At 56.0% G+C, this 62,373-nt stretch overlaps 1 protein-coding gene across 2 annotated transcripts; it reads left to right on the top strand.

The window, feature by feature from the left end:
• The first annotated feature begins 7,201 nt into the window (after positions 1-7,201).
• On the top strand, positions 7,202-29,720 carry GFRA2 (GDNF family receptor alpha 2). 2 transcript variants are annotated; one of them, XM_068662324.1, is made up of 9 exons: positions 7,202-7,734; positions 12,021-12,335; positions 15,485-15,568; positions 18,836-19,184; positions 26,520-26,629; positions 26,726-26,866; positions 26,963-27,135; positions 28,024-28,077; positions 28,236-29,720. In XM_068662324.1, exons 1-9 carry the CDS (start codon positions 7,695-7,697, stop codon positions 28,362-28,364), a joined length of 1,395 nt encoding a protein of 464 aa, XP_068518425.1. In that variant the 5' UTR covers positions 7,202-7,694; the 3' UTR covers positions 28,365-29,720. The 2 variants fall into 2 exon arrangements, with proteins under 2 accessions (XP_068518425.1, XP_068518426.1); XM_068662325.1 differs by lacking the exons at positions 7,202-7,734; positions 12,021-12,335; positions 15,485-15,568 and adding an exon at positions 17,849-18,202.
• The last annotated feature ends 32,653 nt before the right edge of the window (positions 29,721-62,373 follow it).

Genomic DNA, 62,373 nt, shown 5'->3' with positions numbered 1-62,373 from the left:
CGCCGGCGGTGTCAGCCTCCCGGGAAGGCAGCTGGATTGACGGCTCAGGCTGCTTTCTTTGCTGGGGAACCTATTTTTATCCCCTCCTTTCACTGCTCCTGCTCCCCTACCTGTGCGGAGGGACAGGAGGGGACGGGAGGTGTTTGAAACGCAGCTTTTAGCCCCGTGGGGATGTGCTTGGAATCCTTTCTCCCCCTTTTACCCCACCCAGCGTGTACCGGTGCTGTTTTGGGATCTCTCCATGTCCTCCCCTGGTGGAAATCCCATCCCCCTCCCAGTGCTGGGGGATGCTGCCTGGGGCCAGGGGATTTGGGGGGGTCCTGGGCTGAGCCCCCTGGGATTCTCCAGCTCCTGGGCTTGCTCCCAGCCCCTCTGCTGCGAGTGAGGCTGATCAGACACCCTATTACTGGAATCCAGCCTCCCAGAAGCTGCCTGGACAGGGTTATTACAGGATATTATACAGACCATTTGCATGGCCACCTCCAGGTCATTTCGATCACTTTAAGCTACTTATCTGCCCATTTTCTTCCCCATAATATTTGCCTAATTCGATTACTCTGCAGCCTCAGCATGCTGCAGTGAAATAATCAAGAGATATTACCCAGAGCAAGTCAACTGGATCCACGTCTCCAGCTGCTGCTCTCCCTGGCTGGCTGCGGGGTCGGATCCTGACCTTGCCTGGGGTGCTGGGGACACCGCGGGGACACCATGGGGACACCACGGGGACATGTCCCCAGCCCTGCAGCTGGCAGGGCAGGCTCTGCAGGCAGGCAAGGCTGTTTTGGGGAAAAAAAAAAGACCTTTTTGGCCCAAATTTGGCTCCCCTTCGCCGCTCACCTCTGCGCTTGCGTCTGCCTGGGGATGTGCAGCCCTGGAGGAGAGCTCGGCGCTCATCGCCGCGGCATTTCGGAGAGCATCAGCCCGAGCACACGGCTTGTTTGTGTAATGACCTGTTTGCAGCTCTGCTGCACGCCCCCAGAGCTGCTCGGGAAGATGCAAAAGCCTCGATTCCAACCCAAAAGCTTGGGAAGGTTTGGGAGGCGCAGCCCTGGAGCCGGGCAGGGAGGGGAAGCTACGAGGAGCTGCTCCAACCAGCCCACGGCAATGGGGTTTGGAGGAGCCAGCCCAGCTTCCAGGCTTATTTCAGACGCCGCAGCCCCGCTGGGAGCCCTGGCAGGCCCAGCAATGCCAGGCTGCTAACGAGAGGCCCCGAGCTAATTGACAGGAGCGGCTGCCTAAATGAAGATTCAGCATGCGCAGGAGGAGCTGGGGAGCGGCCTGGTTTCGGAGCTGGCCACGTCCAATTTGTGCCTGCAGCAGCCTTGGGAAGCTCAATTAGCCCATTCCTGGCTTTTCTAATCAAATCTGTGCCAGGCTGGGCACCGGGGTGCTGGGCTGGGGATTGGGGTACTGGGTTGGGGACGGGGGGCACGGCTGCGCCCTGCATCTCAGGGGCAGGGGGGGTCAGCGCTTGGCTAAGCCGATTTCCTCCCTGGCAAACTCCACTTAACAACTTGCCTGGCTCCCCAAATGCCCATTTCTGGAGCCTTTCATCCCTCCTGCACGCCACCCATCCTTTCCCAAGGCAGGACGGGATGTGGGGTGCACAGGGGGTGCCCACAACCCGGAGCTTTCCTCCAGTTTTCCTCGGTTTGCTCTGCTCCCAAAACTCAGCTCAGTGCCAGGGGATGGCAGCAAGGTGCACGGGCATCGCTAAGCTGATCCACCCTGCCCAAATTTACAACCCCCTCGGGCAGCTCTGGGCCATGTGGCCTCACTCCAGGCCTTGCCACCAGCTCCTTTTTGGAGCCCAGGAGGTGACACCAACCTCTCCAACCCGGACCCGACTCCGGTGCCCATCTGCTGCCGCCAGCCCGAAGGCGAAGCTCCCAGATGGTGCAGAGCTGAGCTCGTTATTCTGGGGCACTCATGAAATTCAGACACTTTCCACCCATCCCCAGAGCCACGCTGCTTTGTGGCCACCTCCCCTTGTCCCCTTGCCCCCTTGTCCCCCTGTCCTGGGGCTGGGACCCGCTGGGGTTCCTCCAGCTTGCTTCCCGCTGGCTGCCGTGCCCTATTTAGTTATCCTGGAAAGCTGCCACCGAAGCAACCCAGAAAAAAAAGGGGCCGATCCTGCCTGCTCAGCAGAGGCAGCCACATCCTCCGTGCTCAGGTGCCAGCGCTGCTGGACACGCTGCAGCCAGCGCTGCTTTCCGCACCACGTTGGCCCTCTCCTGCCCTCCCCAGCGCTCCCCGCATCAGGCAGCTGCCTTCCCCTGCCTTCCCAGCTTATTAGTATTTTGTTATTGTTATTTGGGCTTATAAATAAATAAAAAATGAACGCTCTCCTTTGCAGAACGCCGGTGAGCAGGGTGGTTCCTGGAAGACAGAGTTTTTTTTTTTTTTTTTATGGTGCTTGAAATGCTTTTCCCAAGGGAGGCTGGCTTTGAGCTGGCAGGATCTGCTTCTCAGAGAGGGTTTTGATTATTTGGAGTGTTACCGTTGTTCTTTGCACCCTCTTATCCTCCTTGACAGCTCTCGGAGGAAGCAAGGAGTAAATGACAGGGAGATGTGTCCTGGGTCTGCTCCGCAAACGCCGCCCGTGCCCGTGCACACGAGCGCCGAGGGCGCATTTTTTGGCAAGCTGCCTCCCCAGGGTGGTGCTGCAGGGAGCCTGGGGTGGGATGGGATGGGATGGATGGGATGGGATGGGATGGGATGGGATGGGATGGGATGGGATGGGAGGCGATGGGCACCTCGTGCTGCCTGCTCCTTTTCCATTTAATCCAGCCCCACATGGGCCAAGCAGCCTCTTTTCCCCTGCAGCCCCCAGCTCCCACCCGGAGCAGAGGTCTTCACCGCCCTCACCCCACTGTCCTGGCTTGCAGCACTGCAAATGTTATTAACGCGGATAAAAGCACCCGTAATTAAGCTCAGCTCGCAATGCCAAGGAAAACAGAACTGATAAATCCACTGAAGCCATGCACAAGGCTGCTGCATCGGGGGGACAGGAGCACAGACCCCCCTGAGCCACTGCAACCCGCACAGCCCCCCGGCAATGCCCCCACGGCTCGGTGTCACTCCGGAGCTGCCTGCAGGCACCGGAAGGTGTTTGTGGGGGAAATTTGGTGCCCGAGAGGAGCAGAAGCAGGAGAAGCAGCTGCAAGTGGAAGTGGCCCGGCAGCACAAGAAGCCTGGAGTGACAGGTAGTGATCAGCCAGGGGAAGGATGCTCCTGACATCAGCCTGGGAGCAGAGCGCAGCTATAAATACGCCTGCTGACACAGCAGGCAGGGCTCGCAGCGAAGATGGAGACAATAAAAATAATCAAGGGACTTGGGGAGAGTGCCAGGGACCCCAGGGGACAGCGGAGCAGGACGCGGCTTTGGCCATCTCCCACAAAGGCTGGGGGGGGCGCGACGCAGAAATTCGTCTCCAAATTGCTTGGGCGCAGGCGATGCTGCTTTAAAGAGGAAAAGCTGGAAGAATACCCATGAAATGATGCTAAATAATGCACGGGGTGTGCCGTGCGTCACCACCACTGCCTGGGCACCTGCTGCTCCGCTCGCCCTTGGTGCTGAGCCCACCTCGCACAGAGCAGTGCGGATGCTTGGGGATGTTTGGGGACCTCCCTGGGACCCTCTGCTTCTTGGAGACCCCTGCAGAGCTCTCCCCTGGCCATGAGCATAGGAATTCGGGCTGTTTGCTGACACAGACCCCATCCTGCTAACCCGCTCCGACAGCGGTGGGCACGGGAAGCTTCATCCGATTATGTCAGATCCACTCAAGGCTCCTGCCCCACCGCAGACCACGGCAATTACTCTTCCCCAGCAGCCGGTTAGGAGATGGAAATCTCATTCCCCGGGACCAGCGCGGGGGCGGGAGGGGGCAGCCCAGGCCGGGCTCCGGAGCTTTTAGTGAACTCGATTTGCTTCGCTGCCTGATGGCGGCTGAGTGCGCGGCGCTGGAAGTGGCCTCATTACCCTGCCCTTCCCCACGTCATTCCCAGGGCAGCTGCCAAGCCTCTTCTCCTCCGTGCCCTCTCCTCCAGCCCTGGTTTGCTGGGAACAAGGAGCTGTTTTGCACAGGGAGGGCGCTGGGGCTCCATCCCAGGAGCTAAAAGTGGGGTGTCCCTGATGTGCCCAGAAAAATCACCCCATGGGGTCCCTTGGTCCAAGCAGGGCAGGGAGCCCCAGCTCGGACACTAAGGAGAGAGCAGAGCAAAACCAACAAGTCCAAAATAAAACCTCCAACTGCTTCTCTTCCAGCTCAGCCGGGTGCTGTGCTGCTGGATGTAAATCTTGGGTGTGATTTGGGGCTGTGCAGGACGACGAGGGCACAACAAGACTGTACCCGTGGGAGCCGGCCGCCACCCCGAGCACCACCAGCTCCATCCCTCCTGTTGCTGCCAGCTGGGCAGAGGCAGCATTTTGGGGCATTTTCAGCCTGGCTTGGAAAAAAACCATTCGATTATCTGGGATCCATCTCATCCTCCCCAAATTATTGCCTCCTTTCCAGCAGGATGGAGCTGGGAGTGGGGTCGATGGCGCTGTCACCGAGCTCCTTTTTGGGCTCCGTTTTGTCCAAGGCTTCAGCTGATGGGGATGCGGGCAGGGGATGGGGATTGTTTGCCCTGGCAGAGGTTAAAGGGGGAGAATCAGCTCCGAAAACGGCAGCGAGGGAAAAAATAGCCTGCGTGTGCACGGAGCTGTCGGGGGCCCATCAGCGTCGGGGTGCTCGAAGGACTCCCGTAGCCGGTGGCTACGAGCTGGCTGCTGGCAGCAGTCCTGCAAACGTGGTCCCCGAGGAGATCCCCGAGGGGGGACGGTGCCAGGATGAAGCCCGGTGACACCCATGGGGTCAGCCCTTGGGGTTCTGCTCCTTGCAGCACCCCAAGGAGGGAACCCCATGATGGGACACAGCGTTTGGGGTTTGGGGCAGGGTGCCCTGCTCCCTGTCCCTGCCGAGGGCAGGAGCGCAGCACAAAGGGACCTGGGGTCCCCCCCGTGCTCACCCCACAGCCAGCGGGACTGGGAGAAGGCAGCGAGTGTCGGGGCAGGCTCCGAGGCTGGTCCTGTTCCCCCCCCCCCAGGATTACAGTGCTAATGTATAATCCATCACGTTAACAACCCTGACACCCGCTAATATGATAATGCTCCGCAGAATTAAAGTCTGGAGTCAGGAGGGTAGGCAAATCCAGCTCATATTAATGGGGCTTAGAGGGAAGGAGGGGAGGAATCCCCCCGCTGCTTTTATCGGTCCCTCTGCAGAAACAAAGCGAGATGCCCCCACCCCACGAGAGGTCCCATCCTGGCACAGCCAAAGGGATGCTGGGCATGGGACCCCTGGCAATTAGCATCATTATTTTGGTGGCATAATAAAGTCTTTTTTTAATTTTTCTTCCCCCCCAAACATAAATAAGAGGCGAGGGGACCCATCCTGCATCCCCTGGGGACCCAAAGCTGGGGACCCGAAGCTGCTCTGGGTCCTTGCTGGGCGCTGTGCAAGGAAAAAAATAAAATAGAGGAGAGGGAGGAGAGGGAGGAGAGCTGCTCCCTTTCCTTTCTGGGTGCTGGGGTGCTGTGGAGGAGGATTTTTGCCATCCCAAGGGGGAGATGGAGGTGTCCTGCATCGCTCGGAGCTGCTGGGCTCAGATCTCTGCGCCCTGGCACGAAGGGGGGAGCGCAGAGCGGCACAGCGGCTCCTTTCCACGGGGACTGGCATTTTTGGGTAAATCCTAGCAGAGCAGCGAGCCGCTGCGAGGGCTGACAAAATTAAAGTGATGCCGGGCAGCTAAGGACACCGCTGTTCGCTGCTGTCTCCATTTAGGCTCTGTGAAAGCACGGGAACATCCTGCTAAGTCAGTGTCGGCTTTGCTTTTTTTTTTTTTTTTTTTTTTTTTTTTTTTTTTTCCCATTTCTTTCATTTTTTTTTTTAAAGCGAAGGCAAGCCAGGGAGAGCAAAGAGCAGGGAAAGAATAGGACGGGAAGGACGTTACACGAGAAGCCTCGCTAATGCTCAGCGTTTTTGTGTCCCCCCAAAATCCTTCCTGAACCTTTTCCTGGGCCAAGGGGGGGGCACCAGGCTTGGAGGACAGCGCTGGGAGGGGGCGATGGTGACTGGGGGAGGCAGAAAGAGGCGAACCCCCCACCTCTGCACAACCCTGGGCATTTATAGGGGCAGGCAGAGGGGTTGGGATGGAGGGGACCACGACCCCAAACGCACCAGCGGTGATGCTGGGGGTGGGGGGCACGGGGAAAGGGGCTGAGCTCGGGGCTCAGGCTGCTTGCGGAGCCGTGAATGAATGAATAATTCCCCCCCTGGCTGCGTGTGCGGGGGTGTGCGGTGCCTCCCACGCGCAGATCAGCCGGCAGGTCCCCCCCCCCCATTGCTGTGTGTGTCCCCCCCCAAAAAGGAGCTGGTGGCATTTCTCTGGCTGGCCACCTCCTTGTGTCCCTGCAGCCCGCTGGGGGGTCCCCGCTCCCCATCCCCGGGGGCGCAGCGGGGAGGGGGTTTGGGGGGTGAGCAGGTGCCAGGGGGCTGGGGGGGGGAATGGGGGGGTCAGCTTGGGCTGTGTGGTGGTGGTGGCTCCCCCATTGTGTGCAGGTGGGGTGGTGGGGGGCAGGGGGATACGGGAATTTGGGGATATGGGGATGGGGGGACACAGGGATATGGGGACACGGGGATGGAGGGGTACAAGGATGGAAGGACGCAGGGATATAGGGACAAACGGGTATGGGGACAGGGATATAGGGACACAGGGAGGGAAGGGCAGGGATAGGGGAACACAGGGTTATAGGGACACCAGGATGAAGGGACACGGGGCTGGAAGGATGCAGGGATGAAAGGACAGGGATATGGGGACATGGGGACATAGGGAAGAAAGGACACAGGGATATAGGGACACAGGGCTGGAAGGACACAGGGATGAAATACAGGGACACAGGGACCCAGGGATGAAAGGACAGGGATGTAGGGACCCAGGGACGGAAAGACGCAGGGCTGCAGGCACCCAGGAACGAAGCCCCCTCCCTCCGCCACATCCCCCAACCCTCACCCCCCAGCCCCTACCCCACCGAAGGGCGGCACAAGGGCGGCCTCAGCTCCTCTGCCCCCCTCCCGTTCTTCTCCCCGGCCCCGCCGAGGGGCGGAGAGGGCAGGGGAGGGGAGGAACGGGGCGGCCCCGCCGGCTCTGCCCCCTTCTCCTCCGCCGGGGCTCGGCGGAGCAGCGCAGCCGCCCCTCGCCGCGCCCCCCCCCGGCAGCCAGAGGCGGGCGCGCAGCCCCCGCTCGGCTCAGAGCCGCCGGCAGCCGGCGGTGCTCGGTGCCCGGAGCCCGGTGCTCGGTGCCCGGTACCCGGTGCCCGGTGCGCGGTGCCCGGTGCGCGGTGCGCGGTGCCCCCCGTGCGCAAAGCGGGGCCGGGGGTGCGGGGGGGCTCCGAGCTCCGAGCCCCGCTGCCGGGCGGAGCGCCCCCACACCCCCCCACCTCGCCTTTCTTCGCAGAGCCGTGCGGATTTGGGATCTACCTGCTCGTCTGGGGGCTTTGCTTCCTTCCCCGATCCTTTTTTTTTTACCCATTTTTTTCCTGCTCTTTTTCATTTTTTCCTCCTTTTTTTTTTTTTTTTTCCATTTTTCCTTTTTTTTTTTTTTTTTTTAATTTCCCACCGCCCGCGGAGGATCCTCGTGGATTTCCTAACATGATCTTGGCAAACGCCTTCTGCATCGTCCTCTTCGTAGGTGAGTGGCAGCCCAGCCCTGCCCTGCCCTGCCCTGCCCCGCTCTGCCCGCGGGCTGCGGGCGCTGCGCATCCTGCGCCTCCTCGTCCAGGATCAGGAGGGGGCTGAGGCGAGACCCCGCACGGCAGCAATTCCACCAGGGCCAGCAATTTCTGCCTGTGCCCTACCCAAGCTTAAAACGTGGGGCTAAACCCCGGCCAACCCCTCGGAAGCCCCAAACCGGGGCACCGACGGCGGGGACGTGGCCGTGGCACCGCGCAGGGGATCCCGGAGCCCCCGCACGCTCCCGGTCCCCTCTCTCCTTGGGCAGCACCGCGAGGATTTGCATTTCGGAGGATTTTCCCACCCTAAACCCCCCCTCCCCAGGTCCCTTCGTGTCCCCCCAGCCCTTCGGTTTCCCACGGGTGCCTTTGAGCTCGGCGTGGAGCGGAGGTTTTTTGGGAAAGTTGAGCCGCTCGCGTGCGCTCGGGGAGCCGCCGTCCCCGCTGTTGCAATCCGTGCGCTCATGGGCGAGTTATTTGGGAGCTCTGGAGGCTGCCAGGGAGAACGCTCCGCATTTCTAGGGCAGCCTCCCAGGGCGATGGGGAAGGTGCAGACTGGAAAAAAGGGGAAAAGGCAGAGGTTGTATTGGATGCGAGGTGCAAAAGGAGATGAGCAGGGTCCCCTTTTTCCCCCCTGGGAGGCTGGCGAGCTGCCCTGCTGTGTGTAGGGCTGGGGTTTGTGCGCTGTGCTCCAGCCGTGGCTACGGCAGCTCCTGCACCCCGCTGGCTCTGCGTGCGAGCGATCCCAAAAGCTCTGCAGCAGCCTGGAAAAACTCCGCCGAGCTCGAGGCTGCGAGGCCGAGGAGGAGAAGGGATGGGGAGCTGCAGAGGGCTGGCACACGAACCTCCCGAAAAGGCACCCGCGGTGGAGGATCCACCCTGTGCGGGGTGCTCGGCACCTTTTGGGGATGCTCAGTGCCCTGGGGGAATTGGGGGCAGGTGCTCTTCCCCCTCTGCTGCTCCCCGATGTAATCCTGCTGTGCCCTGGTGGTGAGGGGTCTGTGTGCCCCCACGGTGCAGGTTTGGGTGGTGGGGGGGCTGAGCCAAAATTTGGGGTGTCCTTGCCTGTGACTTGCCGGGGAGTGTCGGGGTCGGGGCACAAACCTGAGCCAGAGGGAGCGAGGTTTGGGGGCACGGTGGGGGCTGCTGGGGGGCAGCCCCATCTGTGGGCACGGCTGAGTCGCTGGTGGGGGTCTCACGAGGGGGCTTCAGGAGGGCAGGGACCACCGGGATGCTCCACCTGAGGCATCCGAATCGTGGTCCGTCCTCCTCGCAGGGCTGGCAGCCCAAAATCCAGACCCTCAGCCCCTTCCCCGTGCCCCTGGGGCTTCCTGGGCGCGTGGCAGGGCCAGGCAGGGAGGAAACCCAGCTCTTGGCTTAGCTCTTAACATCTGGGCTTTTCTTTCCGGAGAGACAAAAAAAAAAAATAAAATAATAAAATATCCCTCTCAGCTGGGATAACGCAATTGCTACCACGACAGCGAGGCTGGGAGGCTGCATGCTCCTCAGCAATTCTTTTTTTTTTCGGTTGTTGTTGTTTTTAGTCAAGTTGCGAGGATAAATATTTCCCTCTGCCTGTGTCCAAAGGTCTCTGGCACGAGCAGTGAGAGGAAAAAGAGCACTGCAGCTAGATGGGAACGGTGGCTACGGAGCCTGAGGCTGCCTCGTTCCCTGGCTGCCGGAGGTTTGAGCCTCTGCCTGCGAATCCGTGCTGTGCTCTGACCCCCCTGAGACGGCCGAGGATTGGGTCGAAATTCCCTGCAGGTGTTTTATGGACACGAGTTTAGGCAGAGGTTTGTCCGTGAGCTGGTTTGGTTTGGGTAGAACTAAGGCTCAGCCTGCCCCTTGCAACCCTGCAGGGTTTTGGGGGGGCTTTGCCTGGTCCGACCGTGCTACGGGCAGGAGGGGAGGGGGGTCTCAGAAATAACACCTCAGTTCCAGCCTGTCCAGCCGGGGCTGAGCGTGTGGCTGGCCTTGGGGCAAAAATTTGGGCTGCTTCGCCCTTCCTCCGGAGCAGGACAGCTCTGCGCCGTGCTGCTGTGGCATCCAAACCTCGGATGTGGTGGTGCTGGGTGGATTTATTGCCGGCCTTCCCACCCCGGCACCGCACTGCTCGGGGTGCTGGGCCCCTCGGGAGGATGCTCCACGAGCTCCACGAGCGCATTTTACACCGGAGCAAAGCCGTTTCCCTTCCCCACACCTTGCTGGCAACCGCCCGGGAGGCGCACGGAGGCGGCGAGGAGAGGGGACCCGCGACGAGGCTCCGTGGAGGCAGCGGGAGCACGGATCGGAGCCGAGCTTTGGGTTTGGGGCTGGAGCCAGAGGGATGCGCAGCCGGGATGAAGGAGGAGAAGCGGCGTGGTGCTGAGCTGCGGGATGGCTCTGCCTGCCTGGCAGCCGAGCGCCCTGCAGGAGCTGCCTGCCCCAGCTCGCTGGGAAGCTCAAGACGTTTGCGTTTCAGCCCTGGGGAGCGTTTGGGGATGCCAGCTTCTCCCCCGCCGTGCACGGACCCTGCCTGCTCCCCCTGTGGAATATAAACCCGAAACGGCGAGGAGAGCCGTGGCCGGGGACACCTGCCAGCCCACCTTGGATCTAACACGGACAGAGGGGCCCTGTGGCTGCTCCTGCTCACCTGGACGCCCTCCAGACCTCTCCAAACACACCGATGGGTTTTTGGGGCCAGCAGCTGAAGCCCAGGAGGATGGGATCCCAGCCCCACATCGCCACGTCCCTCCTGCAGAGCCACCCAAGCCCCCAGTGTCCCCTCTTGTGCGGTGGCAGGGGACGAGCCCTGCTCGTGTGGAGCTCCCTGCGTGGCCCCGTGGGTGGGGGGACACGGGTGGCCCTTGTCACATGCCTGTAGGTGTCACTGTCCCCACGCCGTACCCGGACAAGTGGCCACGGAGAGGGAAAGGGGCTTGGAGCTGGAGGCTTTTTGCTGCTCCTGGAGCTGCTCCCCGTGGCACCACGGGCAGTGACACCCATGGCTCGTGGCGGGGGCATTGCACGATGTGGGGTGTCCCCATGTGTCACCCCCTGGGGTAGCCGAGGTCACCCCGAAGGTCCTGCTGTGCCCGTCTTTGCTTGCTCCAAGGTTTTCCCTGCCCACAATTGCGATTTTGGAGGTGGGGGTCCAGGAGTGGCAGGGGCTCTGCTGTCCCCTCCCTGTCCCCATGGCTCGGTTGGGGACCAGCGGTGCCGTCCCAGCCTGTCCCCCTTCCCCATGTGCCCACGAAGGGACCCCCGCCTTGGCCAGGGTTCTGCTTAGCCAGATTTTTTTTTTGGAAAGCAAAAAGCGAGCAAGGAATGGGAATAACGGGAGGGCTCAGGGAGTGCCTGGCAGGATGGGGAGAGCTCGGGGCTGGCGGCCAAGGCAGGGCCCGCGGAGAGGGCAGGAGCTGGAGCACGGAGGCCGTGCTGGGGGGAGAGCTCGTGCCCAGCCACACCACTCCGCAGCCCTGCCGAGCCCGGGAGCTCAAAAGCCATGAGTCAGACGCCCAAAAAATCCCGTGGCTGGGCTGAAAATGCTGAGCCCCAACCTAAAAAAAAATCAGCAATGCGCATGGGGAGGTTGGGTTGGCTTGCCCTGGGGAGGTCGTGTGGGGAGGCTCATCTCCGCGGGCACCAGGGCTGGAAACACGCCGTGTTTGTCCTTTTGCTCTTTGATTTCATGAGGAAAGGAGAGGCTGATGGCCCCCTGTGTCACAGCCCCCTGGGGAGGCTGCAGCTGAGGGCAGGGGCTGGGAGCAGAGGAAGGATGCGGTCCCTCTCCGGGGTGCTGCGGGGTTTTGGGGGTGCTGCAGGGTTTTGGAGGGTGCAGTTGAGGACACATCCAGGCAGGGGCTGGGGGCGAGGGAAGGATGTGATCCCTCTCTGGGATTTTGGAAGGTGCTGAGAGTGGTGGAGAGGCGCAGGGGAGCAGTGGAGAAGTGCAGGGAAGCGTTGGAGAGGTGCAGGGGAACGGTGGAGAGGTGCAGGGGTGTGTTGGAGAGGTGCAGGGGAGCAGTGGAGAGGCACAGGGGACTGGTGCAGAGGTGCAGAGTCTTCTCGTATCTCTCCATTGATTTTGGGGCTGGCATCCCCCCAAATCAACCCCAACCCTTTTCCCTGCACCCCCTTGCCACCCGGCTGGGGGCTGAAGCTCTGCGTCTCGCGGCGGGTGCGCACGGGGCACGTCCTTCTCCCCACCAACACCCCCTCACTTTTCTCTGCCCTCCTCTCTCCTCCTGCTTACCCCGTGGCCCAGATGAGACCCTCCGCTCGCTGGCCGCCCCCCCGTCCCCCCCAGGGCAGGACCCGCAGGGCTGGCGGGCGCCCGTGGACTGCGTGCGAGCCAACGAGCTGTGCGCGGCCGAGCCCAGCTGCAGCTCGCGGTACCGCACGCTGCGGCAGTGCCTGGCGGGGCGCGACAGGAACACCATGCTGGCCAACAAGGAGTGCCAGGCGGCGCTGGAGGTGCTGCAGGAGAGCCCCCTCTACGACTGCCGCTGCAAGCGGGGCATGAAGAAGGAGCTGCAGTGCCTGCAGATCTACTGGAGCATCCACCTGGGGCTGACCGAAGGTACGGGGTTGGGCGCTGCGGGGTGGTGGTGGTGAGGTGAGGGGGTTCCGGAGCTATTTGGGGTCTTGGGGGTGCTGCTTTTTCCCCCAGAAAGTGGCTGGGGGTTGCGCAGGGGTTGGTGTCCCTGTTGCTGGAGGATGCTGGTGTGGGATGGGATGGGGGCGGTGTGCCCACGGTGGGCTTGGGGCAAGGGGGAAATGGGTTTGGGGGCTGCTCCCGTGTAGGAGGTGGTGGGCGCAGGGCTCCTCTGCAGCCACTGCCTCCCTCCTGGCCCTGAGTTTTGTCCCCCAAAGGCTGTGGGGTTGTTGCCCACGTGTGAGCAGGGTTTGCAGGCTGTGCCCACCCCGTTCCCCCCTGCAAGAGGCTGGGGTGCGGGGGAGCCTGGGGAGCAAACCCCAGAGCCTCATCTGTGATGAAAGCTGGAGGAAATGGGGCTTTTTCCTGTGGTTTTGGGCAAGTCCCACGTCTCCTTTCCCATCCGAAAGGCAAAACACCCTGAGGCCTGCAGACAAAGAGGGTAGGAGGGAGCCCCGCAGGGGCCGTGGGGACCCCCTTGGGGTGCAGAGGTCCTCGCTGCCCCCCCCAGGACCCCTCCAGCCCTTGCTGAGGGAGGGCTGGCAGCGGGATCTTGGTGCGCAGGGGCGATGCTCCAGAGGCTGCCATAATTGCAGCCTGGTGGAGGAGTAAATCAGAGGCTGGAGCAGCGCAGGTAATTGAAATTGGATTTGGCCAGGCCGGGGCTGGCTTGTGCATCGAAGGCAGGATAATCTGCTGCCTGCCTGCGGGGGCTCCTCCTCGGCCCCTCGCCCCTCTATTGAGGGCACCCAAGGGGCTGGGGCTGCCCCACTGCCTGGTGGCTCCTGGCGCAGGGCTCAGAGGGGCTGGGAACTGGTTGGAGAGGGCGAAACTGGTGGCGAGGGGCTCGGCTGGGGCTGGGGCTGCTGCTCAGGGGGTTTGCTCCGCTCTCCGGCCACCCCCGCGCAGCTTTGCCAGGCTGGGGACGGGCAGAGCCAGCTCTGCTTTGACAGCACAGATCCCTCTAATGGGCTTAGGGCCGGCTCTGCACACAGAAGCTCTTAAATCCAGCTTCAGCCTGTGCCAAAAGCCTGCTCCGGAGCCACCGGGTCACGGCACAGCCCATGCAAGGGCACGCACCCGGCCAGGCGGTGGCAGCTTGGCCCCCTTTCCACTGAGCTGGGCTTGCAAAAAAAAACGCCTGCTCCTCTGCTGTTGGATTGTCCTGGCTTAAATCCATGCCAGGATGAGGATGTGGGGGGCTTGCACCCCAGCATGAAGCCACCCGTGGTGAGCCCTGCTGGAGTTGCCTTCAAATCTGGGTCAGCTCAGGGATGAGCGAGCCCCCGAACGCACCCAGAGCAGGAATTAGTGCTTAATTGTTCTCTACCCCTCATTAGCAGCCTTCCTTCAGCGGTTCCAGAGGGTTTAGGAGGCATGAATGGAGGGAGCTTTAGTGCTCCATGGGTGCTCCAGGACCTGTGCTTTGATAAAGAGGTGTGTGTGTGGGGGAAAAATAGGAAATTTTACCAAATCTGGAGACTCTGGGGAGAACCAGCGAGTGGGAAAGCCACGAGGAGCCTGGGGTAGACCCCGACCTTGTGCCTTCGGCAAGGATGCTGTGCCCTGGCCGCCTCCATCCAGCCCCTGGGCTGCGGGAGCGAGGCAGCCCTGCCATTAAGGAGGGCTGCTTGCACTCCAGCCTCGTTCCTGGAGGTTAATTGCATCTCAGCGAGCTCAAGAAAAGTCCGCTGCCCTTTTAATGCTCGGTAATTTTCCTAGCAAGCAGCAGGGCTCGGCTGGTATTTAATTATTTATTGCATTGGCAAAGCAATATACCGTGAGGTTACAGTGTTTCCTAAATGCACTTTAATAAAGGTGCTATTTGTCACCGGAGCATTAGGAAACCCAGCAAAAAAAGGAGGACACGCTGCCCGGAGCCCGGTTCCTCCCTGGCCACCATCATCAGCAGTCCCTGGTGGGGTTTCTTGCCTCCCCATAGCATCACTCAGATCCCCCTGGGCTGGAAACCCACGGTCCCCATCTCCCCTCCCGGCTCTGCCCTCCCCAAAATTCCCCAGGGACATCACCAAGGGGCTGCAGGGCCGGGCTCGTGCCCTCCCACATCGCTCCCGACCCCATCACGAGCTTGTTTTCCAGCACATCAAGTGGCTCCTTAACAAATCCTATAAATATCCTTAAAATTAATGGGGTAAATGCTGCTGCCTCGGGCTAATGGTGGCCGGGAGGGCTGCAGCCGTGGGGCGCAGCGGGGTTACCCCCAGCGAGGGCACCAGGGCGCAGGATCCGGCCCCAGGACTGCCAAGCACAATGGAAATCGATGCTCTGGGCTGGTGCTCAGCCTCTGACTGGGGCTTTCCAGCTCCAGCCACTGATTTATTTTTATATATTTTTTAATATATGGTCTATTTTTTTTTTTTAATCTTGTGGCTGATGGGGTTTGAGGAGAGCGTTTCCTCCCCCGGGAGCTGCGGTTCTCCTGAAATCAAATTTCTCTGGAGTTACACGAAGGGCGCGCAGCGAGAGCACGTGGGGTTGTGCTTAGGGCAGGGGGGAGAAGCGGCTGGGCTGGGGATTCCCCTGGCAGTGAGGAAGGAGGAATTTAGGGTGGGTAGGTCAGTGCCGAAACAAATTGCTTCTCCGGCAAGCTCTGCGTCCCCCCACCCCACCACAACCTGAAATTTTCCCGTTTCTCCAAAGCGCACCAGAGGCAGAGGGGAGTGGAAGACATTTTTTACAGCTTTCTTTTTGAAGGAAATGCTTTTTTCACTAACAAACAAACAAAGGAAAATCCGGCCTTGAGCCCAGACCCTTCACCCTCCGGCGTGCAGCTGGCCGTGCCGGCGGGACGCTGACCTTGTGCGTGTGAATCCGCTGATCCGCGGGGCTCAGCCCTGGAAAAACCCAGCTGGGGCAAGGAGCCGAGCTCACGACAGCCACCAAAAATCACCCAAAACATGGCCCAAGTGGGCTCCTCCTGCCCCGCAGGGCTGTGCTTGGGGTGCTTCTCGCTTTGCCCTTCGCCAGCTGGAGGTGGCCGTGCCCGGCACTCGCTCACTGCGCTCTTTTAATTTGCTTCCTCTTCCCCTTCTCTTTCCTCCCTCCCACTCCAGGAGAAGAATTTTATGAAGCTTCCCCCTACGAGCCGGTCACCTCTCGTCTCTCTGATATATTCAGACTCGCTTCAATTTTCTCAGGTAATAAAAGCAACGTGCATCCGCTGCTTCGGCTGCTCCTGCCTGGGAATACAAACCCGCAACCCAGCTCCCTGCCGGTGAAACCCTGCAGCTCCTTCCCCTGTGTTTCACTCCAGCACTCCCCCTAGTCCACATTTGGCTTGCCTAAAATCCCCCTGCCCCAAATCCCCCTGCCCAAAACCTCCCTGCTCATTTCTCCTCCATCTCCCCAGACCTGGTGCTTGGGCATCGTCCGGTGTTGCCCCTTCCTGGAGCGCCGACAGCGTCCTCCTGCTGGGCTCTGAATCCCCCCCAGGTTTTGATTTCGGTTTTTACCTTCTGGATTCCAGCCATGGGTGAATAATAAGTAGAGAAGGTGGGCTTTGGGGCCAGAAGTCACTCGTTTGTCTTGCCACGTCCCCTGGGGCTGTGGCATGACGTGGGGGAGCTTGGAGAGGGCGCAGAGCCTCCTGCTGCCCGTGGGTCCTGCATGAAAAGCTCTTTGTGTCCCGAGAGCCGAGGGATGCCCTGTCTGTGCCCTCGGTGGCTGGGAAGCTGGGGGGGGACCCTGTTTGTCCCTCCTTGGGGCCGCTGGCCTGGAGCTGAGCCCTGGGATGCTGCTCGGAGGAGGAGCAGAGCCCCTGGGAGCACCTCTCCGCCCTACGCCCTCCTCTCCAAACCCAAACCCCACCGTGGTCCATCAGGAACTTTTTTTTTTGCCATCTATTTCCATGACAACCCTCAGCTCTGCCACCACCCCTCTTCCGAATTAGGTCAGCGATGCCTTGGCTTCTTTCTCCTCTTAACCCTTTCCCCAAGAGCCAGCCAGGGGGTTCGGGGAGCTCTGCGCCCCCCATGGCACCCCTCGCCTTGTGCCCAACTCACGGGTGCACCTCGGGGACCCCCTCGCCGCTGGGTTTTGGCTCCTGGAGCCCCTCTCCGAGGCTCCCCCCGGGGAGCTCAGCGCCTGTTTGGGATGCTGATGCCACCCCCCTCTTGTCTCCCGCATGCCTTTTTGGATTGCATTATCATCAAGGAAATATTTCAGCCACTGGAAAGTCGGAAAAGCGGAGTGTCTGGAGCGGGGGAATCAACGCTCACGGCTTGATTTATTCAGCAATGCAAAGCGAGGGGGGAAGGAAGCCTCTCCGGCTTTTGGGGAAGGGGGAACCAGGGGCTACGCTCTGCAGATGCGCCGTGGCCACCGGGGTGGCCTCGCTGCTACCTCCAGCCCCTCTCCATCCCCCTCGTGTGGGGCTGGGGCTGCGGGGAGCCCCCCGGGACCCCCAGCCCTGACCCGCAGCCCAAGCGGCTGAAGCAAATGAGCTGTTGCTGTTGTTTCTGGATAACAAGGCTGAGCCGGCGCGCTGCTAATTGCCTGTGGGGATAGCGCAGGGATTACGTTACCTTGCGAGGAGGAAGGGAGGGAGGGAGGCGATGCTCCACACTCGATGCTCGCCGCTGGGTTTTGGTTGCTGGGAACATGGGGGGGGCTGGGGGCAGAGCAGAGCATCGGGGTGAGGATGGATGGTGCAAAACGAGAGCCTCACCCAGCGCCCTGCGGGAATGGCAGCCATGGTGAAAGAGGCAGGCACAGGAATTGGGGGAAATTGGGGGAATTGGAGCGGCGAGATCAAGAGGCTCGCCCAGCACTGGTGTTTGCAGCAGCTCCCCAAAAGGCTCAGCCCCTCTTTTGGGAAGCACGGGGCCAGCACCCAAGAACTGGTGGGCATCGGGTGGCCAGGCTCAGCCCGTGCTGCCTTCCTCATCACCCTCCTCCTCCTCCTCTTCCCCCAGCCCCATCCTGTTCGAATCGGGCAGGGACAGCCGGTGGCACCGCGCCTCCTGGTGCTCCCGAAGCTCCTTGGCCCCCGTCTCCTGCCCGCCTCATGAAATTTTCATGCCCGTGCTTTATTAATGAGCTCCCCAGGAACCCTGCGCTCTCAAGCATCGGCTCTATTAAAATGCATCCAGGTCCCCGCAGGTCCGGGGCAGGGCAGGCGCGGTGCTCGGGAGGATTAGGCAGGAAGCCGGCACTTTGCATGGATCCCACGCTCGTGCCGGAGAGCTGCGAAGGCTCCCTGCGTCCCCCCGCAGAGCCAGGGGCTGCTTTGGATGAGCAGAAAGGGGAATCAGTGCTCCCCCTTCCTCTTCACACACTTCATCCCCTCCTGCTCCCCTGGCATCGGGGTCATGAGCTGGCTCCATCCTTGGCTGGAGGGTCCCCGTGGTTGGGCTGGGGGGGCTCCTGTGGCCAAATTCCTGCCCTGTCCCCTCTTTGGGGCTCCTCTTTACTCCTTTTTCCCCCTCTCAAAGCTTTATTCCTAAAACAGCAGGAAAATGAGTCAAAATTGGGTCCCGGGCTGCAAACGGTGCCCCCAAAACACTCCTCATTTGCACATCCTGGGTGGCAGCGGGACCATGGGCATCACAGCACTCAAAGAGGCAAAACGAGGAAGGAGAACGGTGCTCCCCAAGGCAGCTGATTGCCATTTGCTAATTGCCAGGGCCTTACAAACACGCCCGGTAGGAAACCCTCCTCAGCGCTGTCATTTGTCTTTGCCAGTGGAAGCCAGGAGACAATGGAAGAATCCACGAAATTGGCTGGGCTGCGAAGGAGGGGAAATTAGGGAAGAAATTTGCTGGTGCAGTCAGGTGACTTTTAAAAAAGCACCTGGCCTGCCAAGGGCAATTCATCATTTTGACAAAAACAAAGAAAAAAAATGGAAAAAAAATCAGCGTTTGTTCCCACTCGGTGGTTTGGCTCTGTCCATCCTCTCCCTTGGCTGCTTTATTTGCTGACACCTGGGATTCCCGGGGTGGATGCAGGACACGGCTGGTGCCCAGCTCCGTCCCCATTGTCCCTGCCAGGGCAGGACTTGGCCCTTTTGGGGTCATGGCTGGGGGTGACCTGGTTTTGGGGAGCCCCAGGAGGGGATGTGGGGACTGGCTGTGCCCCGTGCAGCTCATCAGATTGTTCTGCTTTGGAGCAGGCTGGATAATTAATAATTATTCTTTGAATAATTGACTGGAGGTAAAATTGTAAATTCATGGCATGAATTACGCACTGAGGATGGTTTAACCAGGTCCCCGTGTGCGTGACCCCTTTCCTTTTTGGAGGAAGGCTTCCAGATCACGCAGGGGGTAAAAGGATGGGGGGACAACAGCAGTGCGCCCACCTGCAGCCCAGCAGGGACACGGCGGTGCCAACCCCTTCCTGGTGGCATTTTGGGGCTCGAGGCCGCGTCCCCAGCCTCACCTCTTCCCCATATCTTGCTCTCGGGGCAGGAATGGACCCGGCCACCAACTCCAAAAGCAACCACTGCCTGGACGCGGCCAAAGCCTGCAACCTGAACGACAACTGCAAGCGCCTGCGCTCGGGCTACATCTCCACCTGCAGCAAGGAGATCTCGGCCACCGAGCACTGCAGCCGGCGGAAATGCCACAAAGCCCTGCGCCAGTTCTTCGACCGCGTGCCCAGCGAGTACACCTACCGCCTCCTCTTCTGCTCCTGCAAGGACCAGGCTTGCGCCGAGCGCCGGCGGCAAACCATCGTCCCCTCCTGCTCCTACGAGGACAAGCACAAGCCCAACTGCCTGGAGCTGCGCAACGTGTGCCGGGCCGACCACCTCTGCCGGTAAGGGCACCGCTCGGTGTTTTTTGGGGAGGATTTGGCACGGGGCCGGGGCTGGTTTGGCATCGTTTTCTTGTTGCTCGGCTCCTTTTCATGGTTTTGGGTTGTCCTGAGGGTTTTGTGTCCTCTTGGATGTGTTTGTGAACATAAATAGCTGTTTTTTTGAGGTGTAAAATGGAGAGGTTTAAGGGTTTCTGGCTGCTCCTGGAGAGGTTCCTGCGCTGGGAGGGGGCCTTGAGCCTGGTCCCCACCTTGTTGCGGGGTGAGCCCATGGGTTTGTGCAGGGCTGTGTATGGTTTGCGGGCTTTGGGGGGCTTCCCCATCTCCCCAAGGCATGGGGAGGTGAAATGCACTCAGGCTCCGTGGCACTGGGGGCACCCACACCCAGCAAAACCCCTCGGAGCGCTTTCAGCATCCCCAGGGAAACTCCATCCCTGGCGAAACGCGCTCCTCTCCTGGTGCTGAAGCCAAGTCGGGGGAGATCAGGCTTTTTCTCCATTATGAAACCCATTATTCATAGGGCAAAAAACCTCCTGTCACCCTCCAGGGTCCGGATCAGCCTCGTAAAGAATAAGTTTGCTAGGAGGAGGAGGGTCTTCTTGCCATCGCGGTGATGGAGGTTCCCACAGCCCGGTGGCAAAATAAATAATGGTGCTTTGGGTCCTCCCCTGCCTGCGAGCAACTGCGTTTGAAGTGTGGGAATGTGGCTTTTTATCAAAAAGTAATACAATACGCCAATGTCTATGAATAAAAGATATCGGGGCTGTGCTGAGCCGCGGCCAAATTAATGGCAGCACCTCTCCGGCAGCAGGAGAGGCTTGCTCAGGCGTTAAATGCTGTGGATGTGCCCAGCTCGTGGCGGGAACAACCCATTTTTGGGGTTTTTGTCTGTTTGCTCTAAGGGGAAAATGCATTTTCTGGCAGCAGATGCTGGTGCCCGGTTAGGGAGAGGTGCCCCAAACCCTGATTTATTCCTGGATCCAGCTTGGAGCGTCGGTGTGCAGAGATTTTTGCCTTAATCTTGGGGATTTTCTCCCCACAATGGGACCTTGTAAAGCTCTGCATGGTGCGCACTGACCTGTGGCTCAGGTTCCTGTCCCCTCTGCCCTGGGGGGGCTCGGGGGGGCTCCCCAAACCTCAACACCCCCATCACAAGCAGCTGCATGAACCAGGCTGCAGCACCGGGGTGTGAGGAGGGTTAAGAGCCTGCGGCGGGGAGCCCGGGGATGCTGGGGATGCTGACACGCTCCAGCAGCTCGCTTGACCTCCTCGGTTTTGCAGCTGTGAAAGTGTTTAAAAGCGGTGACCTATCCGGGGCGAGCGGTGCCTGCACCTGAGCTGAGCTCCCTCCCCGGAGGCAAGCGGGAAAACAAAACAAAAACAAAAGGAAGAATTTTATTTTATTTTTTGCTGTACTGATGCTGCTTTGCGAGTTAGAGTGGGTCTGGCTTTTTCATCACAGGTATTTGGGATGGGAACGGCTCTGGCAGAGGCTGGGTGCTCTGGTAATTCCCAGTGAGCAGGCGCGCACACACGGGGTGTGCTTTGTTGCCCCGCTGCTGTTTTGGGGGCTCCTCCATCCACCCCCCTCCATCTCCGTGTTTCTTCCTGGGGCTGGTTTTGCAGGTGGGGAGCGGTCTGTGGGGCTGGTGCTGGGGGTCTCTGCTCCTCTCTGCCTTTAGAAATAACAAAGAATTGGCAAAAGGATAAAGGATTGCTGCCAGGATCATCACCGGGTGCTGGGAGCGTGTGCAGGCTTGGTCCTGCTTCCCATGGTGTCTGACTCTGGCTCACACCCCTTGAGGAGCAGCTGGGCATGAAATCCTCTGCGCCCCTGTGCCCCTGCCCGTGGGCACGTACAGCTTTCAGTCCCTTGTGCAGGAATAGTTCCTTATCCCCCTTATCAGGTCGGGATCGCAGGGTGATGCTCGCCCTTATCAGAGCACGGGACTGGCAAGGGCATCAAACTCCGGAGCAGATCTGCTGCTGCTCCAGCAGTGATGGGAGATGAGATAACTCTCCTGCATGGGTTCAGACCCTAATTAGGCCTCCTGGCTCAATGCCTAATGAAGGGTGAAGCCCTCAGTACAGGCGTGTCCCTTTCTGGGGACGTTTCCTCTGCGTTTGTAGTGATCAGCACCCAGCTGGGCGCATGGGGATGCTCAGAGCAGGAGCACCTGCGAGGCCACCGACCCCTTCCATGAGGTTCCCGGTCCCCAAATTCGGCTCTAGCCGCGAGGGCAGGGCGCAATCAAGCCCAGATGGCTGCAATTTGCGCAGCTTTTCGTGCGGGGAGCTCTTCCCAGCACAGCAGAGGAGCCTGACAAACTCCCCGAGCTTTGCGCCTGATTGCAACGGACAGGTTTTAGCTCCCAGAATATAAAAACCTTTTTGCAAAACACTAACCTCAGCTAAGGGGAAAGGGAAGGAGAGGGGAAAAAAAAAAAAAAAAGAGCTGATTTCAGCAGCTGCAGTTTGCTGTATTTTTCATCTTGCATCAGCAAGTCGGGAACACAAATAATCTGGTCTTATATGCTTCACTGATGCTGGTGCTGAAAAATTTCCCAGCCTCCACTGGCTCTTGCTCCTCAGCATCCAAAGGCAGGCTGGCTGTTCGTTTTCCTGACTTTTCTCTATTTTTTTGGTGTATTTTGGGCAGTGTTTGTGGTGGAGGGGAGGCAGGGATCTTGCCCAGCTCCTGGCAGGACCCCTGTGTCTGTCTGTGTGTGTTGGGGAGGTTGATTTGGGTAAAAAACGGACAGAAATAACCTCATTTTGGCTGTGGTTGTGAAGCCAATTCCCGAGCCGTGCCCTGGGGAGGGGAAGCCCTGCTCCATCACTGATGGCCCAAGAGGGAAGCTTGGCTCTGTATCAATTAAACACCGAAAACGGGAGCAAAACGCTTTCTTTTAAGCCTGCGTCCTCGCCTTCACGCCCTTCGCTGAGCGCAAAGTGCCATCTGTAATGGATGTTGCCTTGATAAACCGCGGCGCAGCTCAACTTTCTCATTACGCCACGTAATGAGAGCAGCTCAGCTGTCCCTGGTATGGGAGGAGGAGGAGGAGGAGGAAGTAAAAACACTCCTGGATTTAGCAGCAGCTCCAGGAGAGGCAGAGGGGAGCAGCGCCGGCGTCTTGGGGGGAACAGGGCATGGGCAGTGGGGTCCCCAAATTGTGTGCCTTCATCAAGGCTGCAATTACCTGCCAAAAAACCCTCTGAATTGGACCTAAAATATCAAATCTGTGCAGTCTGGGGGCTTTGTCTTCCCACCAAAGGAAGGAATGGGGAGGAGGGAGGATGCAAGTGGGGTGCGTCTCCCCGGGGACCCCGCGGGCACCCATGTGCAGAGGCAGCCGGGAGCGATCTCAGCTCGGTGGCCACCTTGCTCAAGGCTGCCCAGAGTCTTAACACAATAATAAGTCAATTCGCACTGAATAATTAAATAGAGAGCCTTCATAAGTATTGACTTAATGTGACAGCAAGTCTATACTGACTCAGGGTTTGCTTATGTAAACACAATCTCCTGTTCGGCTTAGTTAGCAGTTCAATGAAATAGAACAGTCCTTCAATTAAAATCAAATGATGCGTGTGTTTAATTCTTCCCTTCCCTTACCGGGTAATGATAGGGTTTGAGCATAGGCAAGAGGATAAAAAAAAATCATTCAACTGCTCTTATCCGTGATGAATCAACATGCAGTGTCCTAAAATACATCTGGTAACTCAACTTCTTAACTAACCACCTCCAACCCAGCCCCTGGTCTGTCTGTCTTTGTTTCCTTTTTCTCAAGCTAGCTTGGCTCTTCTGACTCTGTAATTTTGGGGTTCTCTTTTGCCTGTCTCTGGTTTGTTCTTTTTGCCTCTTTCCTGCTGTTCCCATCTCCCTTGGCAGCTTTGGGCTGGTTGCGGGCACCGGTGCACATCCTCCAAAGACGTGATTTTCCCTAAATCGGGTGTAAAGCCAAGTTGGCCGGTAACTTTTCCTGGATAAAACAAGTATTTCCATCCATCCTTTTTTTTTCCCCTGTGAGCTATTTCCTAGCTTTTATAGAGGCTCATCCAGAGCAGTGAAGTTTTGCCCTGGCTCCTCTCTCGTTCCTTTAGCTGATGCCATCCCCACGCCTCGCTGCGTTACCCGGCCACGCCGCCCTCGTTGTCGGATGCTCATTTTTTATTTCTGTATCCCCTGGCTCCAAATGAATTCATCTCCAGCAGGACGAGCAACCAGGAGGAGGGCACCCAGCGGGCCCTGGGGGCTTTTTATGTCTTGCTGGGCTTTGTGTGTTGTCACAGCTTCCTGAGCTGCAGGGAGGGGGGGCAGGCATTTTTTCTATGCCGCCTCTCCGCGCTGATGTCTATTAAAGCCATTTTTCCTTGGTCCCTGTAAATTGCCTGTGAAAAACATGTCTTGAGTAATCTCCGCATCTTGGACATTTTCTGCATGAAATATTCGAGAGCCTGATGCTGTTCGCTTTGATGGGGAGAGAGTTATTACCAGCGCCGGGCTCGGACTTCTTACAGGCATGTGGTGATGGGAACAATTAGCACCCAATTAGGCACCTCGCATCTGTTCCGGGGATTTTTCAGCTCAAAAAAATTGCAACGTACCAAACACAAAATAAAACCCACAATCTGAAATCCTCTGCTCTGCAGGTAACTTTTAATGTTGGATTAAAGATATCACGTTGGCAAGCTGCTGAGGCTTTCCTTTGTCGTACCAAGGCAGGAGATGAGCTATTTGGGATGGGTGCCCAGGAGGAAGCCCCGTTGGGGTTGGACCTGGTGCTTAGGGACATGTGGGTGATGTTGGTAGGATGGTTGGACCAGATGATCTTGGAGGGTTTCTCCAACCTTCATAAATCAGTGACCTTGCAGAGGGGCTGGCAAGCACCGAAAATGAAAAATGCAGGGCGTGCTTGCAAGGGTTGGCTTGGAAGGATGTTTATCAGTAGGGGGATGTCCTGGAGGCCCTTCAGGAAAGCAGACAAGGTCAAGGTCATGCTTGGTGTCTTCCTTTTTTTCCCCATCACTGACCCCAGCTGCTCTCGTGCATCCAGGCAGGGACTGGCCGAGCCCACCTGCACCTCGAGCTGCGAGCCAGCAGTTTGGCACCAGCTCCTCCTGTTTCTGCTCGGATGGACTTGGCTCCATCCCCTTTTTTGCCCGGGAACTTAAAAGCAGAAATCTGAGAAGCCGTGGGCTGGTTCCAGTAAGGTTTATTCCTGGCAGTTCAAGCCTCATCCACCGACTGCGAACTCATTGTATACAACGGAAAGAGTGACATCTGGCTTGGATATTCTGGAAAGATTACCAGCTGGCTTGTCATGTATTATGAAAAGAATAACATTTGCCTTAGAGGATGCTACAAGCCAGGAGCAGGGCCCCGGGGAGCAGCGTGACAAATTTTCATGGCACTCGGTGATGAACTTGCCACAGTTCTTTAGGAGAACTGACGTGCCTTCGCCTCGGATTTGGGCAGAGGGAAATGCTGTCGGAAACTTTATCTCCCGCGGAGCGAGGGAGGGAGTCCAAAATACCTCCCTGTGGTGGGAACCACGAGGAGCCAAGGAGCAGAGCTGGGGCTTTGCTGCCGTGTGATGCCCACCCAGGCTCTCCCCTCTGGGTTTCATACCCCAAAGCTTCCCCGTGTGAGCGAGCAGACATCCCTGGCTGTGTGTCTTGGTGACCAGCTGCATCGCTGCTGGTTTTTAGCATTCCCCACGTATCGCAAGCGGTGCCCAGGAGTCCCATCTCCTCGTCACGAGTGCTCCAATAACCCAGATGAAGAGGCCGACCTTGCCCTGGAAAATCTGTGGTCTGTTGGGAGGCGCTAAGTGGGTCAGACAGCTGGTGGAAGCGGGGAAATAATCCAACTGGCACCGCCAGCCGCCGGATGATGGGCAAAAGCTGCGCGCAAAGCCGGCCGTGGGAAGCAGCAGAAGGGATGCTGTGGGGTGATGCTGGGGTGTGAAGGGTGGGGGAGTTCCCGAAAAAGAGCCTCAGCTGCTCCATGAGAGATGGATGCATCGGTGGTTTGGAAAAAAACCCCGGTCACGGGTGGTTGGAAAGAGCAGAAGTGTTCAGGAAAAGGCTGTGCTGCACCAAGCGCTGCGCTCCGGCACGGAGCAGCCGGTGCCCTGGAGCAGCCCCAAGCAGCTGGGCTTTGTTCCCTCCCCTGTCCTTCCCCCGGTACCTAACACGTGAAGCTGCAGCAGGCTTCTGGCCGCGTGCTGGTGAGCAGGATCCGTCCCTTTCCCTGGCTCTGGCTGCGATTAGGCGGTGCCTGCGCCCTCTTCCCTTTAGCGCACTCGAGTTGTGCTGAGAAGTGCTGGATAAATGCAAGGTATTGCTGCAGATCCCTTCCACCCCATTCAATCACTGCTTCATTTGCTCCCCCATTTAATTCGATCAGAAACCTCCTGAAAACAAGTCATTCCTATTTAAAAAACAACAGTTTCTAGCCTTTATTTTCATCAGTTCTCATGGCTTTAGGCAGGTACTGCCGGATGATTCAATCACTGGTTGGACAAAGATGACATTTAATTAAGAAGGAAGGAAAAGGAAGCTAAAGAAAATAATGTATGCTTTCTTCTTCCTATATGACGTGTGAGAAAAAGAGCCGAGGAGGTTTTTTGTTGTGAAATGCAAGGTCTCATCCACGGTGTCAGCAGCTTGGCCGCTTCGCAGCGATTGCTCCTTGTGATTGAGATCCAGCCCGGGCCACAATTCAGCCTTGTGTCTGTCCATCTAATGACTGAGGCAATTTGGAAAACTGCCCTCCATCCGTCTATCTGCCCAGTCCATCCATCCGTCCCCTTCTTCATCCTTCACATTTCTTGATCCTTCCACCTCGGTGGCTTGGTTCATCCCAAGGAAAGGGACACGAGACTGTCCCAGCCCCCCGGGCTCCTTGCGAGGCTCCGGTTTCTTTTTCCCCATCTCAGCCACAAAAGAAAAACATTCAAACCCCAACCTCTGGCATTTTAATTGCACTCTGAGCTTGAACGTTTCAAGGGGAAGATAAAAAACTAGCAGTCAAATTTTACAGTCGCGTAACGACGCCGGGAGCGGGGCGGCCACATGAAGTGGTGAAGTTTTATGGGGTGGCTGCGGTGGGGTGGGGACGGGGGAGCAGCAGAGACAGGGGTGGGGGTCCCTGGGGTGGGGGGTACATGCCTGGGGGTGGGCGCTTGCTGGGGTGCATTTCTGGAGTCTCCAGCTCTCACCGAGCTCTCCTCAATATCCCGTTCATCACCTTTTGTTTCCTTTATTTTTTTACAAATTTCGCTGCTGGGTCGCTCGGTGAAATCCCGTCCCTCTCCCTCCTGTTTCTGCCCCCAGGTCCCGGCTGGCCGATTTCCACGCTAATTGCCAAGCCTCCTTCCAGTCCCTGACGAGCTGCCCCGGGGACAACTACCAGGCGTGCCTGGGCTCCTACGCGGGGCTCATCGGTGAGTGCTCAGATGGGACACGGCGAGGAGGGCTCCCCCCATCCATAACCCATCCTCAGCCCTTCATCTCTCCTCCTCTTCCTCTCCCGGGTGCAGGCTTCGACATGACACCCAACTACGTGGATGCCAGCACCACCAGCATCACCATCTCGCCCTGGTGCTCCTGCAAAGGCAGCGGCAACCTGGAGGAGGAGTGCGAGAAGTTCCTCAGGGACTTCACGGAGAACCCCTGCCTCCGTAAGGCACTCCCCCATTGCCCTCCTTCCCCTGCCCATCGTGGCCAGCGCCCCGTTTGCACGGCCCCCACATAAATGCCTTCTCCTGCCCCCCCAGGAAACGCCATCCAGGCCTTTGGCAATGGCACCGACGTGAACCTCACCCCCAGGACGCGCTTGGTCCCTGTCACCGTGCCGCCCAAGACGGAGAAAAGCCCGTCCACCGATGACATCAACTACAGCAACACCATGTACGACACGAGCATCATCACCACCTGCACCTCCATCCAGGTAGGAGCCCAGCCCAGTCCCTGCTGCAAACTGGGGGTGCTGGTGAAGAGCTGGGCAGCTCTGGACCTCCAAAAAGTCCTTCTTCTTTTGGCACAGCTTGGTGCAAGCCACGAGCACGCAGCTTGGCTTACACGGGGTGTTGATACCCAGGTGCCTGGCAGGATTTGGCCCCCCTGGTCCTGCTCCAGGTGGTCCTGCAGTGATGCTGTGCCCACTGAGCATCATTTTTGGGGCTGCAGCCAGCACCGTGCCGTGGGTGGGTGCGCGCAGAGCCGGGGTAGCATCGCCTCCGCCCGCAGCACGTGCAGGCAGCAATGTCACCCTTGGGCAGCCTCTAATTAGATTCGGTACGCTCGAGTAATTACCTCTTCTGTCTTCTAGTTACCGCTCCGTGAGACAATCAGCGGCTCCATTTCACGCTGGAGCACAGGGACCCGGCACGGCCGCCCCCCCTGGGGGAGCACCCCTTCTCTGCCGGGTGGGACCGGGGGTCCTGGTGCAGGGAAGGGAGGATTTGTGTCCTGCTCCATGCTCAGCACCCGTCCTGAGCCCCACTTCTGCCCCTGGGCTTGTTCAGGGTGCAAACAAGCGATTGCATTCCCTGTGGTTTTGGGCAACTGGGAAAATATGAAATTTCTCGTGTTTCGCTGGGCTTGTGGTTTGGTGCCTTGCGCTGGGGATGGGGGCACAGATTCCTGTGGGTTTCACAGCGGTGCTGAGCAGGGTCATTTTCGGGGGGAATAAACCTGGGGCTGAGATGTCCACACTTGCAGCTTCACTTTTGGTTGCAAATCCAAGGGGTCGGCAAAGACCCCGGGGAGCCCAGCCCTGGGGTGCAGCCCCGGGCGCAGGAGCCTGCCCTGAGCCTGCCTCCTTCCTCCCCTCCAGGAGCACGGACAGAAGCTAAACAAGTCCAAAGAGCAGAGCCTGTGCTACTCAGAGGTAAATTAGGGACTGGGGGGAGCCTGGGGAGGGGGTGCTGCGGGGACCTCATCCCAGTGACTGCATTTCTCACCGACCCATGGGCAAAAATAGGCTCTTCCCCAAAAAAAACCAAACCTGATGGTGCTGCTGACCCCTTGCTCTCCCCTGTCCCGCAGACCCAGCTGACCACGGACACCATGCCAGACCAGAAGACCTTCGTGGACCCCAAGGCAGGCGGCAGCCGGCACTGGGCGGGCCGGATCCTGCCCACCGTGCCCGTCCTCCTCCTGGTGCTGGTGCTATAGAGGGACGGGGACGCTCGCCCCAGCCTCGACCACGCCACCGGTGCCGGTTTGGGAACATCGGGAAGCCAAGGCTCACCTCGGGCTCCAGACTGGAACGCTCCCAAAAACCAGCGCTGCCACCACGGCACGGCGGCGGATGGACCCTGGTGGTGCTGGGAAACTTTTGGTGGTTTTCTTCCCCCCTCTTGTTTTTTTTTTTAATTTTTCCTTGACGTTTTTTGGTTCGTTTTACGGCACGTTGGGTGTCTCTGCTGAAGCAGGAGCCCGATGGCTCGTGGCAAAACCCAGCCGCGCCGCCCCGAAATGGGGAGCCAAAGCTGTGAACGGCACCGGGGAGGGAAAACGAGCGTCGAGCAGAGCTCGGGCAAGGGCTGGCTGCAGGAGCCACCAGCTCGGGCACGCTGCGGGGACCCCGTGGGGACAAGGGACGCATCCTCATCACCCCACTCCGGAGGACAGCCGTGCTACTGGAGGCTCTCCGTCTCCCTCCGGCCAGGGAACTCGCTCCAGCTCTCTACATCATTACTGAATTTGGGTTTTTTTTCTTCTTTTCCCGTTGTCGGTGAGAATTTTAAACCAGAAAAAGAAACCAGTATCCAAACGGTGTGAGGTTGTCCTGATGCTTTCGGTCTGTCACTTGGAGAGGGAGATTTTTTTTTTTTTTTCATCTTTTTTAATATTCCATCCTTCGTCCTGTCGGATTTGGGTTGGGATGAGATCCGACCCCAGCAGCGGTTGGAAACCTCTATATGTTACTCAGTTTTCTTTTATATATACATATATAGTGTATGTATATAGTGTTCACCTATACCTACAGATATGTATGTATATACATAACCATATACATCTACGGTGTGGCTTTTTTAAATTTCATTTCCCCTTTATTTTTAAAAAAAAAGAAATGCTCAAATGGCAACGCCTACAAATGTATTATTGTAAAGTTTATTTTTTTTAAATGATGTCTATAATGGAAAAAAAAAAAGAAAAAAAGAAAAAAAAAAAAAGAAATAAACCAAGAACAAAGAACCAAGCAGAAGCAAGAGCCAAGCTCGGCGGGCTGGGGAGATGCCGGTGCTGGAGCTGCGGGGTGCAGGATGGGGTCCGTGTCCCCAAATTCTGACCCTCTGTTGGTGCAGGAGGGAGCCTGGCTGGGCTGGGGGATGCTCGGCTCCAGAAACGTGCGGGTTTGGGTCAGTGGAAATGTTTTGCAAGGCTGCGAACAATTCCCTGTCTGTTTGGCTCCGGGAGACAAGCAAACAAGCAAACATTTCAAAGGAGCTGACACGTTCCCAAGTGGCAGGGCTTTTTTTTTTTTTTTTCTTTTTATGCGAAATAACTTTGGTTTTGAAAATACCATCTCCTTTCCTTTGTGTGTTGTTTTTCTTTTTTTTTTTTTTTTTTTTGTTTTTCTCCCCAGCCACCTGACAGCGCTTAAAACCTAAACGAAAGCTGGAAATTTGGGTCATGCAAAACCTCGAGTTTCTCGAGTCGGACGCCCCTTCTCCCACATCGCCACTCGTGCCGGGGAGCTGAATTAGGGATTTACAGGCAGGGGCATCTCGGGGGGGGCCGGAGGGTGAAGCAGGCTGCTTGCAGGGGCTCTGGTGCCCCCCGGGGTGCTGCCAAAGGGACCGATCTTTCCCTTTGCGAGGCAGAAACCCAAAACGCGTTTGATGTGCGAGTTGGCGCGGGGAAAATAAACATGTCACGTCTCTCGCAGGAGCCTCGCTGCAAAGCCAGGCTGCTCCTCAACATATCCTCTCCTCTAACAGCCAGGAAAATGACAGCTCGGAAGCAGAGAGCCAGATGTGCTGAGCTGCTCGGCACCGAAAAAACATCAGCGCGGCTCGGGGCGCAGGGGGGAGGCAGCGTTTGGGGGGCTCTGTGGCTGAGTTTGGGGGTCCTGGTGTTTGGGGTGAGATGGAAGCCTGCTGCCAAAATCAGCCCTGGCTGGGATGATTCTGTAGGAAAGGGGCTGAGCATGGATGTGGTGTGGAGAGCTCCTCTTGGCAGCGGTGTGATTTCCTCCGCTGCGTATAAAGGGCAGAGGGAAACATCTGATGCCACATCTGCCAAGGGTTTCCCTACCCTAACCCCGTCCGCAGCCCTGACGTTTCTTTATTCTCCTCCTTGCTCCCTCCTGACTGCCAGCAAGGCATCTGTCCCGTTCCCTGCAGCATTTTGTGTCCTCCATCCTCACCAAAGAGCTCCGGGTGCCCGGGCTATGGGTTGTCCCCCTTCTTCTGGTGGTCCCCAAGTGCCAGGGGGACGAGAGGAGAGCAGTGCCTGGAGCTGCTCCATTTGCTGGTGCTGTGCCCTTGCTGGCAGGGTGCGAGGCGCTGATGATGATGATGAAATTCAGCTTTAGAAGAGGAAGGCAGCGAGCCCTCACCCCGCCGCCTCCAACCTCCGTCTGCCGGAGCTCTTCAAGGTGGAACTGCTGATGCTGGGCCGGGCACGCCGAGGCTGAGATGCAAAATCCCGTCGAGTTATCCTCCCAAAGCCTCGCTAAGTCCTTTTATTTTCTGAACACAAAGCCTTTCCTGGAGGGAGGGCAGTGCCAGGAGACACCGTCTGCTTTTTGAAGCAGCAGAAGGCGGAGTGGGAATTGTTCTGGAGGCTGCGGCGGAGATGCTGCAGCGCGCTAAGTCCCTAACTTCCCTCCTGACAGCAGCTGCGGGATGTGGACGGGGATTTCATTTGCATGGCGTTGTTTTGGGAACCTCTCCGAGGAGCAGCACTGAAGGCACTGGGTGGGCTCGGGGTCCCCAGCCCCCTGCAGCCAGAGCCAAGCCTCACCTGGCCTCGCCTGGATCCGGAGCAACCCAGAGGCATTTGGGGACCTTGTGCAGGCTCCTCTGGGGCCCCCAAAATTTTGTGGTCTGTGTTGGAAACCCAGCAGCGAGCTGCTCTGCACTAAGCCCTGTTGAAGCAAGGGATGGTTTTAAGCTCGCTGCAGCTCCAGCTCGAAGGGAGGAACAGAACCCAGCCTGCAAAGCCCCCGCTGAGAAACCACCCCATTTGTTCTGATCTCCTCGCAGAAAGAAGAAAAAAAATATAAAAGAAAATGAAAGAATAGAGGATTAAGGGCTGTTCAGCTCCCTGCAAGCAAGTTCTCCAGTGTGCTGATTTGGGATTTGGACATCTGCGGGACAGCCCACTTGGATTTTTGTCTCTTCTTTCACAGCAGAGGCAGCTGCAGCAGCGCTGGGAGACGTTTCCAACGGGAGAGGTGCTTGGAAATGGATGGGGTGGGCCCTCTGCCCCAGCGACCACTTGATGTTCTCCTTTAGGCACAGGGAGAGCACGGTGGGGGCACGGAGGTGCCGCTTTCCTCCTCCCTGAATCCACAAGTTGTCACCTTGGGGCTCTCCTGACACCTCCCACAAGCAGATATTTTTGCCTCATTAACTTTTTCCAAGCTGCTTCACTTCACAAAGAACACCCCCCCAGGCCCCCCATGACACTGTGTTTAATTTTAAAGGCATAAAAATAACATCTTGCACTTGTGAGGTGGTCGGGGACGTGCACGAAGTGCAGTGTTTGGGTTTGGGAACCTCTCCATGCCCAGGCTCTCAGCCGCAGCATTCCCCCATGGCCATCGGAGCACGTTTCTCTCAATTACCTCCCCGATGGCCTCGTTCCAGCAACAATTAGCAGCCTGCGAGGGACTCTGGTGTCCTGCCTTACAGCTTCCTAATATAATTACCGCAGCAAATGAGCAGCGAATTAAATCAAGGAGAAAGGCAGGGGGAGGGACCCGTTGTGTGCGCTGCCAGGGGTCAGCGCTCTGCTGGTCTCAAGGTAGGCAACCCCCGGGGCTGGGTCAAGGCTTTTCTCCTCCAAAAATGTGTTTGGATCAGAAACAAAACCCTCAGCATGGGCAAGTTCACAGCACGGGGACAGCTTCCAGGGCTGCCACCGTGGGGGAAGAGCAGGGATAAAATAGGTGATGGATGGATGGATGGATGGATGGATGGATGGATGGATGGATGGATGGATGGATGGATGGATGGATGTGAGACCTTACAGAAGCAATTTTTTTTTTTATTTTAAAGCAGATTTCACTCACTCACAGGCACATAAACCCCCAGCAAGGTACCCAGCCCGCTTGGCACCCACACAGAGGGGCTCAATCCTGTCCTCGAGCTGCTGGCTGCAGCTTTGTGAGAGCAACGTGCAGCCCCCTCATCCTCAAAGCTTGCTGGCATTTTTTTGTGTGTTTCCTTGCCTGTGTGCACTGAGAAGGGGCTCATGTGCATCAAGGTGTAATCAGGGGCTGGCACATGCAGTGTGTTAAGGAGAGGAGCTCCTGTGCTTGCGTGGAGCTCCGTCAAGTGATGCTTGGTGTCCACGGTGCCAGGGGAGCTGCAGGGAGCAAAGAACCTCAAGATTTGGGTCCCTCCCTGCTGCTGGTGTGCTTTGGGACCAGGGACAAGAGCCGTGCCTGTGCAATTCGGGCTGAAAGGATCCCTTCACAGCACCAGAAATTCCCTCCGTGGAAAGTGGCCACGGGCAGGGACGGCGTCGGGGAGGCTGCGTGCACCCTCCTGGCTGGCAGGGAGCTTGGAAACGCTTGGAGCGGTGTCAGCAGCAGCTTCTGCTGCCCATACAACTTGTTTTTTTGGAAACCCTCACTTTCACCAGAGCGCACAAAGGGCTCCAAGCAAGCAGACTGCAAGGCGTGGAAATCCCAGAGCTGGAAACCGGCCCAGGGAGCGTGGGGTCTGCTCCGCTCCCCTGCTCCCTGTCCCCGCTGCTCGGGGAACCGATGCCTCCCCAAGCAGTAACCCCGGCTGCTTTCTGCAGTGTGTTCCCAGCACATTAATTACAGGAAAGAAAAATGCCTGTGCTTCCAGTTACTGCGTGGTAGTGAAAAATGACTGAGTGTAAAACATGTCTGCTAGATAATTAACTTCATAGATAATTTCTTCTTCATTTTGACTCAATTACTTCCTTGATATGAGAAAGTGCTGAAAACACTATTTTTTTTTTTTTTTCTTTTGGATGTTGCATAAAACAATAATTGAAGAAAGCTGCTAGAGCCTTCCCGGAGAGAGCCTTCCTTTTCTTAGATAAAGGAGGCAGGGAATAAATTGCATTTAATTCTTGCTCTGGAGTTAGGGGGTACAGCTCAGCACTTCTACGCTCCTGCACCTCGGTGGGTGCAAATTGCTCTGCTTTTCTCAGAGCGCTGCCAAAATCACGGCAAGGGCCCGGAGGCATCACAGGAGGGTTTGAATTTGCCCGTGTGCGTGGCTGCTGCTGCTCCTCACCTCCCGACGTGCCCCTTGCACCCCACGTGCCCTTTGCAGCCACCTCGCGGCTCCTCCGACTCCGCACTCCTGCGAGCCCGGTGTCAAAGTGGCAGCAAATCGTCTAATTAGAACAGATTAATCCATTAGGGTTTCCTCCTCTGTTTACTGGATGGAAGTCCCCACTCCGCAGCTGTGCCTCGCGTCCAAGCAGCCAGCAGGCAATTTAAATATAGAAAGCAATTTAACCTAGTTGGAGACCAAAGCATCTTGCTCAATGCCGTGCATAAATTCCCCAGCTCTTTGCTCCTGGCCATCGAAGTCGTGGCCAGCTGCTCCGTGCCCCAGACACCGGCAGAGCAGCGAGTGACACTTGGGGACAGGGCAGGGCAGAGGGGACGGGATGCTCGTGGCTTCCCCTTCAGCCTCCTGGCATACTGGATTTTTTTTTTTCCTTCCCTCCCCAGGGTTCCCACCTCTGCTCTGCCCCTTGCTGCCATAAATCGAGCTCCATGCTCAGGCTGGCATGAGGTTTCTGAGCCTGCTTTCTGCATTATTTTTTTTTAAGCACTGACAAAACTCTCTGAGCTACTTGCAGGAAATGCCAACCGGTGGGAGCGCTGAAAAAAAAAAAAAAAAGTGTTTTCAGAGATATTTTTAAAACTAGCTTCCGTTTGTACCCAAAATAGAAAAGTACAAAGCTAAGGTACCATCCGAGCTGGGGGGGGGAGCACTTTCTAGAAAACTGGCTTTCTGTGGGGAGCTGAAATTTGCTGGGATGGGGCCAAAGCAGAGACTTGTAGGGGGGCGGGTGGGCGCAGGGCACCCCAGGGTGCTCTGAATCCTGTGCAAGCTGGTGACGGGGTAGAAAAACGGGGATGAATTTTCTTCCCTCCTCCTTCCTGGCCAGAGGGTCACGGTGGAGCCAGGTGTATGGGGGCTGGAAGGATGGATGCGAGGACAGGGAGAAGGGGGAGAAGAGAAAACATGAGCCCCTCTTTTACCAGGACAAGTTACACGCACCGAAGCTCTTCGCTTAACCTTTGGCTTCGGGAGGAGTTCGTTCTTGGTTTTAGCTGGGTTTTTGCCTTAAAGGGCTGAAAATTTGGTAAAGGAGGCTCGAGAGCCTCTGCGGTGGTGGGTGTGAGGTTTTGCTGCGGTGCCAACGCCGGAGCAGGGGCGATGCCGCGCGGTGCCTGCCCGCCTCCCTCCTGCCCTCGGGAATTATTCCTCAACGAGTGCCTCATCCTCCCGTACGTTAATTAGACTCGGCAGGTAAAATAACACCGAGCAAGGGCTCTCCTAATTCCCCTTCTGTGTGTTCGTTGCTGAAGCAGCAGCAACTGGGATGTCGAGGAGGATTAAGCGGAGAGCCGGGGCGTCACCGGTGGCTGCAGCAGGCGTCGCCAAACCCTCCGGGTGTGCACGGGGAGCTGCTACGGGATCGTGGTGGGGCAGGGAGCAGCGAGGGCTGGTTAAGGTCACTTGGTTGCAGCCCGTTGCACTTGGCAGCCCCGGCGCTGACAAATGGGGCCGGGGGCCCCCGTTCCCAGGCCTCTCTGCATAAAGGCAGCATTTTGTGGTGCGCCCGACCCCTGGCCCGCGGGGCGCACAATGGGGCCGATTCTTCCCCAAGCTTCCAGCTTCATTGGGAGCAAAAATGGAACAAGGGCTTTAATGTTTCCCTTGGGCTCCGCGGCCCCGGGGCCCTCTCGGTGACCTTGCGCAGTCCGATGGGGAGAAAATCAAGTGTAAAGGGAAGGGGGAGGCGATTCCCAGCGGGTTTGCCTCGCTCCCGTGTCCTTCCCATGCCTGGGTGATGCTGGGGGCACCCAAGGGTGCCCTGCTGGTACCCACGGAGCCGTGGCTCCTCTGCTTTTGGGGTGCACACACATCGCTCGCCCCTTCTATCCAGCCACAGCTCAGCATTTTTGGGAGCCAAACCACAACGGGACGGGGGCTGGAAGCCATCACCAGAGCCCAGCTGCGTCCCGCTGGCCCCGGCAGTGCGCAGGGGTCCCTGCAAGTGCGTTTGGCCGGCGTGATTTAATTAGCTGCCGAGCATGACGCTGGTTTTAATTCCGTGCGTTCGGAGACGCATGTTGCTGCCCACACATACCAGTTGCCATAACAACTTTAATTTGTTTTGTAGCCTCCGCTCTGATGGATTTGGGGATTTTTGTTTGTTTGTTAATCTCCTCGCTTTCCTCCCCGGTCCCTTTTTCTTTCCAACTGCACTTGTTTCCTCCTTTCTCTCGCATTAATAGGCAAAAAGCCACCGCTTGGGACCCGCAGCCCCTGCCCAGCCGGGGATCCTCATCCTGGGGACCCTGCTGCCGAGCTGGAAGGATGCTGCAGCGGTGATTTCTCCTGGGCATCCTGCGTGCCATCACCCCCACCACCAGGGGTGAAGCTGTCGCCTTCCCAAGTGGCCGTCCCGCTGCTGCAAGGCACAAAATGTTCGAGGCTTCCCCTTCGCCCCCTGCCCTGCCCTGCAGACCTTGGCTGCAAGCCCTGAACAAACCTCTCGGAAGGCAGGGCTGGAGCATCGGGACCTCGGGGGGATTCTTTGGATTGTTTTAAAGAGATTGACCATCTGCTGGATTATTTAGAGGAGTAAATACAAGGAAAGGAGAGCCCTGCCCCTGCCTGCGCGGGGCTGGGGGAGCTTGGCGAAGTCTCTGCGCTCTCTGCAGGGCTTTGGGGAGGGGGCACCCAAAAAATGACAGCTCCTTGGACCACGGGGGGCTGAAATCAGTGAGCACCTTGGGCAGTCTTTGCATTGCCGTGGATGTTTAGGGGCAGCTCCAGGATCTGGTGGGTGTCAGGCCTCCTGCCCCATCCCCGTTCCCTTCACCCCCTTCCCTTGCTCCTGCTGGTGCCTGACCCCATCCCACAGCGTCACCCCCAAACCCTGGTGTGATGCCAGCCATAAACCTGGGGAGGAAGGTCGGGGTCTCACTTGGACTTACACCAGCTACAAAGGGGACCCGGAGCCCCTCGTTCCCCTTCCCCAGGGCCGTGGGCACCGGGAGCACGAAGCAGGGAGCGAGCCCTGCGCTCACACATCCCCAACCCCGCAGGTTTCTGCTCCCTGAAGGATTAATTTGCGCAGGGAGAGCTTTGCAGCGGAGCTGACGTTAATAACAGGCTGAGTTAGAGCCCCGCTGCGGAGCGGGATGGTAATGGCTCTGCGCGGCGATGGAAGGGGGCTGTTATCCAAAACGATCTCTGGGCTGGTGGGTTTTGCTGAACCCTGGAATTACAAGTTTTTTTGGGGGGGGTCAGATCTCCCCTGCCACCACGGCAGGCAAGGGGGATGGATGGCTGCTGCCCCAGCCTGGCTGCACTGAGGGGTGTCCAGGACACCAAAACCCCAGGAAAATATTCATATCTGCAGCCTGGAGATGGGATAAACCTTTTTTTTTTTTTTTTTTCTTACAGGGCTGTTCATATGTTCATTACTTGGAAAATCACAGCAGTGGTCCTGGGAAGCTGTGAAGGTGCAGGGAAGGGGGATGCAGTGGTGGGGGGTGCTGTGGGAAGGGGATGCTGCAGAAGGGGACGCAGCTCTTTTGGGGAGCAGCTCACTGACAAGATGCCACCCATGATGTCCCCGCAACCCCACCTCATCCCCAGGTCCCCTCCCCGAGCAGAGCACCGAGGCTCCCGGCGGCTGCGGTTTTTACGGCTGCCCATAAACAGTCCCCTCCATCCCTCTCTCCATTTTTAATTACCTAGAAAATAACCTCCATTCGATTTACAGCTCATTTGAAGCTACGAGCAAGGGCCCATAAATATTTAATGTGTTTAGAAGTGGCACCAACTGTCCAGGGCTTTTTTTTATTTTTTTTTTCCACTTTTCCAGGAGTCGCCTTCGGTTTAGCAAATTTACACCCCCTGTCTTTTACTCGTCCACCCAGAACCTCCTGCGAATAAAAAAGCAGGAGGAAAAAAAACAGCTGGCCAAGGGCTCAGCCCCCACGTTTTCTTAGGAGTGATGGACTGAAATTGGCACCCAGGGCAGCTTCTCCTCTAACTAGGGGAATTAATAGGAGCATCTCCGGGCTTCCTGAGCATCCCAAGAGCCCTCTTGTGCCCCGACGCCTCCTCCCCGGGTTGTTTTTGGCTCCCTGGTGCACGGAGCCAGCTCGCAGCCAGCTCTGCAGCCTGGCAGCCAGCGCCGCTGGGTTAAATGAGGTTTTGCTAGCAAAAGGGGATGGCACGGCAGGATTGCTGCCTGCTCATTGTGGCTGTGGCTGCGTGTAGGAGCCGGTAGTTAGCAGAGAATTCAGCCTGAAATCTGACCGGCCCGACTTGCAAAGTTGTTTTTTCTTTAATTTAATAGTTTTTGCAGCCCAGTATTCCCAGGAATTTCTGTTGATGCCGTGGTTTCAGCCACCGGGGTCCCAGCAGAAGCTGGGAGTGGGGCGATGGGGTTGCCAGTTCCCAGGCTTTGCCTTCAGAAATCCCTTGGAAATGGGGTTTTGCTCCTGCGTGCCACAACCCAGCACTGAAATCCAACCTTTTCTGCCCAAAACCAAACTTCTGCCTGCCTGGGAAAGTTTCTGAAGTCTTGACAACTGCTCCGAGTCCTGGCTATAGCACCAAAAAGCCTGTTCTGCTCCTGGATTTTCGTGGGCTTACCCAGAACACGCTTGGGTTGCGTGTATTAATTACTACAACACATATTTTATTGTAACATAATAGATATATTTACTGTACGAGGAGTGGCAGCATTTATTAATTATGCACAAGCGGGCCTAGAAAACGGATTTGTTTGCTTTGATGTCTAATGCGGCAGACTTTTTTTTTCCTGCTTGTTAAACTTAATCAAAAGCAATCAAAATGCGCTCCCATAAATTACGGCAAATTAATTTCAAACAAAAGGGAAAAAAAAATATCAGGGAACACAAATGGAAATAACAGAACACGCGAGATAGAAGTCGTGCTAATTTAAATACCACATTCGGTTTCAAATCTTGTTTTCCTTCTGGAAGGATGGATCAGGGAGAGAAAAGGTGCAGAAAAGTGACACTGAGGGCTTTTTTTTCCCAAAACCACATCCCTGCTGGCATCAAATCCCCAAAGCACCCCCAAGTCTTGCACTGCCCCTCTCCATCTGCCTACAGCCAAAGCCTCGTCTCGCTTCTCCTCCCTATTCTCATCCTGCAAAGTGCTTTGAGCGTTCAGAGCTAAAAAAAAAAATAAAAAAATAATAATTTTAAAATTTAAATTAAAAGGTGAGCGTCTCATCTCGTCCTGTCCTCGGCGGCTGGTGCCAAAGGGCTCTCCCCTGGGCACAGCACCTCCCCACGGCACCGGCACCGGGCTCTATTTACACAGTGCTATTGACTTTCCCAGGGTGAAATTATGTATGCCACTTTAATTCACTGTTAAATTAAATTATGAATGTTTGGAACGTAGTAATTTCTTTTGTTCTAGGAACAGATTGTTTTATATATCTGCCTATATTACCAAGTTATTAATTTAATGATTTCATAATAGCAGTTCATTCCTTTGGGTAATATAAAGAGAAAAGTGTGCTCAGCGCACAGCTTAGGCTGCCTTGCTTGTCCCTACACGGATTGCAGGGCTTTAGGAATAAAGACATTGTTTTTGGCAGGGTTTAGGGGGTTGTGGAGCAGGATAAGGCACACTGCCTGCTTCCTCCTCCTAGGGGGAATTTAGCAGAGCAGCTTTTTAGCAGCAGGTACCCCTGCATCCATCCATCCATCCATCCATCCATCCATCCATCCATCCATCCATCCATCCATCCATCCATCCTCTGCACCTCATCTCAGGTGCTTCCACGTGCTCGGACTCAGGCTTTGGATCTAATTTTCTCCATGATTTTCACCCAGATTCTGCCCAGCTGCCTCTCTCTGCTGCTAAAAGTCTAAAAACACCAGAGCTGTGTCAGGGCATCCTCGCCGGGTACCAAACCCAGCAACTTTTCAGTGCATTGCGCTTAAGGCCTGAGCTCCTGGAGCCGAGTGACTTCTCCTGAGCGTGTTTTTACATAGACATGCAGCTTTTAATCCTCCCTGGCACCGCCTGCTGTGGTGCAGGGAAAATCTGGAATCATTCCTCCACCAAAACGCTCAGAAATTGAGGAGCAGCAGCAGAAAAAGCAGCAGCAGCAGCAGTGCCATCGGTTATCCAAAAATAAGGCTTTGCAGCGAGGGGCTGGGGGCTCCTTCCTTCCCCAGAGCCCATCCCTGACACCCTTTGGCTTCCTTAAACACATGGGATCTTCTGCACACCCCAAATTTCCCTGGGATGGAGCCCAAAGAGGCAGAACTCTGGGTTTCACAAGGGAAAAGCCCTCGCTGCCTCGCACGCAGCTGTGTGAATGGTGACGCAGCGAGTAAATCAATGACCCGGTGATGAAGTGCAGAGAATCGCTGAGCCTTGAACAATCCCTGCCCAGCCCTGCGAAAACTCCCAAATAATTTCCATTCTAATCCGTGCTGCTTGACTTTGCAGGAGGTAATGGCTCCTGTGGTGCATCCCTGTCCTTTACAAGAGCAATTTATGGCCTCGGCTTTGGCTTCCTCGTGCTCCTGAAGGGCCTGGGCAGGGGAAGCAGCACTGTTGGCATTATCACACCATTGCACTCCTGCATGATTGCATTCCCCTGGGTTTCCTGGCCCTGATCACCAGCTCAGATCATCACCAGGTGCTGGCGATGCTGAGGGCAGGGATTTAAGAGGAGAGCTGGCAACGTGCCCCAAATGTGGGGCAGGGACCTTCTTAGTGCTCCTCGAGCAAAAGCAAGCTGGGCTCCCTTCGTCTGCTTCTTTCCAAACAGTTTTGTTTACTTGGATTTGCTTTACAGAGTTTTTTTTTTTTCTTTTCCAATTTTTTTTCTTCCAATCCTGGATGGAAAACAAGTCCTGCAAAGAAAAAGGGGGAAAATCCAAGTTTCAGCTCCCCATAGGCACTGAGGTCTTGCTGTACGTGTTGCACGCAAGCCTGCTGGCACAGAAGAAAATACCGAGGACCAGCACAGCCCCACAGGTCCCCAAGAAGCCTCTGCATGCGAGGGAGCCTCCTGGTGCTGCAGCGTGTCCGTGAGCACGGTGCAATAAATGCATTAAGCTCCTATAGGGAAGCTCATGCATTATATATGTAGCTCTGTGCATGTTGCATCGTTTTGTCCTGGGGTTTTTGGAGCCTTTGGGGTGCAGAACAGAGCTGGTTGTCATTTTTCTGTTTGAGCAGGGTGGGTGCTGGCTGCCCCCTGCCCCCAGCTGGATCTGAAGCTGTTAAAAGCTGAATAATCCCCCGATTTGCTGACTCTCCGCTCCCGTGGTTAACCAGCCCTGCTGCTAAAAGCACGTGCCTTATTTTTCCAGTGGGAAGCCGGAGCCAGACACGATCAAACTCCTGGCTCTTGTTATGTCTTCCTTCGCTAGATTAAAGATCCTTCAGCTGCCTGTGTTTTCTCCCAGGTACTCGCACGTGGCAATCAAGTCACCTCCGCTGTCCTTTTGATAAACCGAGCAGCCGGAGCTCTTTAAGCTCCTGCCTGCTCAGGATTTCTGCCAGCGCTCACAACCTGTCTGCGTGTCCTCCTGGGGGGCTTCCAGGGTCCCTGCTGCAGGTGGCTTCGTGTATGGGATTGGGGACTTTTAGGGATATCTGCTGCCTTGGGACAGAGAGCTCTGGCTGATCCCTCGAGGAGACCCCTTTGTGTTGCCACTGATTTGGGGGTGAATGCCAGCCCCTCCAGCTCCTTCAATCACCCACCTGGTTGCCTTAATGATATTGAAAGAAATGCTCAAGTGGAAACCAAAGCAGCGGTGGTGAGCTGGGGATGCCACCTGCCAGGTAAGGGTTGGGATTTTTGGTGCCCCTCCTCGTGAGGTCTGTCTGGGATCATCTCTCCTGGCTTGCACGAACATAAATCTGCTCCCTGCCTGCTTCGGGGCAGAGCCCTGGGCGACAGCACTTAGGGAGAGCAGCGTGGAAAAAATTTCCGAAATGGGAACAAGCAGCTGCTAATCGCCACCCTGACCCGGCTGTGCCGCTTGCCATTCAGACACGAAGCACGAAAAGCTCTGAAATCAGAGCTCGTCTTCTAATTTCCCTCACGAGGCAGTTCAGACATTAGAATATTTGCAAAGTGGTGCTCTCCGGCAACAGACACTTGAAATAATCCGTTCAGGCACCGGGTGAATTCGCTCCCACCAAAGGGCCGTCATCGGTGTCAAAGGCACTTAGTGTCAGGCCGGGGAGTACCTACTCCTCGTTAGCTCCCCGACGCCCAACAGTAAACACATTTCCCTGTTTTGCCATCTTAAGGAGAGGAAAAAAAACCTTCCTGACAGCTTGCTTAACCTTTCCCCCATCCCTTTCTCACTTGTAAGCGCTGAAGTTCTCAGCTCAGGGCAGCTGTGAAGAGCAGAAAAGGAGGAAGGAGGTGCGGGGGGGAAATGTGTCAGATAGCTATTTTTTTTTATTTTTTTTCACGCCGGCTAAAAATACGGAGTGTCTCACACGTTCTGCCTTCCCCCTTGTAATTAAAAGGCTGGTGCATGCTGATGTAAAGGGTAACCCTAATTAGAAGGTGCCGAGGGAGGGAGTGGAGCTGAGCACAGCACCCGGTCTTTGCGCTCTGGTTTGAGGGATGCAGTAAAGCTTGTTGGGGGTGGGGGGGGGAAAAAAGCTAATTTGTTTTAAATGGGGAAAATATTCTGTTGGTTTTCAGCCCAGGAATTATAGAAAGAAGCGTCCTGTGTGGGATATTGGGGAAAAAAGTGGGGAAATGTTTAGGGGGAGGAGGGATTGAAGGAAACCTGTTGGCATCTCCCTGTGGGAGGATGGGGAAGCCGTGGTGAGGCAGGGACCCCGTGAACCAGAGGGTTTTAGGTTTTGGGAATTAATGTGGGCACCTGCATGGAGTGAGAGCTTGGGATGCGTCAAGGAGCCTGGTGCCAAAAAGTGGAAATCTGGGGAGTGCAGGAGATCAATCTGCATTGCTGTGGTCACACCAGGATGGCAGCAACACAAAGCTGTTTTGGGGAAGTTTTTGGCTGGGCCCACGCACCCCCCTCCCTGGGGCCTGGCACTGGGGATTCTCCCTTATACAGGGACAAAAAGACCCAAAGCAGAGGTTCCGCTGCTCGTTGGGGTTTTAAAGCAAATCGTTGCACGAGTCAAAGTGATTTACCAAATTAACTTGTTCTGCAGGGCTGGAGGTTTTTTTGGTGTTGTATTTGTTAAATGCAAACCTTTAACAACTCCCCTTGCTGGTGGTGCACAGGGGGAGCCTGGCTCCGTGTGGCAGTGGTGCTGGCTCACTCTGGGATTTACCACCTCGAAATTTTGGTGATGTGCAGGGAATTGGGCACCGGGGACAGGGGGTGCTGAGGTGGCTCTGGCTAGAGCCAAAAGTCCCTTTCCAAGGCCATGAGGGTGATGCTGCTTTGGCCAGCAGTGCCCCAGCAGGTGCCCTGACATGTGTGTGCCCGCCCTGGGCGTGAGGATTTTGCCCTTTTCTCCCCGATTCCAGTGACTCACTCGGCTCTTCAGAGACAGCTCTGGCTTGTGGGAGCTGTAAAATCCCCAGCAATTGAGAAACGCAAGACTTAAAACAAGGCATTTTTGGCAAATACCAGGCTGCAAATCTGGACTTGGATTTTTTCAATTAAGCTTTTTCTTTTTTCTTTTTTTTTTTCCTTTCTTTTTTTTTTTTTTTAAGGCGAATTAATTGATATTTACTTAGTGTGTCAAAATAGCTGCAGTGCGTTGGAGTGCTGCTCGCCGCGCATTTGGAACAGGGCGCTGGGGAACGGAGGCATGAGTCAGTGGTAAATGAATTAAAAGCAGCAGCTCCCGATCAAGGCCAATTACATCCCGTCCTCGGGAGCTGGGGGGGAGGCACGCGGGCTGCGGAGAAGCGGCCCCCATGAAACCTGCCCTGGTCTCTCTGCAGGAATTTGCCTCTTTGTCTCTCCGTAGAGTGATCGGGAGCTTGGTCAAAGCGGTGCCTGAGGTCCCAGCCCCAGATCTGGTGGGAGACCAAACGACAGCTTGGAGGCTGATGGAGGCCAGGAGGATTTATTTGGGGAGGAGACGGTTTTGGGTCGCATCTGGTGTGGTTGGATAGACAAGTCCTGTGCACCTAGATGTGTTTTTCTCCCTGCTTGGGTTGTGTTGGCACATCAGATGCCTCCTCAGTGAGGCATGGGGGCTAATTACTTCCAGCAACCCTTCCACCACACCTTGGAGGGACTCGGGATTTGGCCAGGGCTGTGCTTAATGCCAGCCCTCCCCAGCTCCCCCAGCCTGGCAGTATATGAAAGCCATATTTCTCGAATTACCGGGGTTACAGCTTGCACAATTAAAGCCCTTTCTTCGTGCCCTGCTGCCCTCCATCCTCCTTCCCGGCTCCCGTTTATCTCCTCTCATTTGTCATCTTTATTAGTTCTTAATCTCCCATCGGTGCTGCGGAGTTAAGAGTGGGATTAGGGGGAAGTTTAATTGGATGGCACTCCGCGGCCCTCCTGGCATCAGATTCAATAAAACTTTATGAAAAGATAAAAATCGCACCGGGTTTTATAGCTCTGGACAGAACAAAAGGGACTGGAGAGGAGAACAAGGTAACTTTTTTTTTTTTTTATTCCCCTTCCTCTTTTTTTTTTTTTTTATTCCCTCCCGACGTCACACGAGCACTTTCCCTCGATTAAATGAGGAAGGAAGGCTTGGTGTGCGCCAGCAGCGGCGTGATCCCTTTTGCTGTGCGTAAGCAGCAAGCGGCCCCCCTCTGCCTGCGGTCTGCCCTGGCAGCACGATGAATTGGGCTTTGGCACGCGAGAGAAAAGCAGTGATTTCACCCCAAAAACATGCTCCCGTGCCAGGGCAGCTGGCTGGGGGAGCGGGGATGGAGCTGGGGGTGCAGACACCCTTGGTGTGCTGAGGCTCTTGGTTATTTCTGATCATCAGAGGCTGAAATTCACTCTCTGCCCAGGTGTTTTGGTGGAAAGGAGAAGTTTTGGGTGTTTTTGGGGCACCTCAACCTTCTGGTCCCCCCTCCACCCAGACCTGTGTCCCCATCCCATGCCGCAGCATGCAGAAGGGACCCCGCTGTCCTTATCCGCTGCCTTTTAATCCTGAAGATAAGAGAAATGATTAAAGGCTTTCAGAGGAACCCCAGGGCATGGCGAGAGGATGAATGGGAGCTGATTGAGGCTGCGTGCACGAATCCCACCTCATCCTCCGCCACGGCCCCAAATCTTCTCCTTTTGGGCACTTTTCTTGCAGCCAGCCTCGAGCAGAGCCACGGCCCCTGCTCCGGAGCAGCGTGCAAGAGCTGCTGGAGCGAGCAGAGGAGGAAAGGAGGCACAGGGCACGGCTCCTGCTGCACGCAGGCAGGCAAATCACTGCAAAATGCCACTCAGAGTTACGGGAAATCTCTGCTCTCTGGGTTATCTGCTCTCTTCTCGCTGGCTTTTCTTCTCTCCCTCACCATGGAAGCTGTTCCTGGTAGAAAAAAAAAAAAAAAGAACCCATACAACATGAGCTAATCTTCGTTATGGCTTTCTATTAGAGTTGTAATTGTTTCCATTCCTGTTAAAAATAATCCCGGTGGCTGGTTTTCTCTGAAGCACCATGATACGCCTGTGTTTCTTCTTTTTTGGCTCCTCAGCCCAACTTTTTTTTCTTCTATTTTTTTTTTTTCTCCTAAAGTAACATATGGGGGGGAGAGAGTGGGGGAAAGTGTTAAGAAAGAAGGCGGAACAAAAGGAGGCACAAAAATAGAGGAGTGGAGGCTGGGTGGCACGGGCAGGAGTAGAGGAGAACTCGCCGCTCTCGCGCAGGTGTGCAGAGGGCAATGGGTTTCCTGGGGGAGAAATGGCAAAATGCTTGAAAATAGGGGAAAAATGTGCATCCTTCTGGGCTGGGGCAGTGCTCCTTCTAGTATTTGGGCAGATTGAGGGGTTTGTCCCATCCAAGCCCACCCTGCAACCCCCCTCCTCTGCGCGCCCCCATCGCGGCTCCGGGGAGCGCATGGAGCAGCGAGCTGAAGGCAATTACGGGCAGAGAGAAAAATCCTCCAGCTGAATCAAAGCGGACATCCATTCGGTGCCAGCTCCTCTGGGGACAGCGGGGAGAAATAAAGGGACATTGTCAAGTCCTTTCAGGCCCCCGAGTCCAATTTTGTCAGATGAATTTTACAAAAACCGAACGGGGACGGCTGCGGCTGCCCGGCTCGTGCACGCACCAAACTCCCGTGGCTGTGCTGGAGCAGGGCTGGCAGGAAGATAAATCTTTCATGGAGCTGAGCTTTCAAAACGAATATTTAAATCCCCTCCGCAGGTAGAAGGGACGGTCTTGCTGCCAGGGCAGGGAGCTGCCACTTTCCAGGCTGCTGCTGGGCTTCCAGCTGTTTGCTTTGGGGAGGGGGAAAATGCAGAACTGCTCCGTGCCTCAGCTTCCCCCTCTGCTGGGCTGGTGGCATCCCTCTCCTGCCCTATTTTCTTGCCTTTTTTTGCTTGAAAAATCAGATTTTCAAGCACGGGTGATGAAACCACGGAGCAAGGTCCCTTGGGCAGGGGGCTCTCCAATCCCTCCCTTGCTCCAGGGGCAGGGGCTTGAAGCTGGGTGTCTGCAGTGGGGTCTGCACCGTGTCCCCCCCCACTTTGTTGGTGTCAGGGGCTTTTTGGGGGTGAAAGAAGCTGGGGCTGGGGTAAAAGAGCTGCTGCGTGCCTGGGCTTTGTGCGGGCTGCCCTCTGCTCCGTGGCTGAGCAGCGCCATAATGGGCTATTTCCAGGGAGAACGAAATGGTTTCCCGTTCCGTGACCCCGACCGCTCCTCGCAAGCAGGCTAAGTACTGATTCAAAGGGAAAATCCCAATTTCCCTTGCCTTGTGGTGCTTGCTCCGAGCAGCAATGGAGCGGAAGCATTGTCAGGCTGGATCAGACCAGAAGCCTGTCTAACCCCAGCTCCCCGCCTCGGAGAGTCACCAGTCTCAGCTGCTTTAAAGAAAGATGTGGAAAATCAGAGCGAGCAAAGGCTGCTCAAAAACAAGGCTTTTTAAAAAAAAAAAAACAAGGCTTTTTTTTTTTTTTTTTTTAGTCCTGCTTCCTTCTGCTGCTCTGCATGGGGGAGCTGGTTCCTGGCGAGAGCGGGGGCCGGGATGGCTGAAACCAGCCACGCTAACCCAAACCAGCACGAGGGGGATTAAAATCAGGTTCTCCACGTCTAAAAAACGACCGAACATCATCAAGAGATGAATTAATTGCTGGCGCATCGCTAATGAAGCATTATGAGTCAGCAGCACCGCTCGGCGCTGGCAGTTTGATCTCTGGCAGGCGGGGAGGAAGCCGTTTGAAATGCCTCCCGTGGGCTGCTTTGGAGGACGTTTTAATTGCTCTCATCCCCTGGTTGCCACACGAAGATGCCGTGAGAGCACGGGATGCCCTGTGGGGCTCTGCCCCATGCGATATTTGTGGCATGCTTGGACCCGGAGCTGCCCCCCAGAGCTTTTTGGGTCAGGGGGACGTGGTGTGCACCACGCTGCTCCGGGTCCTTTGGGGATTTCTGCCAGCCCGTGCCCTGTGCATTATGAAATATGGAAAAAAAAGCACGGGGTTGTGTGGCCGTGCATGGTCCCACGTGCATCGAGGCCCTTGCTAAAGGCTGCTGCCCTGCCAGCTTCCTAAAATCCTCCCTATCGGGGACATTGGCTTCAGGCGCTGCCCTTCCAGCCTCGCCCTGTGCCGTAACAGCTTGGGGGTGGGGGGGAAAGGAAAATAAAACATTAAGAAAAAATAAAACAACACACACACAAAAAAAAAACAAGAGGCAGGAAGAGGGGGGAGGCTCTTTTCATCTGTATAATAGCCTGTTTCTGACAAGGAGCTTCTGTTCTCCTCCAGTGGAAAGCTTTTAAGAGCCCCGAGAAGGACAGGCAATTACAGGAAGGTTGGTGCACCTGATGGGGTGTTGTTACAAATCACTCAGCGTCCTCCCGGCGCCTTGGAGCGCGGCCATCGCGGGCTGATTGCTGCACCAGGATGGAGAGATTTGGGGGAACGGGTCTGGGGGGTGAGGTGCCCTCAGCCCCCAGCCCGGGACCTGCTTTCGCCCTGGAGTTAATGGAGCAGCATCTCCTGGCTGGAGGGCTCCGCAATTAGCGCCTGCCATTAAGGCTGTTCATCAGGTGTGCGCTCCGAGGGGAAGTTAATGCTCATCAGCAAAAAAAAAAAAAAATCGCGGAGAGCTCTAAAGGGCAAAGCTGGGAGAGAAGGGGAAGCAGGCTAATGAATTTGGGTTTGCGCTCAAAGAGCAATCAACGGCCGGCTCCTTCCTGGAAGGGCTGGGGCTGGGTGGCGGGGGCACCTCCGGGCATGGGGGGAGATGGGGTGAAGGATGCTCTGCAGGATAGGATGGGGCAGCACCGAGAGATGATGGGGATTGATGTTTTAAAGCAATCCCCAGAGCCCAGATGGTCTCCGTTGAACCCAGGGGAGGTGAGAAAAGCAAACCTGGCAGCGCCTCGGTGCGCCATCGGCTGCGGGGTTAAATCCAGCGAGGGAGCTGGCACCACTTGTTGCTTTCCCAGTCCCAAGTGGGAGCAGCTGGGTTTGCTCCCAGTTAAAGTGGTTTGGGGAAGAGCTGTGGGGTGCAGGGCAGCTCCTCGCAATGGCTCGGCCTCCCCCATCCAGGGTTGAACCCTAAAAACCCCGTGGGAGTGCCTGGACCTGGGCATCGCCTGCCTTTCCCTGGGCGCAGGGATGGGAAGGGGGCAGAGCCTTGCTCCAAATTATCACAGATTTGGTGCTAATGAAACCCGTGGGCTCGGCAGAGAGGGGAGCAGATGGGGCGAGCACCCCCTGTCTCTGGTGAGCTGATTTCTGGCTCACCTTAATGTGCTTGAAAGCCACGGTAACACTGCAAAAAGCCTCGGCCACGGGATAACTTAATTAAACTTTACTTAAGAGAGTTAAATATTCATTATTGGGCTTCGTTTACGGCTTTTGCTGCGTGTCCCCCACGCTTCTGTTTTCACGGGGCTTCATTAGCCTAATGGCTGCTCCTCGTTCTGACCTGTTTCTGTTTCAAAGAGAAAAAAGAGCACGGTGCCACGGCACGGTGTGACCCAGGGCTCTGCACCGAGGGGATTCACGGTGTCCGGAGCCCCCTGTGCCGCTGCAGAGGATTAATGGGCTGTGTGGAGGGGGATTTTTGTCTTGGGGGGGGGATAAAAGAGCTTCTGAGGTGCCCTGTTTGCTGCTGGAGCAGGATCCGAGCGTGCACAAAGCCCCTTCCATGAGGTTTTCTCTTGGAGCCGCCCTGCAGAGCAGGGACCTGCACATCGATTTTAATTTCCCACCTTGCCCCATCTGCGACTGTGTCTGCTCTGAGCCTTTATTTATAAACCTTTATTTAAGGTTTCTGAACCTGCTCCTCCAGCTCTCCCCAGAGCCCCAAGAGGGCTGGCACCGTCCCTGCCCGGGGGACGGAGCAGAGGCTCCTTGGCACAAGTGGCAGTCCTGGAGCAGAGAAAGAAAAAGTTGCTTTGTGGGTTTCTCCTTCCTCTCCCACGCACAAGAATCCGCGGTGGTTTTACGCATCACTTGGAAATGTTGCTATTTCAATGTGTTTTCACTTGAATCCTAATTCTGGAAAAAAAAAAAAAAACACAACCCTCTTTCAATACTGACTTGATTTAATATTTTTTTTCCCCCTCAGCTCTGTGTTCCATTAAAGCTGCCGTTGCTTTGACTTGTCCAGGATGGAAAAGCGTGTCAGAAATCCCCACGAGTCCTTGACATTTCTACTGGCACCCTGTCCTCGGAGGGGGGAAAGTGAGTGAGAAAACCCACTCGGCTCCCTGGATGAGGCTTTTCTGAGCAAAACCAGCTCAGACACCGCACCGCATCTCTGCCAAGCTCCCATCCAAGCTGTTTCCCAGCGAATTTCTTGCGTCACTGGCATCTGTGGGTCTCCGTGCACTTCTTGCCTTTTCCTTCCTCTCTGCCCAGAGGAGGGGACAAGCGGGGACACCGCCACCGCTGCCAGCCCCTGGTGATTGAGTCCTGCCACCGGCTGCTGTGCCATGCGAGCAGGTATCCGAGCCACGGCAGAAAATGAGATTATTTCTTGCGTCAGCCGCCTTCGTTGGGCTGCCAAGGACTGCGAGAGCCTCTGCTGTAGAAATGAGCTCGATTCTGTAAAATAGTTACTATCAGGACAGCTGTCAGAAAATCAATAGCACGGTGTAATTATGCCCATAAATAAGCCGGAGGAACAGGATAGGTCAAAGGGAAACGGGGCGAAATGGCAGCTTTTGGGCCGGGGCGAAAATAACTCATTTTATGCATGTGTGAGGGAGCAAGTTCCAGGAAAAGAATCTGATCCATATGGCAGCTCCCAGCCACGGCTCGGCGCTGGGGATGGGAAGGCATTTGTCTGGAGGTGGGGGAGCGAGGCAGAGCTGGCTGAGCCGTTCGAATCCGATGTTTCCCCCCTGATCATTTCCATGTGCCGACGCAGATCGTTCCCACAACGGGAAGGTGGCAGCCCCAGAGGTCCCAGTGCTCTTTGGCTTGGGGCCAAAACGTGTACGCAGGGTGCAGAGCTCCTTGACGCAGCCCTTGCATGGGACGTGGTGACAGATTCGGGAGCATCTGGCTGAAGCAGCCTCTCCCCGAGTGCTTTTTGTCCCTTGTCCCCACCGAGCAGGCTGCTGCCTGGCTCTGCTGCCCGTGCCGTGCCACGTGGAGCCGCGTGGGTCACCACATCCTCCCCATCCTCTTCCTCCAGCGCTTCTCCTCCACCCCTTTTGATGCAAGAAAGCTTCAAAGCCTCGCTGCCTGACCTCCTCTCGCTCCCGACGAAGCCCCAGAGGTGATTTACGACTTCTGAGTTGCCAGCTCTCCCAGTTTTATTACAGCGCTCACAGCATTTGCTGTTTTCCGGAGAGCCTCCCTGTTTGGGCTCGGGTGGTTTCGTGCCAATCACAGTTTTCTTTCCTTTTCTCCAGAAAGCTGCTGGCCCTCGCCGTGTTGCGGAAAAGCTCCGAAACTCAACCCAGGAGAGCTGTACGGCTTCCAGGAGGAAAAAACTGAGAAACCCAAAGCTGTTGGGTTTTAAGGCAAAAGAAAACAAATGGCACAGCTTGCAAGGCAGGGCTCTGCGAGCTGGGTGGCACCTTGAGCCTCGTCCTCGGGGTGTCCCCAGCTGTGACCACTGGGATTTTGGGGAGCAGAGAGGGTTTTGCTGTCACCTCCGATTGCAGGCACCTAGGTGATGCCTCTAGATGCTGAGCTGGATGCTCTCTGGCTGTCGGTATCTCCTGAAAACCCCAAAATCTGCTCTGTGCCGTGCCCTGCAGGGCATCACCGACCTCTTTTTTGGGGTATTGATCACCCCGTGTAAAAAATTAGAGCCTGCAGGGTCCGGATGGTGGGGGCAAGCAATGAGGGTCGGGGGGGAACAGAAGATTTGGGGTCAGCAGAGCCCCCCCTAGGCTGTGCCCTGCTCTGCTTCTGTGCCAAACCTCTGCTGCTGGCTCTCCATGCCGGTTGCTTTCCATTATTACTCTTCCTTATTAAATAATTATCTCCTCTGTTGTGCTTTACACTTTCAAAGCACTTCATAATCGCTCGCTAATCCTTGGACGCGATTGCTGGCAGCCAGGGGACAGCGTGGGGCAGGAGAGGGGACACGGCAGGGACAGCCCCGGGGGGTGGCCGCCACCGGTAGCCCCCAGCCCGGCTCCCACCTGCGCTCCTGGCACGGCTGCGGCCAAACCATCCCTCAATCTGCCACCCTCCCCAATTCCCTGCTTTCCTGCTAGCGAGCACATAATGCTCGTCCTGCGCTGTGCCACAGCTTGCAAATAAGCCTGAAAAAACGGGCACCGAGCCTGGAGGCAGATGCTTTCTTGGAGCGCGCTCGCTTGTGTTTTGCTCGCCGGCTTGGCTTCGCACCCCGTGCGGGGAGCGCTGGCAGGGCTGCTCCGTGCAGCCCTCTGCTCTGGGGATGTGCAGGTGCACATTTTCTGCCCTTTCGGAGCAGAAAAGCCAAGGGCAGCCTGCTCAGGGCCAAGCCCGAAAAGAGGAAACTTTGTGCAGGCGGTCCCATGGATAGATGACGGCACTAACGATGCGCTCAGCTGGGTTGGAGCTTGGAAAATGGATTTCCCTGAATATATCAACCCCCTCAAGGTAGGGACCTGTAGGCACTGGTGCAGACTGTGGCCATGGTGCTGCACCTTCTGGATTTGACCCCACGAAGTCTTCCTTCACTGCTCCTCTTCGCAAAGCTCCTGCTTATGTATAAATGGGGTTGTTCAGGGGAAAAACAAATTCAGGTTTGCGGGAGAAGTGTCAGCCTCCAACGCCGGAGCAGAGATTTACAATTGTTCAGGCTGGTGCTGCTGCAGATTTACAAATGTGTTCAGGAGCTGGAGCTCTATGAGATGCATGCTCTGTTGGGCTGCTAAAAGGAACAGGGAGGCAGCGTGCATGGCTGGAGGGAGGAAAACAGCACGTGTGGGGCTGTGCAGACTGAGCTTGGGCTGGAGTGTGAAAACTGCTTTATTTTATTTTTTTTTTCAGTTGAAAACACAGCAGCGAGAAGCAGTCGAACAGTTTCCCTGGTGGTGTTTTGTAGGCCAAAAGCCGTTTCGTAAATCAGGGTGGGGATTTTTTTTAAAGACGAAATGTTTCATGGTTTTTACATGGTTTGTGTTTTCAGGGTTTTCATAAGAAGCTGCAAAATCCTAGAGGCTTTCCCATCGCTTTCCTTGCAAAAACAACTCTGGGCTCCCAGGTTGGAGGCAGTCAGGCTTCCTAACGCATCTGCACGGGTGGGCTGGTGGCATTGAGGCAGCAGAACACCTTGGTGCCAGCCCAAAGTGCCCTGAGCTTGGGCCTGATGGAAAAATCCCAGCACAAGGATGGGGTTTGCCCCAGTCTGCTCCTCCCTTGCACACAGGTTTGGCATGGGATGAAACGCCGGGGCAGCAGCCCAACAGTCTCTAAATGCCAATAGCAGGCAGTCGATGCAATCAATGCAGCGTCTCTCCTGGAAATCACCCTCTCACCAGGCAATTTTCTCCACCAAAGGTCCTCGTTAATAGGGCCAGCCGTCTCCGGCCTTTCACGGGGAGAAAAATGATGCGGGACGCAAACGCTGAGGTTACAACCACCACCTCCTCCTCCCACCCTTCTCTCCTGTAGGACAGCAGAAAAGCAAGGCAGAAATGATGGAGATTTTTGGGCCCATGGGGTCGCAGCACCACCTCTGCGTGCTCTCAGGCTGCTGACGTACCCGCCGGAGCTGCTCCGTCTCCTCTCGCCCGCCGAGAGCCACCCCTCCTTTTTCCCTGAGACTGCGGAGGAAGGCAGCGATAAATTGCTGACTCCTCCGCCATGAATATTGTTCAATTATTCACAGATGTGTTTTGGCCCCGGTTTGACAAAAGCCTCTGCTTCAGCAGATTTCTGTCTGCTCACCAAAGGCACTCATGCTAATGCGAAATCAGCCGTCATTAGCACCGGCTCGCACCGGCTCCCAGCCGCTCCGTGCCTGCCGCTTTTCTCCCCGCCGTCATTTCCTCTTATGATTTAATTAACACCGAGGAAGCCTAGCTCTCCTGCAGCTCCAGAAAGGCCAAGGAATTTGCTTAAAGACCCCTTGGACCCATCCCACGAGATCCGAGGCGCCCTTTGGACATCGGTGTGAGCTCCGCCAGGCGCTGTGGGTGCGCGCCCCACGGGAGCAGGGCGCAGCTCCCCCAAGCTCATCCACCCGAGTTGCTCCACAAAACCCCCCTTTTTTTATTATTATAATTTTTTTCTCAAGGGCTGTGCATGGAAAATGTTTTTTTTCCCCTGTGCTGCGTATTTGTCTCACTTGTTGAAGGTTTTACACCACAAGCTATAAATCACCGGGGTTAACTTCGGGTCCTCGCCAAGCCTGCCTCGCTGCCCTCGCAATAAGCACCCGAACAATCCTATTTTTAATTAAACTGCCCCAGCTCTCTTCTCCACCAAGTCCTTTCCATGATAATAAGCAACACCAGGGCTTTACCATGCTCCTAAAGCTTGCACCTTTCCCCCCTTGGTGCCCCCATTTTTGTGGGGTGGCAGCTCCTGCCCCTGCTGGATGGGGTGCAGTGGTGTGAAGAGCCATGGATGCTCCAAATACCCCAAATTTTGGGGAAGGGTAGCACAGGGTAACAGGGAGCCATCCCTTGTGCTCCCCAGGAGCTCGACGCTTCTCGAAGGCTCCTGGCTTGGGTTGAGACGGGAACAGCTTTGGGTTGATTTCTGCCTGATGCTGGTAAAGAAGCAGAATTGGAAGGTTGCAAAGGCCGGGTAATGAAACCACTTCAAAATCCGGACATCGGGATAAAAGATGTCGGTTTCTATTAAATATCCCAAGCCTCTGGCAATGCTGATCCTGGCCTCAATTTACCCAGGGACTAATTCTGCTGACCCCTGAGCAGAACCAGCCGGGAGGGCACCCGAATTTCTCCCAGCTGCAGGGGGGGAGAAGCTGGAAGAAAAAACACAAGGGGCAGCATCCCCACCACCGGGGTTTTGCACGCACGCTGACCACGTGCCGAGGTTTCTCCATCAAGCCGCCAGGCAATTAGAGCTGACAGGAGCAGGCTGAGCATTTGAACTCGTTTTCAGGATTCAATTAAGCACACAGGTGCCCCAGCCTGGCATCCGTCCGAGGAGCCTTAATTCTCCTCCTCCCTAAACCCTTCAAGCCCTGAACAAAGCAATAACTAACCGGAGCCCGACTTCTGCACGGGCAGGGAGAAATTGAAATTCTTTTAGTCCCCAGGAGCTGCTCGGCTGCCAGCCTGTCCCTGTATTTATGGGACCGTGCTCATATATCCATAGCTCCCCGGTGGCTCTTGGGCTTCGAGGGACTTCGGTGTTATTAGGGACCTCATCTTCCAGCCCTGCTTCAGCATCCTAGGTAAGAGCAGGGAGTTTGGTCGCCCCCAGCACGAGATGCTCCCAAAATGCTTTTTGGGGCGAGCCGAGCAAGGAAATTGCTCTGAAGCCGGGGTGACCCCTAAACGGTCCCGAAATCCGGCACTAGGTTCGGGGAGGCTGCCTGGAGCTGCTCCCGTGCCAGCGTGGGCTGTGGACTGATTCCTCGACACTCACAGCCAGCCAATTCGGCTGCTCTGGAAGCCGGGACACCTCCTGGGGTCAAAGTTAACCTTGCCAAAACTGGAGAGGAATTTTAATGGAGGGGAGCCGCTGCAGCTGCTGCTGGAGAGGAGAGGAGAGGAGAGAGGAGGGAGAGGGAGGATGCGCCTTCCCTTTCACGGCTCCGTGAAGGAGATGCTGGTGGTAGTGCCTTGGTTATTGTAGCAGATTCTTATTTAAATTATATCTTTTTTTTTTTTAATAAAGGGAATGTTGTTTGCCTTTGCAGTGTTTTTCAATGAGCCAAGGAGGGTGGTTATTTTTTTTTTTCCATATATTGTAATTGATTTATTCTGTAATGCAATATTGTCTAACATTCACAGACTCATTTGACTAAATTATTCATCAGCAAATTTTTAAATAATGCAGCGACTTTCCTTGCTGCAAATTCCTCTCTCCTTCCCCGCTCCTTAGGCTGGGGCTGGAAACTCACCTGCGCTAACAGGGCCTGCCTTGCCTCTTGCTCTGAGTGAAGCGATTGGGGACGGATGGCTGAGGACTAATTAAAAAAGAGCCATTATCCAGAGCCCAGATTTAATATCTGGCCCCATTCCTATTGATGCTAACGGGGGAGCTCTGATGGCTCCGGGTGGATGCTGGGGGAGCTGAATGGTTGGAAATGGCCCTGTCCTGCTGCAAAGAGGATGGACGAGGTGATCTTGGAGATCTCCACCAACACAAATGACTCTGTGGTTCTCTGAAAGGGCTCGATTTGCCCCAGGGGAGCTGCTGGGTGGCAGCAGGAGGCGAAGGACCGGGGTGATGGGGACCTGCAGGAGAGGGACACGTTTTCACGGGACCATGAGTGAATTGGCAGCTCCTTGGCAGGCGTTGTTGTCCCTGGTTGCATTCAATTATCCCACAGTGGCAGAAGGAGGGGGGGGGGTTCCAGGCAGAGATATGAGGAATGGTTTCTTTCAATGCTGTCAAATTTACATAGCATTAGAGATCCCAGCGGCAGGGAGACGAGAGTAATAAGCCTTTTGCCTTTGAATCACGGAGCCAGATCTGATTTGCTTTCATTTTAAATTGAGTTTCAAGCAACTATTCCCCACCCTGGCCCGGTAAAAAAGAGTAGAAAGGGCTGAGATTTGACTGAATTTGTTTAGGTAAGGGGGGGAGAGGGACCCTGGAGGGCTGAGGGCCGGGCTGTCCCCTGCCTCCACGTCGGTGGGACCCGGCCGGAGAGGTGCACGCGGCTTCATCTGCATTCCTCTGTGCTTGCTTCTGCTTCCGAGTCCCAGGATGTGATGCTGATGAAAGACAGTTAATTCAATTTCAACAGAGAAATTGATTAATGGACTGGATTAAAATAAATCCCCCATGTCCCAAGGTCTCTGCGAAGCATACCAATTCCCCGCTATCTGCCCTCACCCGGCACCGGCCCTGAGCGCTCCGGAGAGGGAGAAGGGGCAGAGAAGCAAAGGGTGGCTAGAAAAGGAGGTGAAACAGCAGAGGGAAATGCATCCACACGTGGTTTGTCCAGCAATTTCAAACACTGCCCTCCCTGGATATGTTTCCCCAGTTGTGGCTCAGTCCCTGATGCTGCGCTGCGTTTTGGGGGAAGATGATACGGTTTTGGGCAGGGACTGTAGGGACCCGGTGCATCCCACTCCTGCCCTGCTCCCCCTTCCCAGCAGCCAGGGAGCTGAATGGGGGGGCACATGGGGGGGCACATGGGGCAAACTGACCTGGTTTCCTTCCCCAGGACCCCAATGGGCTCGTCCCCATAAGCAGTGCATTGGTGGCAGGCACTCAGTACATGCTCTGGGCTCCACGTGCCATCCTTTGCACCTCCCCAAAAGATGCACAGTGCTTTCTGCCCACCTCTAATCCCTTCCAGGGGTGTCTCTATGGTGGTACGGACATCTCCTGCCCTATTTCTGTATGGACCTATGGCCACGTGCGAGCCAGGGTTGGTACAGTCGAGGAGAATAGCCCTGAGATGAGCCGAATATTTCATGCTGTCTCATCAGCCTTGGAAAAAAAAAAAAAGTTGAGGAAGGAAAAGCACGAAGAAATGGGAGCTTTGGAGGCTTTACCGAGTCATGGAGAAGAGAGGATTTCAGGATTTTGTGATTAGTTTTATGCCTGAGGACTCAAAACTTCCAGCCCAGCAATACCCGCAGCCTCCCTTACAGTCCTTGAGTTCAAAGGCAATTTGTCTGCATAAAATTGGAGCAACCATTAAATAAGGACCTTTGATACCACGGTGAGTGGCAAAGCACAGAAATGAGATGCACCGAGACCCAGCCCGCTAGGACTTCCCCGAGCAAGGAGCCTGAATAATGCGGAGCCGAGATTAATCCCATGTTGTGGTTTATTGTGCTTTGGATAGCAAACACAGGCGTGCGAGCACTGCCCCGAGGGCTCAGGGGCCTCGTTTCCCATTGCTCTGCAGTCATTTATACCCGTGCAAAGTGAATATAAAGTGCTGCTATTCTGGCTCTGCTGGCATTTGACATTCACTTAGCGCTGCCACTGCACTGGGGATGGCTGCGGGTGTGGGAGCGGAGCCCCTCTGCCCGCCCTGCTCGCTCCAGGCAGCCTCTCACCAGCGATTTTTTTCCTTTACGGAAAGTTTGGAGGAGCCACTTGGCTTTTCCTTCCTTTTTTTTTTTTTTTTTCCCTTGGTTCCAGCTGCACGGTTCATAGCTGTTATAGGCGCTTTGTCTTCAAAGCGGTGCAAAAGCTCGCGTTTAAGGTCAGCCGCTGGATCTGGAGCTGAAAGATAGCCCTAAAAAGTGGAACAGAAACGCCACTACAAATTAAAAGGCAAATAGCAATCGGATTATAAAACCCCTTTTCCTTCGCTGCGAATACGAACCGCTGGGAAGGCAGCCTGGAAGCTAAAAAGCACAATTTGGGGACAAGTTGGTTCTTTTTGTTGCTTCTCCATCATCTCTCCATGGTCCAGGCGTGGGGCGATGCGGTGCCACGGGTGTCCCTTCCCTCCTGCTGCTCCCTGAGCAGGGCTGGCAGCACCCTGAGGGCTGGCTGGGAGGGCTGCGGCTCCACAGCCTGCTTTTCCCTTTGGAAATCTGGAGTCTTTCTGATGATCTTATTTTATTTTCCTTAATAAGCGCAATCTGATCAAGGAACTGCTGAAACGTTTCCGTAATGTTGGATCATTTCGTTTCAGCGCTGTCAAAACAGCCGCTGCGCTCAGGCAAAACCATTTCATTTTGATAATGCCAAAATGCTGCAATCTGAGGTAATAACAGGGGACGGAGAGGGCCGGCGGATCGGAGCTCAGCATCCCGAGCTCTGGATCCCCATCGGGCGCTGCACAAATGGGTCCCCGCGTGAAATATCCGTCCTTTGCACCGTACCTGGGATGCTGTCACCGCGGCAGGGATGTCAGCAGCCCGGCTGCCATCTGCTTTTCCGCCACTCTTTGTGTCATTTTCGAGCCATTTAGCAAATTTTTTGTCCTTGGGTTCCAAACGCGAGACGTCCCCGGGGCAGGGCTGTGCCGGTGATGGGCTGTCAGGCAGCCGAGCCTCCATTTGCAGCCAGGAGGAAGGTGCTGGGATTTGACTGGAAATTAGTTTGTGGCTAAAGTGCTTTTTATTGAAGCTTTCAGCATCGTAAATGCCATCGGTCCTGTCAAAAAGGGAGACGGGAGGAGAATAACGGGGGCAACGTGCACCGGTCTGCAGGGACCCCGAGGGGCTCTGCGCTCCCGGTGCCGCAGGAGCAGCACAAAATTCCTCCCCATCCACTTCCATCCTGGGAGCTGAGCACCCAGCCGTGCTCTGCTGCTTCCTCCAAGCCTGGGAGATGAGTCAGAGATGGAATGGGAGTTGTTTAAATGTTTAGGAATTCATCCACCTGAACAGGAGCAGATTTTGTCGGTACGGTGGGTTTCTGGGTGGCTCTGCTCTGAGAGAAGTGGCAGGAGGAGAGCCAGAGCTGCCCCCCCCGTTGGCTCCAGTTTGCCCCAACTAAAATAGTTGGACACAGTCCCAAAGTCCTCAAAGAGGAGCACTCCAAGGTGCTGGGGCACAGTGGTTTGAGGATGTCTCCAACAAGGGGCAAAAAAAGCTGCCCGGCTCCACCAGGCTCACACCAAATCCCCGGCCCATTTGTTATCGTCGCTGTGCCAGGGCCACGAGGGGCATGGCAGGAGTGGAAACGAAGCTGTCATAAAAACAAAAACCATAAAAATAAATAAATAAACCCAACTCGTTTAGGGAATCCTATCCATCCAGCTCGCTTCCAGATATACCCATCTATCACCCAGCCCTCCCTGTGCGCTCCTATCCATCAGAGAGAGTTGAAATGAAACATTTTTATTGATCTCGACTCTTTTTAATTCTCTGTGTTTCTCAGCAGACATTTCCACTCCTTCTGGCCTTAGCGGGCCGTTTCCCGGGGTGCAGCCCCCCGTGTCTCTGCAGCCCCTTGATTGCTCTGTGTCACCCAGAGCAGGGGTAATATTGGTGCCCCCCCCTCTCCGTGCTGTGGTCCAGCAAGGCTGTCTGAAAGCATTTCCCTAAATATTGGAAAGAGAAAACAAAAAGGCACCCGGGGAGGCTCCGTGGCAGGGTTTAATGTTTAGCCCCATGCCGGGTGGGGCAGGATTTGGGGGATGAAGGAGCGCTGCAGCTTCTGCAAAGGCAGGAGTGTGCACCGAGGTGTGCAGCACCGACCGAGCCAGCGGTGCCGAGTATCCGCTGCTGTCTCAGTGCTGTGATTTCGAGAAACAGCAATAATAATATCCCTGAACCAGCCTGTGACAAGTGTGTGTTTAACGTGTCAGAGCACAGCACATTAATTGGCGTGCTGGAATTGTGCATGTGTGGCTCTGGGAAAGGCTTGGGCCGCCCGTGGAAGCATGTTTGGATCCGTGCTGAGACGCGAGCGCTGCTTTGCCTGGTGTTTCTGTCGAGCGGGCTGAGCCAGTGCTTCCTCCGCAAAATCCCTCGCAGCTCTGCCAGGGCTTTGGAAAGGATTGCTGAAAACCAAGGAGAAATACAGATGTGCTCTCAGATACGGCAGCCAGCTCGCTCGCTGCCAGAGGGGCTGACTCGGTGGATGCCAGCTTTGGGCTGGGGTTTGTGGGGCTGAAGGGGCTTCTAGGAGGCAGGCACTGGGTGCATGGGGGGCACTGGAGATGGACCAGGGAGGAAATTTTGGCACTGATTCTCCCCACCCAAACACCCGTTGCCCTGCGCTCTCTGAGCTCTCCGCTTTCCGACGGCACCGTGCTCGCTCTCGGATCCAGGAAAAGCACAGCTTTTTGATTTCGCTCAGCCTCTGCCTCACACAGCTCGCTGCCAAAGGGGCCTGCGGGTTCCCCTCAGGCATTTTATTCCCTTACAGAAGTTTTCGCTTTCCCTTCTGCATGCAGAGCCAAGGAAACACTGCAAAACTAGCTGGTGCCATGGGCGAGGCCACCGGCACAGCGGCCGTGTGCCAGCAGCACCGAGCCCGGCCTCTCCAAAGCTCTGCCCACCCTGCCGAGCTCCTGGAGCATCCGAGGGATGTTTTGCAGGGGATTTGGCCCCTATTTCTCATCCTGATGTCCAGAGAGGACTGGGGGTGCTGCTCTCAGGGCTGTGTGCCTCAGTTTCCCCAGAGCTTGGTGGCATCACTGCCCTGGGCATCCCTGGGGCACGATGCTCTCCCCAGCTATGATCCCGTCCCTGGGAGAGAATCTTGCCTCCAGCAACGATCCCGTCCTTGGGGAAAATCCTGCCATCACAGGTAATTTGCTCTGAGCACCATCCCCAAAGCGCTCAGCTGCAGGTTTGCTGCGCAGAACCTGCTCGGGGACACGCCGAGCGCCGCCAGAGCCCATTAGCGCTCAGCTGCGTTCTGCTGCTCGCTCCGCTCCCGTTTCCTTCCCAGAAACAAATTAAATCTCTTCTATTAGTTCCCTTTTTGTACACAACTCCTTGCACAATTAGTGAATAATTTCCAAGAGCACAAACTAATTGCCTTGCTCCGTCCTCGCCCCGCAAAGCTTTTTGCTTTCATTTCGCTTTCACTTAATTTTTATTAGGATCAAGAGAGAACAGAAACTCAACCAAACCGCCGGTAACAGCAAGAAAAAAGAGCCTGATGCTCCGGAGCAGAGCTGGAAGGCTGCACAGGGTGAACAGCTCAGCTCAGCTCAGTTTTTTCCTATTGAACAGGACCGTGCTGCTCTGCACTGGGGATGTTTTGGCCGGGCAAAGATGCAAAACCTCTCCCTTTTAATTAGTTCTTAAGGACTTTGCTTTGCTAGAGGCTCACTTTGATTTCTCGCTGCAAATCGGCGTTTTTCCTTGCTGAGCTCTTCACCCACCTGCCTCCGTCATGCCCAGGTCCAGGATGGGAGCACCAGCACCAGCACCAGGTCTTTTTGGGGTCAGGACAACCAAAATCCATCTGCCTTGACCCCAACCCAGCACCTGGCCCCCTCCCACCCCAGCCTTTTGCACCAGCTGGCTACATGTACAGGATATTTGCTTATTAACCATGGCTCGAGCTGCTGTTATTCCAGCGTGGGGCTCGAACCGACCGATCGATGCTGCCCCTTTTCCCTCTGATAGATTCCCGAAGCTCCGGGGACCCAATCAATTGAAGGCGACATAAATCACGCTAATTAAACCATCCTGCGAGCGCGTTTCGCAGCCTTTGGGGCTGGCAGCGGTGCGCACGTGTCCCCTTGGAAATCCGGGCATGGTTTGCTGGCTCTCCTCTCGTTTCAGCATTTGGGGTAATCGATTCGGAAGCCCTTGTTCTTTTAGGATGTCAGAGCCGCCCCCAGCTACCTCGCTGGGGTCAGTGGCAGGCAGGAGGGGTTTAATTAGCTGCTCTTTTCTCCATCCAGGTGCTCGCAGGCTGCACTTGGCAGCAAAAAGACCCGAGCATCGCCCACCTCAGCGCTGCTTGCTTGGGACCCTGCCTCCTGCTCCATAACCACCAGGACCACAGGTCCTAAAGAGGCATTTTTGGGGGCTAAAGGAGATCAGAAACCCAAATTACGGGGACGCTGTTTCCCAAGGAGCTTTGCCCGAGCTGTCCCCGCTGCGGCTGCTGTCTGAGGTGTGCCACCGGCTTCCCTTTGAAAGCAGCAGCAGTGCCGGTGCCCCGCTCATGAATATTCACACCGTGGCTGCTGTGCTTTCTCCCGTGCTGTGCAATTATCATTTTAAAGGCTCGCAAATGCTTATCGGGCTGGAGCATGATTTAAGCAAGCGCTGAGCTGCTGCCTGCAAGGGGTTGGAGCTGCGCGGGGGCTCCATGGAGCGGGCAGGTGCATCCATCCATCCATCCGTCCATCCATCCTTTGGTCCATCACCTGTGTGACAAAAAGGATGAGACAAATTCAGTGCCACTCAGGGACCTCAGAACCACCTCCATGGGACAGGATGGTGACGGAGAAGCCGAACCGAGCAGCTACAGCGAGATCTGGGGCTGATGGCTTCCAGCAGGGCAGGGGGGACCTCGCGGTGCTGCCGTTCCTGCTCTCCGTCATCATCCCCGTCCTGGGAAACATCCACTCAAAGCCTCTCCGCACGTCGTTTCCCATGCACGCACGAGGTTTTTTTTTTTTAATCACCG

This window comes from Anas acuta, chromosome 27 (genome assembly GCF_963932015.1).
Source record: "Anas acuta chromosome 27, bAnaAcu1.1, whole genome shotgun sequence".
NCBI lineage: Eukaryota > Metazoa > Chordata > Aves > Anseriformes > Anatidae > Anas > Anas acuta.
This window is presented reverse-complemented; position numbering and strand designations above follow the sequence as displayed.

Bases quoted from the DNA above. Each gene is read 5' to 3' on its own strand.
- GFRA2 (XM_068662324.1), top strand. From the start codon at position 7,695: ATGATCTTGGCAAACGCCTTCTGCATCGTCCTCTTCGTAG. The intron at 12,336-15,484 runs GTACGGGGTTGG...CTCCCACTCCAG, and splicing joins CCACCTGGGGCTGACCGAAG to GAGAAGAATTTTATGAAGCT. The intron at 26,867-26,962 runs GTAAGGCACTCC...CTGCCCCCCCAG, and splicing joins CACGGAGAACCCCTGCCTCC to GAAACGCCATCCAGGCCTTT.